The sequence below is a fragment of the Pleurodeles waltl genome, chromosome 4_1, assembly GCF_031143425.1.
Source record: "Pleurodeles waltl isolate 20211129_DDA chromosome 4_1, aPleWal1.hap1.20221129, whole genome shotgun sequence".
NCBI lineage: Eukaryota > Metazoa > Chordata > Amphibia > Caudata > Salamandridae > Pleurodeles > Pleurodeles waltl.
The window spans coordinates 778,809,315-778,881,403 of NC_090442.1; positions in this window are offsets into that span (position 1 = coordinate 778,809,315).

The window sequence follows — 72,089 nt, forward strand, 5'->3', positions numbered from 1 at the left end:
TCTTTGTGACACAAGTGGAGTTCAGAGCTCAGCTGCTAATTGACTTTTGCAAATATGTTCTGCATTTCAAAAGGGTCAAGAAGAAAAGTTCCCTTTCCGAATTACACTCACTTAACCTGCAATTAGCAGCTTTTGTACATTAAAAACTTCATTAAAAGGGAAAAGGGTAGTATGTGGGATTCTGTCTTCTGCTTTACCTACCCAGTCCCCATAGTTCAAGTGCTGGGCTAGATCCAAACATTTGGATCAAGGCAGACTCATGCCTTGCTTGGCTCGTCCACCTATATTCATTTCAAACCAATAAAATTGGGCAGCCTGTGGTTTCCCTATTTAGTGAAGATGACCAATCACTGTAATTTGGACAGGTTATGCTGAAGCTGAATTTTGAAACCTGGGTAGTAGATGATAGAATGCTACTTTATCAGCGTCTTTTTTAGGGATGAGCGGGCTTAACTACTGGCTACAAACGTGACTGAAAGAGCACAGCAAACTATTCTGACTTCCTCCAGGTGAGTTTTAGATGCCCTCTTTCTAAGATATATTTTTCTATACAATGGGGCCATTTTCACAAAAAAATGTTTTATCTGGAAATAGAATCTTTTTAGTTTTCAGTAAATATGTTTGGGTTGGAATATTAATTTGTCATTTTCATCACAGAATCTGTTATATTATTGTAATATTCATATAGTCATTCACAAAATGATCCCATTTGCACTGTGTTCCTTGGTACCCTTTCAGCACTCCCCCTCACTGTGCATGTATGTTTGGCCGGCTATCTTGGGCCAGCCAAACAGACATGCACACTAGGCTCTCTCCAACCCGGCACTGTGTTGCTGGGTTGGAGACAGCAGGCAGAGACTCTCACTCTGTCTCAGAGCGCCCTGGCTTGGTGCTCCATCCAGTCCTAATGCTGCTTTTAGGCTGCCAGAACATGAATGCAACATTAGGATTGGACGCAGTGGAGGCTGTGAGCCAATGTTTGCAGTGCAGGACTGAGGAGCGGATTGGAGCGGAGCAGCACAGCGAGAACATTTAAAAAACAGTTATTATATATATATATTTTTTTGTCATCCCTCCCCACCATCACACACCATGCCCCCTCTTCCCTTTCCCCTCCCCGTGCTGCCACTGGTTTAGAGTGGTTTCATTTGCTAGACATACGTATAAGGTGCTGCAGAGCACGTGAGAAATAGTCACACACACTACTGCTAAATATGCTAAGCATGGATAGAGCCTTCCTTACAAACACAAGTTGGGTTCCTTTAGAAAATGCATATTCTGAATACAGAGAGTTTGTAGGAGGTATTAGACTGAACTGAAGACCAACATGGAAACAAAGAGTAGCTGTGCAAATAAAAAAAACAATATCAGGCACGTCCATTTCTACCATTCCTGGTGTCACCTGAAAACCAATGCACTTTCTGATGGTGTGTCTCAAAGGATGAACCTGTGAAGTATTAACTCTTTCCATGTACATAGCAAATTAGCAATTATATGATCTGTCCCTTGAGCAAAAAGCCGCATCAAGTCAGAAGGGCGAATGCAATTCCATTTAGAAAAAAAGTGGAGCGAGCAATAAAACGTATGCTTGCACCTTTTACTTTGTTTTGTTTTTAACTGCTCATTTTTAACCATTGCCAACTAATAGTTCACTCATTGTTTTCTGCCCTATTAACAGAGTTGGCTCTAGCAAACATGTATGCTGTAGCGAAATGGCTTCTCTTGTTGTTAAGCCAGCCAAACCCTGCATTCACAGTGGTCTTTCCATGGACGTCAATTCACCAAAATACCAGGGGTAGTGGAAGCGACATTATGCACCCTTTAATCGTCATGCGATCACAAAAAGTGACATCATATGACTTATGATCTTGAATCCTTCAGGAATTGATGTCACATTACCTTAACCTTGAGGGCATCATAATAATTGTTATTGTAATAACTAAATGATTAAAATAACAGCACAACACAGACAAATGTCTTTTGTAGATACCACCTTTATAAGAGCTCTGACATGATCTTTAAAAGTGGTGGAGTGTAAACTATCACCAATATTCGATCACACTTTAAAAAAAAAAAATGCTTTATGTATGTCACAAAATGTCCCCACTGTTCTTGGGTCAGCATTTTGGAATGTGTGGCCTTTACACTATAAACTACATTCAATGTGCTTTGCCAGAATTTTCTGTTAAAACCATGCATATACCATGACTGATCCTTATAACAAACATTACCTTTAGTATGTCAGGGCCACCACTTTGTCATGGTTGCCCTTTTCCTTATGGCAACATTTACCTCAAATATACTACCAACATTGTGCTATGAGTGCTCCATGCCAAGAATTTCCTCAAGTATGGCAGCAACAGTATTTTATCCGTAGCATGCGAGTACCAGTATTTCACCCAGTGTCCATTATCCTAAAAACTACTTCCTGTATACAAGTGCCAATATTTTGTCACAGATGCCTGGCATGCAAAGAATCACCTCTAGTTTAGCAATGGCAGTATTTTGTCATGGAAGCCTCTGTAAGCAGAAAATACCTCAAATATACCAGGGCCAATGGCAGACTCCCAAGCACATCACCACATTGTGATCACTCTCCATTACATTCACTCACCCATACTCACTGGTGCTTATTCATTCTCACTCAAGCACTCACACACTATAACACACTCATACTTGCTCACTCACACTTAGTCTCACTCATTCTTGCTCTGACTCACTCATACTTACTCACTCACAGTCATTTGCACTCACTTTTACTCTTCCACAATCTCACTAAAGCTTACTTACTCTCAATCCTGCATTCACAGTAACTCATCTCACTTGCGTTCACTGACATTCACTATTAGACTCACTCACTCCTACCTTTTTACTCACTCCTACTTGTACTGCCTCTTACTCTAGCTTATTTTAACTTATTCTCACTCACCATGAGTCACTCATTCTTGCTTATAGTTACAGTCAATTGTCACTCACTCATTGTCACTCACACTTATTCTCACTCACACACTCTAATATTCTCTTATGTTCATTCTTGTTCATTCTCAAACACTATCACTGATTTACAGGTACTCTGGCTCATTCATTTTCACTCACATACTTACTTACTGACATCCAATCTTACTTATTCTCACCCACTGCCTCTCATTGATTCTCATTCTCTTTCAATCCCACATGTTCACACAGATACACACATTCACACAAATGCACACTGTCACTCTCAAACAAACACTTGACTTACGAGCACGCATACAACATACATTCAAATCGTTATTTATTTGCTTACCTCAGCTGCCAGCATAGTTCTTGTTTCGGATCCTTGTGTGCCTTCTTTTTTACATCGATGGTGAATAATAGACTATTATTTGCCATTGATATAATAAAAATGGGCACAAAAGCAGCTTGCTTCTATCTCCTTGGCAATTATTTTTTCTCCTCTGAATCTGAAGCTAGGGGTGTAAAAGCCAATGCCAGTCGCCATAAAGGGAAGACTGAGGTTGCATCTGTGACCCATGGCAACCCCTAAATGATGTCCATATTTGGTCACCGTGTGTTTCAATGCTGTTACACACCATGAGAAAGCACTGTTCTTACCTGCTTCCTGGATGTTCCTGGAACATGTACCGGCTTTCCACCACTTTGCTTTGAGAAAGGGAAATCTAAATATTTGTGCCAATCTCAGGTTAAAAATTCATCAACTAATTGAGTGTGAATTATGAGTCCTGCCATTAACTTTGAGTTGAAGGTCACCTGCTCTTGCATTTAGCATCATGGCCACATGCTGGTAGAAGAAAACCAATATGACAGCATGCAGAAGTTTCGGTTTTAAAACAACGATTGATAAAGCAATTGGCACCTGACTAACACATAACAATGTCTACTCAACATTTTCGTCTTGTATCTAATTCATCTTTGAGATGAAGAAATTGATGTGCGATGATTTAGTGTTCTTTATATACAGGTATATACAAAAAATAGTTCCTTACACATTGCAATGCAAGCACTACATAGGCCGCAGAAGGATGCTCCACTCACTCCTCTGGGTGCAGCTAAAGCCAACAAAATGTACAATTTAAAGCAGTGGTAACAATGTCTTGCAGATAGCTGTGCTGGCGTGCCAGACATGAAAATTGTACAGGCATAAAATGAAGGCCCCAGTCGAAGACTTTTTTTTTACCAAGTCAAAGAAGCACGAATTGTTTGAGCTCTGTTTCAAATGTCACTTGGTCACTGCTCGGCTATGAACAGGCTTGTAGTATGGGGGGAACTACAAGCTCCAAGTAGCTGTCACTAGTCGTTAACAATATAAACATCATTGTTTTAGGCTGAAATTAGATAACCAAGTGATGCATAATCTATTGTCTACTGCTGCACGTCTTCATTAGAAAATGGGCATCCGCAGAAATTTTTTCAGGGGAGGAGGGGGAATAATTTTAATGTCAACCATTCTGAGGCAGCATAACACTACGACTGCTGTTGTGTTATGCTGCACTAGGTAACCAGGCTGTACCTAAATCCGGGGCAATCACCCCCCTTTACCCCCTGCGGACGCCAGTGGGAGTGAGACAAACCACGTTTTTTTCAGTGGGAATGCTACTAAGGAGTGAGCCATCGCTAACGGCGATATATGATAGGGCCAGATGTAGCAAAGTTTTGCGAGTCGCAAATGGCCCGAATCGCTATTTCCGACTCGCAAAAAGCGATGTGAGCCGTTACCGACTCGCAAAAATTGCAACCCCATTTTGCGACCCGCAAATAGGAAGTCGCAATTTGCGAGTCGCAAACCATATGCAATTGCAACTCGCAAATTGCGACTATTCGCAAAAAGCCCAGTTTGCATGTCCCATTTATCACTAACTCAGAGCAGGTGGTAATCATTACCAAAGTATAAAAGGAGACCCAGAAGGCATCTGGGTTATTCAAGATGGCGGAGATATACCTGATATCAGTGAGGAGGAGAGACCACGCAGCCCAGCAGAGGAGGAGGAGGAGCCACAGACAGGAGAAGATCTATAGAACAAGGCAGACTCTTTTTCAGCACACAGGAAGAGATATATGACAAATACTGCCTTAGCAGCGCAGCCATACTAGAATTAATTGAATTACTAAAACCACAGCTAGAACGCCAGACTCTGCGCGGCTGCGCCATCCCTACGCATGTGTAAGTGCTATGCTCACTGTGCCTCTTGGCCTCAGGGAGCTATCAGGGGGTCATTGCTGTGGCAGGTGGGGTATCTCAAAGTGCACTGTCAAGGTTCCTCAGGGCCTTCCTAGATGCCATACTCACACACATGTCTCACTTCATATACCTACCCAGGAATGAGGCAGAAATCAACAGCACCAAGCTGGACTTTTACCGGATTGCAAACTTTCCCCATGTCATAGGATGTGTAGATGGGACACATATTCAAATATGCCCCCCTGCAAACCTGGAACATCTGTTCCCGCAACAGAAAGTGTACCCACTCACTCAATATTCAGGTTGTTTGTGACGCCCATTATGTCATCACCGACATTGTTGCAAAATTTCCAGGCAGTACCCATGACTCCTACATTTTTAGGCACAGTGGGATACACCAACGCCTGGAACGTGGGGAGTTTGGAGATGGATACCTCCTAGGTAGAGCTGCATACACCACTGTGCACACCAACCAGGACTTTCTAACAGTGTAATGTTTGTGCCCAACAGGTGACAGTGCATATGCTCTACGGCCATGGATAATCACTCCGTTCTTAACACCCAGCAATGATTCAGAAAGGCGATACAACAGTGCACATAAGAGGACCAGGAACATCATCGAACGCACCTTCGGATTACTGAAAGCAAGGTTCAGATGCCTCCACCGCAGTGGAGGTGCCCTCCAGTATACCCCCATTACAGCATTCAAAATTGTTGTCGCATGCGCCATCCTGCACAATATTGCCACCCGACGTGGGCTACCTCTCACCCCTGCAGACCCAGATTCTGAGGATGAAGAGCAAGAGCAACCACATCGCCATCATGGGGATCGGAGTATAGCAAATCAAGGCAGACTGAGACGGGAACACATCACAACCCAATACTTTGGAAGGTACGTGTCAACTTCAACCATACTCACCTATTGACCAAATAGTCCATTTGTTAAGTGGAACAAATAAACTATTTAATATGTGCAGAAATACAACTATTTACAATTACTAACTGTTCATGTTCATCAAAATGCAAACCATGCATGGGGCACATTGCTGTCATGTGCCCCAACATCAGGGACAGAGTTCAGTCTATGTCCTATGGTGGCCTCTGCCAGCCTGGCTGGTCCCTGGTGGTTCTGCAGTGCTCTGCCTGGTACTCCCACTCCGGAACACCCTAGTGTCACTGGCAGAGACACTGCTCACTGAAGAGCCCTCTTCGCTGTCCTGGGGTGTGTCCCCTGTGCCCCTGGACAGATGCCGTGCCTCCATTAAATCAATCACACGTGTGATCCGGCCCAGGCCTCTAGCCACATCCCCTGCAAAATGGCCCATTTCTACTTGGAGGCCAACTGTACTTCTCGACAGGCCAGTGGTGTTAACTGCCAGTCTGCCTATTTATGTGGCCATCCTGTCAAGCCTCTGTAGCAGCTGACGGTCCCTGCGCCGCCCACCCTCGCCCTGTGCCAGTAGTCCTGCCACCAGATCCCTCATGGACAGGGCCAGGTCCCCAGTGTTTGTGCCAATCACGTCCAATTTGGAATGGAGCTGCTGCATGCTGGCCTCATTGCTTCTCACAAAGTGGTGCAGCACCCCACTAATACGCCCTAATATATTGTTCTGCAGGCGCTGACCACGGAGCAGCTGTGCCTCGCTGTTGGTGGTAGATGGACGGCCGGACGCAGCCTGCAGCCCTGCTCTCCTGAACCTGCATCGCCTGCGCAGCGGTGGATGCCCTGTGTGCTCTACTGTGGCACTCCTGCCTGTTGCTGGCGCAGCCTCCTGAAACACAGTTGCAGCAGGTGTGGGCATCACAGGGATGGTGTTGGTTGTGCAGGTGGGAGTGGTGGCAGCTCCTGTGCTGTCCTCATGGGGCTGGCTGCTGTGGCTTGTGGTGGTGTCTTGTGGGAGACTTGTGGGACATGGGGAACAGACTGTCAGTGTCTACTATCTGTTGCACACTTCCTAATAAACATTTGCCTATGAACTGCCTATTTGACTACATTTCCCATAATGCACCATTCTGGTGTTTGTTACCCTGAAATGGAGCTATCTTGGTTGTGCATGCCCCTGTGTACATGGTGGGTGGGGGTATGGCATTGATGGGGGTACAGGCATATCACATGGTACTCACCGGTTGATGTAGTGGGCTCAGAGGTGTCCAGATCTCCTATTCCTGTCACTGCCTCCTGCTCCAGGGTCTCCTCCACCCTTTCTTCCAGGGGTGTGGGTGGGTGGTGGTACGGATGATGGTCCCCCTCCTGTGCCTCTCATCTCCCGGAGCCTTTCTGCCACCCTCTCCTTGGTCCGGGAGCGGAGGTCATACCATCGTTTTTTTATTTCATCCACACTCCTGTGGCTCACCCCCAGGGAGTTCACTTTTTCTTGGATCTCCAGCCAGAGTTGTTTTTTGGTTGCTTCTGGCACATTGAGGGCTGCCTTTCCGAAGAGTTCATCATAGTGCTGACAGCATTCTTCTCAGAGAATTTGAGTTTTCGTTTTCTAGGTGTTTCAGCCATTGTTGCTGCTGTTCCTCCTGTTTGCAGTTCAGCAGTTAAAAATGGGTGTGGTCCTCCCTCCTCCCAGGTGTATTAGTAAACTTCCTGGCTGTGATGTCATCATCATGTGCCAGGAAGTGTTTCCAGAGTGTTCTGGAGTGGTTTCTGGAGTGTTCTGCAGCACCTGCAATCAATTTACATGCAACTCGCAATTTGCGACACCCACTCGCAAATTGCGAGTATGTTTTTTGCGCGCCCGCAAACAGCGACCTCGCAGAAAGCGGACTCGCTATCTGCGTTGCGACTCCGGGTGCGAGTCGCAAATTGTACGCGGACATTGTACCTGAATTCCTATTAGCGACACACAATTTGCGAGTCGCAAAATTTTTTGTGCCTACATCTGGCCCCTAGAGTGTTTGACACTGTTAGCGATTCGCAGTGGGTCACAAATAGATCTGCCTCATCAATATTCATGAAGCATGTCGCAATTTGTGACCCATTATGAATGGCTACAGGGATGGTGGCCTGATTAGGTCGGCAGACCACCATGTCTGTGATTGCTTTTAAATAAAGCAATATTGTTTTTTGTAAAGCAGCCCATTTCCTTAAAGGAAAACGGGATGCATTACAAAAAAAACATAAAAGTTTTCTTTTAATTTTTTAAGAGTAGGCAGTAGTCCTTGCGACCACTGCCTGCTCTTAAAATATGTTTGTACCCCCATTCGCAAACGGAAAAGGGGCCCCTTAGGGACCACTTCCCATTTGCGAATGGCTTACCACCAACTTGAAGTTGGTGGTAACTATGAATGCTTTGCAACTTCATTCCTGGTTGCAAAACATTCTTACATCCCCCTGCGACTCGCTATTAGGAAGGGAAGCCCTTGGCATGCCCCTCCCTAATGGCGAGTCGCAGACCCTATTTTGCGAGTCGGTAATAGGTTACCAACTCACAAAATAGTGATAGTACATGGCATGAAGCCTTTACTGGTCACAAATGGCCAATGGGCTGTTTGCGACCAGTAAAAGAGCTTCATACATTTGGACCTCTGCCATTCTGGCATTTTCCCTGTCCGTGGACAATTTTGGCTTCACCACCTCCTTGGAATGGAGGCCAATGGAATCTGGAGAATCAAAAAATTGACTCAGCCCAAGATCACAAAAGCTTCTCCTAATAAGTCGTAGGGTTGTGAGCACTCAGACAACATCTCGGAGGCAGCCTCTTGGATCACCCACCAACATGAATGCTTTAACAACTATGAGATATCTGTGCCCACCCCCATTCTGCCTCTCAGATTCTGTAAACAAACCATTTCATGTTGTGTTCTTTTGCATTGTAGGATGCCGGTTTTGTACTGCAGATTACATGCCATCATTTTTGGGTTTCCCATGTTAAGTTACTTGAAAGGACCCAGTTTGAGTACGATCTCCCAGCACAATGTTTACGGTGTTCTTGCATCCAATATGTCAGAGCACAGTGCTCTCATGAGCACACTCCTCCGTTCTCTTCTTCAACATAGATGGGAGATCTTTCAGCACTCTCCTGCTAAACCATTTAGGCTGCTCACTACTGACAAACCTAGGGCACTTACCACTCTTTTGGGGCACTAATAAAACAGCAGCAAGTGTATTCTTGCACAACCCACAGACAAATAAACTCATGCTATAGCTCCAGTGGCGTAATGCGAAATGATGCCACCCCTACTCCCCATCCACAGAACGTCATGATAGTACAAATAGTCATAGCATTTCGGTTGAATGGGGGACCCTGGTGGGTTAGTGGCCCCCTGAAAGGTTTGCCCCTGTCCCCACGCGCAGGGACCTGTGTACCACCCCTGGGCTGCATTACTGTGCCCATGCATCTTGTTTTTTAACATTCCACGCTGTGCTTATGCAGTAGTTTATCTGAACTCAGGAAGGAGCAGTGCTAAGTAATTTAGATTTGATAAAGCTTCACAGAATTACATTTGAACATAGATTAGCACAATCTTTGCCCTAATCAAATTCATAAAATCAATTTTTAAGACCTTTTCTGCAAAGGGAAATACACAAATCAATACAAATTTGTAGTTTGCTACAACTACAGCTGAGCTTGCTTCATCACCTAGTGATCCAAAAAGAGTGCCATGTGAGTTCACAGTCCCGCACATGCTTACAATATTATAATGCAAACAGGAAAATGAGTGCAAGTAGACACTCCTGCACTTCGAGGAAGGCAAGTCACACAGGGTGTTGAAGAGAAGCTGCTGGTCCACACTGCCCACAGTAACCAGCTACGTAGAGAGGGACTTTTTGAGCTCACAGATGAACATGAAATAGCAGGACATCAGTTTCAGCTCCAGAGTTGACTCTAACCTTTGATGAGGTGCAATGCAGCACGAAAACGTACTGCACTGCACCAAATGGAGAGGGCAGGTGTGTGCCATATCTATCACTTGCACTCAGTGAAGACCAGTGCCAGTGCAGGCCCCCTTGCTTCATGGTGCAAGGGTGACTGCGTTGCAGGCAGAGTTGCTTTTGTGCAGGAGGGACATCTTCCCACACAAAAACAAACCTTAGAGGCCTTTTCCTCTGAGTGCGCTGTAGAAAGCAGCATACTTATGAAGAGGAAAACAAAAGGAAAAATAAAGATATTTGTCCTTGTTGCCCCTCTAATGGGATGGCATAGTATTTTGATGCATTCCTACATATACCAGTGTTATTTTCCTTATGTTGAGTGTTGCTATGTTACCACGTAGCAACAGAATGTTATCCACAAAGTGTTCTACATTTGCCCTGGTAGGAATGTTCTGGTTGTGGCAGCTGTGCCTTGATGGAGAGAACCTCCTCCAGAGGGATCATGTGCTGTTGAATATTAAACATGTTTTCAATCTTAATCCAGGCTTCGGCTTGTGTTAACGCTATAACAATCTGGGAATGCACACAAATCTGTGGGTGGATGCATGGGAACACTCACGCTTCACCCATGTAATCCCTTCCCAGGCATAGTAACTTGCACTGCTTTGCGTTTCTCCAGTTTCACAAAGCAACACAGGGGCATGTAAAATGGTCTTGTGTTGCTCGGTAGATCTGACTTTAGGAATGTGTTGCCCTTGCAACACAATGCCTGATGCAAGGGCATGCAATCCAGTGATAAATCCGGCCTTAAGTATCAAGGATTCCTCACAACATCATGACCAGAATATTGTGCACCAAAATATTGATACGTACGTTTGTATTGTTTTATATTCCTAGCTCCACCTCTACATACTATATTTAATCCATACCTCCCACTGCTCACTTACCTCCTCGATATTTTGGTTTTCATTATTTGATTACACTATTGTGACCACTCAATATTCTGTGCCACAATCTGCAGCTCCTACCCTTCTCAGCTTATAGTGCAAGTACTAAAGTCATAGAAACTGATCTGCACTTCCTTTACATATAATAAAATAACATAATACTTACAGGTACAGATAGAGAGAATGCTGTTCCAACTCTGCAAAACATCCAGTGACAGGTGCAAATATAGCAACAACTCCCACAATCAAGCTGAGTGAGGTGTCGATCTCCAGAGACTTCAGAAGTGGTGTAGCACTAAGAAGGGGCCCCCTGAATAACGTACAGTATTTATTTATATATTTAATGATTTTTTTTTTATATATCACTTCAAGCAGTGTCTTAGCACTAGAAGTCGACTTTCTATGTTTAGAACTGCTCCACATCATTTATGCATTGTAGGCTGGGACCAGTGAAGCGACATGGGCTGTCTAACTGGCAGCAGAATGCTTGGATCCTGATATGGCTGTAGTTGTGTGTTTCTTTGGTATGACAATATTTATTATATTGATTATTGGTCAATTAAAATCTAGTTGTTATTCTTCTGATATTCTTATGATTGTTACACACTTTAAATAAAACACTGCTTGGGTTTGTGAACTGTTCCTAAAGTGGGATGTTAAGTCATCAGTTCATGTCGGGATCTACTTTAAGTTTTTGTCTTTCGGTATTGCAGTAGGTCAAGAACCAGTCTTGTGGTGGTGTTTTGGATGGTTTGGATCTTGTGTGTGAGGTGGGCAGATATTCTGTGGTAGAGGGTGTTGCCGTAGACCAACCTGCTTGTGATCAAATCCAGGGTAATTGTCTTCCTGGTCCCCATGGGAGTCATTTGAAGATTTTTCTGAACATGTGGAGGATGTTGAAGCAGGCAGATGTAACAGTGTTGATTTGGGGTCTTATGGAGAGTTTGTATCCAAGATGATGCCAAGGTTTCGAACCGGGTCGGTAGGTGTCGGGGATGGTACCAGTTCTGTGTGCCACCAGGTGATTTCCCAGAGGGACTTCTGTTTTCTCTGCATTGAGTAGGTAGTTGGTATGCATCCTTGCGGTGACTTCTGTCATGCAGCATTTTAAGTTGTTTTTGGCATTGATGGGGTCTTCTGAGAGGGACAGGATGAGTTACTTGTCGTATACATACAAGATGATGCAAGTCCATGGAAGCAGGTGATGTTCAGAAGGGGTGCCATGTAATTGTTAAAAGGGTGGGGCTGAGGGTTGACCCCTGTGGGAGTCCTCAGATTACTTCTTTAGGTTTGGAGGTGATAGGCCGCAGCCTGACCCGTTGCATTCTTCCAGTCAGGATGGAGCGTATCCAGTGGAAGGTTGGTCCTTGAATTCCTGCGTCATTGAGTCTGGTGATGAGTGTGTAGTGAGCGACCATGGTGAATGCGATGGAGGGGTCAAGTAAAATGAGGGCTGCAGAGTGTCCTCGGTCTATGTCGTCCATTACTGTAATGAGGGTTGACACGTGCTGTGGTCGCTGCAAAATCTAGATTGTGAGCCGTCAAAGAGTTCATGTTGTTCGATGTAGAAGGAACCCTGGCTGTTGATTGCTTTTTCCATGATTCTTCCGGTGACTGGAAGCAGAGAGATGGGTCAATAATTGCTTAGGACATCTGGGTTGTGAATGGCTTCTTATGGAGAGGGGTGACACCTGTTTCCAGGTAACTGGGAATGTGGCAGTGATGATAGATGTGTTGGCGATGGACAGTGTTACTAAGCTTATTATTGTGCTGTTAGGTTGAATAAGCGGCGGGGGCAGGGACCTGTTGGGGCCCCTGAGTGGGTGGATGCCATGATCACTGTGGTTTCTTTGGTCGTTAATGGGGTCCAGTTAGCGATATTTGGGGCTTCTGCAGTTAGGCAGGTGAATGAGGAAGGGTCATGGAAGGAGGTGAAGGATCGAAATTATTGTATATGTTGGAGATTTTGTTGTGGAAGAAGTCTGAGAGTTGACTGAAGAGGTTCTTCAAAGGGGTGATGGAATTAGATGTGGCTGTGGGGTGGGTGGATTCTTTGATGGTCATGAAGAGTTATTTTTATTTTTGGTGCTGGCTTTGATTTTTTTGGGACAGGGCCCTCTTATTGACCTCTATCAGTTTGTGGTGGTAGGATCTGTAAGAGTTCTTGTAGGGGGTCGTGCTTCCTTTCCAGCAGTATGCAGTGTCTCTTGGCCTTCCTTAGGTTGTCTGTGTACCACCTTGCATGTTTTCAGGTTCTCCTGGGTTAGTTGGCCTTTAGGGGATTGAGGTTGTTGACACAGGTTGTGAGACATTTGTTGAGACACTGGGTGTTTCTGACGGCGTTGTTGGACAGATTGGGACGGTGTAGGATGGAGGTGTTGATCCATGCTTGCTGGGTGATGTTTTTTCAGTTGCAGCTCTGATTGGGAGGTGTTACTGTCAGCAAGTGTGGAGGGTTAAAATGTTGAAATGAATGATCAATTGGTCCATCCAGGTGGGCGAGAGGGCATGACTGACCTTGGCGGTGTTGCTGGTGAAGAATATAGACTGATGTATGCATGGGGCCAGTCAAGAGGTGCATGATGCTGTAATTGAGGAGGCTGTCTAGAAGGTTGGTGGTGTTTGGTGCAGAGTGGAAGCAGTGGCCTTTTCTGCATCTGGGGTTCAGGCAATGGACTTATACAAAGGAGCAGCAGTGGGGGTGGGTGGAACAGGGTTTCTGGTGTTGGGAGAGGTTAAGGTTCAGACAGAGACAAACAGGTTTGCCTTTGGCACACCTTTGATGCCACAGTGGCACACCCACTGCCTGTGTCCATTGCGGCCATCATTAGGTAGGCTTTGGAGCCATGGTGGCGTGTGAGCAACGCCCAACCAAAGCAGGAAGGCAAAGCAAAATTCAAGTGAAAATCAAAATCAAAATTAAATTAGAATACATTAAATGTAGGGGGCACTAGGAGGCAGATAGAAGAGTTGACATCAAGTGTGTGGGGCACCAGGCATTTAGTAGGGATTTTTCAGATTTTTGTCCCTTTCTAACATTGCACCCACTTGACAAATGTGTGTGTAACTTTGCAGACCTGATGCCTCCTTTTAATTTTGGGAGGACTGAAAGATTTGTGGCATTAGGTTAAAGTGGTGCAAAGAAAAACAGAGGGTCCCAAAACAAGCTTCAAATATAAAATACATTTTCCATAGACATTTGTATTTCTCAAAGGCCAAGAAAATCAACTGTATTTTTATGAAATTATGCAATATTACATATTAGGGATGTGGAGATAATTCTCTGCGATACTGCAGGTAAGCAGAGTAAGTGAATGTTAAATTATAAGATTTTTCAATTTAGTGCTATCATGTAGAACACTAGGACTAAAAGTAGTAAGGAAGCCCAAAAAGTAAAACAGGATGTATATTTAGGCCCATATTTATACTTTTTGACGCTAAACTGCGCTAACGCAGTTTAGCGTCAAAAAGTTTTGCGCCGTCTAACGCCATTCTGAAGCGCCATGCGGGCGCCGTATTTATGGAATGGCGTTAGACGGCGCAATCAGACCGGCGCTGCCTGGTTTGCGTGGGAAAAAACCACGTAGACCAGACAGCGCCGGCGTAGGGGGAAAATGGCGCATGGGCGTCTTAAAATGGGGCAAGTCAGGTTACGTCGAAAAAATCGTCTTAACCCGACTTGCGCCATTTTTTTACGACGCCCATCCCCCATCAACATGACTCCTATCATTGTAAAGATAGGAGTCATGCCCCCTTGCCCAATGGCCATGCCCAGGGGACTTCTGTCCCCTGGGCATGGTCATTGGGCATAGTGGCATGTAGGGGGGCACAAATAAGGCCCCCCTATGCCACCAAAAAAAAATATAAAAAATAAAAAATTATACTTACCTGAACTTACCTGAATGTCCCTGGGGTGGGTCCCTCCATCCTTGGGGGTCCTCCTGGGGTGGGCAAGGGTGGCAGGGGGGGTCCCTGGGGGCATGGGAGGGCACCTGTGGGCTCATTTTGAGCCCACAGGCCCCTTAACGCCTGCCCTGAGCAGGCGTTAAAAAGTGGCGCAAATGCGCCGTTTTTTGCCACGCCAACTCCCGGGCGTCTCTTTTGCCCGGGAGTATAAATACCACGTAAAGGCCTGGGAGTCATTTTTTAGACGGGAACGCCTCCCTTGCATATCATTAACGCAAGGAGGGGGTTCACGCTAAAAAATGACGCACATTCCGGGAACTTTGGCGCTATTCGCCTCTAACGCCATAGTATAAATATGGCGTTAGTTGGCGTTAGTTTTGCGTCGAAATTGCGTCAAAAAAAACGACGCAATTTCGGCGCAAACGGAGTATAAATATGGCCCTTAATGTTTCAGATTTACGACACTAACAACTGAAAGACCCATTTATGGTCACATGCTAATAGAAACCTATAAAGTAATATGGAACAAATACAATCAATCTTAATCTACATATGCTTTCTCTTCATGCTCTATGGCTCATAAAATAAAACTGGCCCAACAAGCAAAACAAAAACCATCTTTCTTATGCACCCCATCCAACACAATGAAAAAGTGACCTAGCAGTGAGCCACATAAACTACTATTTGGAGGGCCTGGTAATTGACCACTTGGAAAACAATAATAATCTCCTTTTTAAAACAATAACAATGATTGCCTTTCATCCTCTTTGGACTTCATGTGTAGCACAACCCTACTAAAGTAGCAAGGAAGACAAAAAAATAAACTAGACTGCATATGTAAAGTTTCACATTTACTACATAAACAATTGAAAGACCCATTTTTGGTCACATGCAAATGAAATCCTATAAAAAAATACATAACAAATAGAATACAGCTTAATATTTTCCTGGATATCTGGGTCACAAACTAAAACTGTGCCCAACAAGCCAAACTAAAAATATATTCCTTATGTACACCTGTGCAACAGAATGGAAAAGTGACCTAGCAGTGAGCTACACAAACTGTTATATGGAGGACATGATATTTTGCCATTAGGAAAACAAAACAAATCTTAGGCCCGTTTTTCTACTTTTTTTGTGCCCCATTTGCTTCATTCTTTTACGTAAAAGCGGCAGAAACTTACAAAAAATAATTGTATTTTGTAAGATTGCGCCGCTTTTGCGTCATAAAATGATGAAAATGCGGCACAAGAAAAGTATAAATAAGGGCCTTAATTTTTATAACAATGACTCGCTTTCAATCACTCTGGGCTTCAAATGCACCACAATTCTTTCTACTAAAAGTAGCTAGGAAGCCCAAAAAATAAACTAGACTCATATGTAAAGTTTCAGACTTACTACATGAACAACTATTAGACAGATTTATGGTCACATGATTATTTTAACTAATAAACAAATACATAACAAATACAATAGATACAAAGAAATCACATTACATCTGATTGCCACTCTGTAGTTATAGATAGTATTCCCAAAGATAGCAATTCCTTGAATATTACCTCCATAATCACTTTCAAATTGTTTGACGAATTACCACAAAACTTTCCCAACCTTTAGCATTTTCTACATTTTGAGAGGATGTACATTTTTGTGGTGAATGATTAAGAGGTTGCAAAGATAAAAGTGGTTCCCAAAATGTATTTTTCCACCAATGTTTTTCCTTAGACTATTGCATTTGATTTAGCATGAACACGGCTAAATAGATTTCCATGAAATTTGGCAGGATTACATATGCAGAGATGATGCTTTTTGGATGCTGCAGTTAAGTAGGGTAAGAATGTTTAAGTTATAAGGCATTTAAACTTAGTGACATCTGCCCCGTACAACTTTTTTGGAATTTCACTACATTTGTGAAACTACCACAGCACATGGCAGTAAACTTATTAAAAAACATATAAAATGCTGTAACACTGAACAAAGCCAAAGTGTAGTAGAAACAATACAGCTGCCCTTTCATTTTCAAAAGACAGCCATTACCCAATTATATACTGGCTTGTCATCACCAATTACCAGGTATACTGCAAAGATATCATTGTACTATGTGGCTCAAAATATAACTAAGGTGTTATTGGTACCCTTGCATTACTTATGGTGTCACATGGGAAATGCAACACTGAAGTCAAATTTACAAAGGAAGGTAAGGCCACCATGTGTGCCTTGCATTGATTGGTAAATATGGAGAAACATAAGCAGCACAATTTGCTGTTTTGCGTTGATCTGCACACCATAATCTAAATTGCTGCTAAATTTCACATAGATCGATATGCCACATCACTGTAGCCATCTCCACTATACGCTATTTCACTCTACACCACTCAACTCTATGCCTCTCCACTGTACGAGACTCCACTCTATGCCACACCACTCTACACTATTACACTGTAATCAACACCATTGTACACCACTTCAGACTATGCCAGTAATGTCACTCTAATTTGCGCCACTCCACTGGACTCTTCTCCACTATATGCTATTCCACTGAATGCCATTCTACTGTACACCACTCCACTCTAATGTATTCCACTCCAGTGTATGGCACTTTGCTCTACGCCACTTCATTCAACGCTATTCGAGTGGACCCCACTCCAATGTATGCCATTCCACTGCATGCTGTTACACTCTACCTCATACCTCTGTGCATCTCTCTAGTCTATCCACTCTACTATAAGCCAGTCCAGTGTACGCTACTACACTATACACTATTACACTCTACGCCACAACACTGTACAACATTCTGCTCTTTGCCACTCCACACTACATTAATACACTGTATATAACTCCACTCCATGCTATTCCACTCTACATTATTCCACTGTATGCACCTGCACTCTATGCCTCTCCAGTGTACGCCACTTCACTGTATAACACTATGCTATACGAAACTTCAGTATATGCTATTCCACTACATGCCGCTCCACTCTATGCCATTCCAATGTATGGCACTCCACTGCATGTTATTCCACTCTACACCACTCCACTGCATGCCACTCTACCCTCCCCATCCATTCTATGCTATTCTATTGGACACCAGTCCACTGTACACCACTCCACTGTATGTTGTTATACTCTACCCCATTCTATGCCACTCCATTCTACACCACTTCACTGTACGCCACTGCACTGCATGCTACTTCACTAAATCCTGTTCCAGTCTATGTGACTGTACTGTACAACACTCCACTGTATGTTGTTCTACTGTATGCCACTCCATTAAACACTAGTCCATTGGATGCCACCTCCACTACATGCTATTTCAATCTATCCCAACACACTGTACACTACTCCAGGCCATACCACTCCACTGTATGCCATTCCACTCTGTTCTATTGTACTCTACCCTACTCCACTGTACACTCTTCTACTCTAGCTACTCCACTGTACTCCACTCTACTCTATTCTACCATACAGCACTCCATTCTAGACTATTACAGTTTAGGCAGCTTCAATCTTTGCCCTTGTACTGTATGGTATTCCAGTCTATCCCACTCCATTTTTTGCCCCTCCACGGTGTGCTATTACACTCTATCCCACCCCATAATACACCACTACAGTCTAAACCAGTGGTTCCCAACCTGTGGTGCAGGGACCTCTGGGGGTCCGTGAAGCTTCCTTAGGGGGTTCGCGACTGCTTAGAAAATTAAATAATATTAACAGATTGGGTCCCCAGCTTTCAGTAATGACTCAGTGGGGGGGTTCCTGGATTCCAATAATGATTTAGTGGGGGTCCCCAGGTTCCACTAATGATAAAGTGGGGGTCCACAGAAGTCAAAAGGTTTGGAACCACTAGTCTAAACCACTTCACTGTGTGCCACTCTGCTGTACGCTACTACACTATACACTATTACACTTTACACCACCCTAGTCTACTCTACTCCACTGTCTGCTATTCCACTTTATGCCACTCCACTGTACACTACTCCACTCTATGCACCTCCAATGTACTCTAAGCTGTCCTATATAACGCCTGCATTCTGCTGGGCAAGCGGACGGAAGCAATGTTTCCGCCTGCCAGCCCAGCAGAATGTTCATTATGCGGCCGGCGGGGTCTCAAGGGGGCTGGCGGTCTATGGAAAGACCGCCAACATGAACACGGCGGTGTTTACCCCCATGTTCATAATGACCCCCTGTATGACACAGCACTCCACTCTACTGTATGAGACAGCACTCCAGCTTATAACAGTTTCCTCGACTTTACACTATGCCACTTCAACACATGCCACCCCACTCTACGCTAATTCACTGTACCCAGCCCACTGTATGCCACTCACCTTATACTACTCCACTCTACACTATTCCACTCTATGCCGTTTCACTCTTCTAGACTCTACTGTACAGTATTCCACTGTATGCTATTCTACTGTATGGTACTCCACTTTATGGTAATTTACTCTGCGCTACTCTACTCTCTGCCTCTCCATCGTATGACACTCTCTTCCACTGTATATAATTCCACTTTATTAAAGTCTACCCCATTTCATGGCAGTCTATAACATTCTACTCCATTCTATCCACATACACTCCACTGTCCAATTCTATACTCCACTCTGTATCCGTATATTCCAGGGTAGAACTATACAACACTTTTCTATATGACACAGCACTTCAATCCCCTGTACAAGACCCCACTCCAATTTATAACAGTTTACTACCTACACTACACCAGTACACTCCACTCCATGCCACTCTACTCTACAACACACTAAATCACTCTATGGTACTTTACTCCACACTAAGATATATCACTCCACTTCACTCAACCCTACTCCACTGTAGGAGACTTTATCTCACTTTATGCTACTATACAGCAATGCACTCTTCGAAGCTCCACTGTTTCGCACACTACCGTACTCTATGCAACTCCACTCTACAACACTCTACTACACTGTACATCACTCTCTGACACTTTACTACTGTCTACACCCCTTCACTCAACTGTACAACACTGTTTTATTCTGTATGACACTGTACTATACTCTATTCTACTCTAGAATAATATACGGCAATACACTGTATATAGAAAAAATAAAATGGGGGGAGATAGAAGCATAGAAAAAGTTCTCTCAGCTTCCATAAATGTAACGTAGCTAATCAGAAAGAGAGTAAACTGCACTGGTATGCAAAGCTGGGATTCCTTATATATGTGGCCAACATGTTTTGCCTGTGTTGCTCTAACAGGTCCCAGGCCTTCATCAGGACCCTTGTAGTAGTTGTCAGATCCCTTCTGTGACCATCCAGTTGTGTGTGGTAAGTCCAATTTATTTATGCATTATTGTTGTATAACAAAATGTTTACCAGGCCTCTGTCAGGTGGTTTTATTCCTACCCCCAATTTGGACAAATTTCGATTACACAGTGAGGTGCCTGAACTCTGTCACAAGATAAAACTGAAAGCCTTCTTCAAAGCTAGAACCATTTCCGACAATGAAGGCAATACCAATCTAGTAAAAAAAATAGTACATTCGCCCAATGTTTGGCAGGACTATATGTAAGCAATTTTGAAAGAATAGATGTACTCAATGACATTAATCCCTATAAACAAGAGATATACTTCTGGAGACAGTATACCAATGATATACTCATATATAATTTGGCAAGGAAATGAAACTCGGTCCAAGGATTCCTGGATTGGCTTAACTCCAGTGATAATTTCCTCAAGTTCACCTGTTCTTCACATCGGACTGAACTACCTTTCCTGGATGTTACCATCTTTTCAGAAGGCACAGGACTCAGGACCGGAACCTATTATAAACAAACTGATAAGAGCAGCCTGCTATCTTTCGAAAATGTTCATCTATGCCCATTAAGAGAGTCTTCCATACAGCAAATTCTCATAAATCTTCAGGACTACAAACTACAGGCACCTGACCTGCCAGAGAAACTGAGAGACAGGAAATATCCGAGACAGAACACATAAAAGTGTAGGAAACATTCAAGGAACCAAAACAGGGAAAACCTTTGGAACAAACACATAAAATCCCTGAAACAGATACTTTGATCTGTGTCACCACTTACTGCACAGCATCCAATCATGTGAAGAAGGCCATTAATAAACACTGGAATATAATAACATCAGGCACTCTGGAGTTGCCAAAACCAAGGTTTGCCCACAATCGTGGGAAGAACATACAAGACTACCTGGTCAATAACAGATCAACAAAATGGCCACAGACCAGAAGCATAGTTTCCTCAGCCTGGGACCTACAACCCATCGTGGGACATTACTCTTGCAGTACATGTTTAGTATACCACCTGAGTAAGGTAACCAAAACCATCGACCTAGACATCCATCTATAGTGGACCATGAGATTTATATGATCACCTGTCCGTGCCATCTTAGACACATAGGCATGATCTGTAGGAAGACCAAGATTTGAATAGGGGAACATTGCAGCAAATGCAATTTTTGGGATAAAAGGGGGAACATTGAGGCCTTTTTCACAGGAAATCCACACCAGTCAAAAATGCCTCAGCACGCATTGCCAACTAATTAACAAATTCTTTTAGCAGATTACCAGTTGCCTTCAAAAACATTGTCACCAGATTTCTTTAGCTTTTACAAACATGGCCTTAACACTTTGGCCCTGATTATGACATTGGTGGTAAATGCAGCTTACCACCACGCTGACAGCCACCAACATACCGCCGCAGTGGCGGATATCCGTTCACCATATTATGACACACATACCAATCCGAAAGAATACAGTCACATACACAAATCCGCCAGACCAAAGGTCAGTGATAAAGTGGTGGTCCCAAAACCCATAGTGCTACGCCAACAAATCTATGCCCATCACATTATGACCCATCACGGTGGACATTCAACGGCAGTAAACCATTGGTGGTACATACCGCCGCACACAGAATGGACACCAACACACAAAACAACACAACATTGGCCAATACCAAATATACACACCTGACACCCATAAACACACCACACCCACACACCCACACCACTATAAAACACACACCCTCATTACCCACAACCCCTTACGAACAACAATTGCCACCAGGAGACTGATAAGAAGAGCACAGTGACAACTAGACACACACACCACTTACACCCATAAGCTCCTCACACACTCCACATCACACACCCCACCACATTACCCAACACACTGTCACCAACACACATCACATAACACTCATGGCACCACAAAGGCACCCCCGTTTCACTGAGGAGGCGTTAAGGGTCATGGTGGAGGAAATTGTCAGGGTAGAGTCACAGCTCTTTGGAGCACAGGTACAGCAGATATCCATTGCAAGGAAGATGGAGCTATGGCAGAGAATCGTGGACAGGGTCAACGCTGTGGGACAGCACCCAAGAACAAGGGATGACATCAGGAAGAGGTGGAACGACCTACGGGGGAAGGTAGGTTCTATAGCAGCAAGACACCAGCTCGCCCTACAGAGGACTGGCGGTGGACTCCCGCCTCCTCCCCCACAGCTCACAGCATGGGAGGAGCAGGTACTGGCAATACTGCATCCTGAGGGACTCGCTGGAGTAGCCGAGGAGTGGACACTGTTAAGTCAATATATACTGCCTATCACCCCCCAATATCTGCATGCCATCTCACACCCACGCCCTCACTCCCATCACTCCACCCCACACACTGCACCTAAACATTTCACTAACCCTAATGCCAAGCCCTGCATGCCAAACCACTTCATGGACACCCCTCCCAGCCCTGTATGGACACCGATCACTATAGCATACACAGCATAGGGAAACTAACAATCCCACAATACATCACCATAGACAAGCAAAAGCTGGCAGGGCAACACCAACGATAGAGGGGAAGACAGGGAAGTACAAATGTCATACACTTGAAGCATAGCACATCACTTACATCCCCACAGGTACCCCAGCCAATGTCAGTGGAGAGGAGGTGAAACCGCTATCCAGTCCCCCAACAGAAGAGGCCCCCAGTGATGACAGTAGCTCTGGAGTCCTGGATCTGGAGGACCAAGCTGGCCCATCAGAGACCACTGGACAGCCGGTCACCCAAGCCCACTCACAGACCACCACAGAGCCTCCACCATTAGGATCCAACACCACAGCACCCACCCAGCGTACCCAAACCTCTGTCCCCAGGACACGTCAATCAGCAGTATGCCCACCTGTACAGGGACCCCAGGCCACACCTCACACCCAAGACAATCAGGGACCTGGGGTCAGTGGCATTGGGCACATCATTCAGGGGACAGGTCACAGGCCAACAGGGAAACTGGGAGGACTGCTGTGCGCCAGGGGAAGGACAGGACCAGGGAACCGACTTTCCAGGAGGCACTCTCCGAGATCCTGGGAGCCTACCACCATTCCCAGGACACGATGGGCCAGATCCTAGATAAACGTGCAGGAGAACAGGCGGCTGCAGGAGGGACAGTATCAGGGGATCAGGGAAGACTTGTAGGCCATTAACAACATTCTGATCCCAATAGCAGGGGTGCTGGCAGACATGGCCAACATCATGAGGGAGGCAACAGCACACCAGCGGGCCCCTACCACTAGCCAGTCCATCGCCCAGCCCTCCAGTTCCACTGTCGCTACTGGGCAGGAGGCCTCGTCACAGGACCCACAGGCCACCAGCATCCCTCCCCCTGCAGAAGGTGAACCACCTCTCAAACATTCACCATGCCCCAGACAGAAGCCAGAGACACTTGCCAAGATCACTGGCAGGAAGTGAGACTCTTCTGATTGTCCCCCTTGTGTCCCACTCAGTCACCTTGTCCACCTTGAACTGCCATTGCTCCCCTTCCTATGTCCACTTGGACACTCCACCTGAGCTACAAACAGACTGGAACAATACCCTGTACTTTCCTCCATCATCACCCCCATTCTATTGCACTTTCCCCTCTAGCACTACAATAAACACTCTTGGAAAAAACTCGACTACTAGTATTTCATGTATTGAAAATTTGTATTGATGGTAACAGTTACATCCATTGCAAATGAACTGTACATAGAGAACATAGAAAGAATGACCTGTAGCTGGCTGTAGTGATCACATCATGACATTTTTGTCATATCACCAACATCTGTAAAATGATAATCCATAGGCGACAGTAAGTAGAGGTAACAAATGGGTAATGCCAGCATGCCACTGCCACATGGAATACACCAATAGCCATAGAATTGTGAAGTTGCACTGTCTCACCTATGTGTCATTGGAAGTACTGATGGATAACTGATGTTCTGTTGTCCACATCCTCATCCTCAGCCTCCTCATCCTCACTGTCCTTAGGGTACACTGCTGCCACAGGGGCATCTCCAGTCACCTCCTCCTGCAGAAAAGGTACATGGCACATTAGGGCCAGGTTGTGCAACATGCAGCATGCCACTACTGTCTGACAGACCTTCTCCGGTGAGTAGCACAGAGATCAACCTGTCAGATGGAGGCATCTGAACCTTCAGGAGGCCGAAGGTCCTCTCATTGATCCTTCTGGTTCACCCATGTGTGTCACTATAACGTTCTTCAGCTCTTGTCCTGGCATTCCTCACATGGGTCAGCAGCCACAATAGGTTTGGGTAGCCAGAGTCACCTGCAAGCATTGAGGGACAACATTTAGCCACCCACTATCCTATTAGGTTAACATCAGAGGCATACAATAACAGACACTGGGTTGGGACCAAGGCTCACCTATAAGCCACACCCTGTGCCTCTGTAGTTGGGCCATCACATTTGAGGTGCTGCTATTCCTCAGGACAAAGGCATCATGCACCGACCCAGGATATTTAGCATTGACGTGGGAGATGTACTGGCCACCAGGCACACCATTTGTACATTCATGGAGTGTAAACTTTTACGATTCCTTTACACCTGTTCATTCTGGCGGGGGGGACAAACGCAATATGTGTCCCATCAATCGCACAAATAATATTGGGGATATGTCCCATTGCATAGAATCCGGACGGCACTGTGGCCAAATCTTCCACCTGGGGGAAAGAAAAGGAACTGCACATGTGTTTTACCAGGGCAGACAAGACTCTTGCCAGCACGATTGAGAACATTGGCTGTGACATTCCTGCTGCCAAGCCCACTGTCACTTAAAAAGAACCAGTTGCAGGAAACGGAGCACTGATAGAACTTGCACAAGAGGGGGAATCCCAGTGGGATGATGGATAGCCGATATCAGGTCAGGCTCCAACTGGGCACACAGCTCTGTGATTGTAGCCCTGTCCAGTCTATAGGTGAGTATAATGTGCCTATCCTCCAGTGTGGCTAAGTCTACCAGGGGTCTGTACACAGGGGTATATCTCCATCTCCTATTCATCCGCAGTGGTAGGTATCTAAGGGACACAAACGTGTGTGGGCTATCACAATTTGAACAACTAAACAACAACAGCAGTCCACATTGCACAATTACGTACTGGGACAGTGTACATTTCAAAGTATGTGCCTATTTATCCTGTGACGCAGCAATTATCGATAGGCCTGTTCACCCCCCCCCTGAAATGCCGACCGCCAGTCCTGTGTGGAGAGACAAGTGGAAGTGAGGTAATTCCGCCAACGTTGGGCATCGTGGCGGTAGGCGGTCATGAACCGCTGTGCAATTCCTCATTGGATAATATTGGGTCCTATGGAGTACAGTGGCCAATGGGGATGTACGCCTGTACGCCTGTACGCCGGCGGTGATGATGTACAGTGCCGCAGACGTGACCACCATTTTCTAAATCATTCCTCACTTGTTTCCTGACCTTCAACAGGAGATGACCTACACTGCATGTGCTGCTGTGACCTGTGTCTGGAACCTACCATGGCCCATGTGACCAGGGAAAGGGCCCCAGCATTCACTGCAAAGGGGTTGGAGCGACTGGTGGATGGGGACCTACCCCAGTACGGACTGCTGTATGGGCCTCCAGACTAACAGGTGAGTACACTGTGGGCAGGATGCATGTGGCATGGATGCATGGAGATGTGTGTGAAGGCATTGTGAAAGGGGGGATTATCTGTTGGTGGTGTCCATGTCATGCTCTGTGCAATGTGTGTGCCAATGGTGATGGAAACGGGTATGGTGGGCCATGTGTGTGACAGCCTGGACTGTTAGTTTAATGGTGTTCTCCTGTCTGTATTGCCGCTTCAGGTCAACACCCATCAAAAGAAGGGAATATGGCGTGCCATTGCCAAGGAGGTGCAGACCCTGGGGGGCAATGACAGGCGGAGCACCCACTGTCGCAAATGGTGGGAGGACCTGAGATGCTGGGCAAGGAAGACTGTGGACGGCCAGCTGGGGATGGCTTCCCAACGAGGAAGGGGTGCCCGTTGGACGCTGACCCCCTGATGGCCCGCAGACGGGCGGTGGCATACCCTGAGCAGGTTGAGCACTTGAGAGAATCACAGCAGCCACAAGGGGGTGAGTACAGTGGGTATCATAAAAAATGTTGGCTGGTGGGGTGGTATCCGGGTGGTGGTTGGGTGTTAGTGGGTGCCCCTAAGGACAGGCCAGACATTGCAGTGTAGGTCCTCTGAAGGGTAATGGTTGCATGGCAAATACAGGTAACCTAGCTTGTTAGTAGTCACTTCCAGGCAGGGCATCGTGGGTCCCAGGTGTGCTGCAGTTGGTGGTGTGTTCTCCTCATCATGCCGTGGTGACTAGCCATGTCACTGGTAGTGCAATGCATATTGCGTTGGCCTGTTCCCTGTGTGTGAGGGTGCTGTGTACACCAATGGTGGTGTTGGTGCAGTCATTGACCGAGTGCATCCTTTGTCTCTCTCCCCCCTTTCTTGTTTTGTCATCCTGTCCTTGTGTGCATTAGCATCATCTGACGGAGGAGCAGAGGCACCGGCGACAGAGGGAGCTGCATCCCACATGACCCTGGAGGCAGAGTCCACCGACGCCAAGGGAACCAGTGGGACGGAGGGCGAGGGGAGCACCATGGCGGAGCCTGGAGGGGACAACACAGACTTGGATACCTCCTTCAATGGGAGCTCCCTGGTGGTGGTGGCCGACACCTCTGTGACCACCACAGCTGCAGGTACAGCCACCACCCCCATACCAGCACTGCCCTCCCACTAGCCCCTCAGCGATTTGCCCATGCCCGCTCACCCAGGAGGGTGGGCATCTCCTTTGCCCCAGGCACTTAAGGCCCTGCTCCAGTAAGCCCTGCTGCCCTGAGTGAGGAGGCTATTGACCTCCTGGGATCCATCTCTGTAGGGCAGTCAACCATTGTGAATTTGTGGATTGGCGGCCTAACAGAGATCGATCAAGGCTCTGGCCTCCTCTCCGATGGCAGCCATTGTCCCTGTTTCTAACGTCCCCCCTCCAACTACCACTTCCCAGTCCCACTCTCTTCAACCTCAGCCCATCCCAGGCACGCATACAGACAAGCATGCACACAAGGCAACACACAAGAGTGGCACAGGCAAACACAAGCACCACACTTCATCCCACAGGCATTCACACAAACACCATACAGTTGCAGACATGACAACATCCACTGCCTCCACTCTCTCCCCCTCCCACCCAGTCACGTCCACACTCACACCTGCATGCACTACATCTACATCCACTATTGGCATCACCACACCAAGCAGAACACACACCTCACTGGCAGACACCTCCACAACAGCCATGCACATGTCCCCTGTGTCCTCTCCCACCGTGTCTGTCCCCCCTCCTAAGGGACACAAACGTAAGCACTCACACACCCAACAGCTATCCACATCATATCAGCATACAGCCGATGCACCTGCACCCACATCCAGCAGACATACACCTCCAACAACCACTCCCTCATCCACCATTCCCATTACTCCTCCCTCCCCAACGTCCCTAAAAAGCTTTTTCTTTTCCAAATTGACCTCTTCCCTACCCCTCCCCCGTCATACACGTATGGGCAGGATATCAGGGACACAGCCCAGCACCCCAGCCAAACAGTCCACGGGGACAGTGGTAGCACCAACTACTCGTGGTGGTAAGGATACCAGACCTACAGCACAGAAGGAGAAGGAGCCAGCGCCACCAGGGAAGAAGGGTAAGGGGCCTGTACCACCAGGGAAGAGTGTGAAGAGTCCTGCACCATCAGTGAAGAGTATGAAGAGTCCTGTACCACCAGGGAAGAGTGTGAAGGGGCCTGCACCAACTGTGAAGAAGGAGAAGGGTCCTGCACCAGCTGTGAAGAAGGGTAAGGAGCCTGCACCCCCAGGCAGAGAGGGGACGAGCTCATCCGCCCCTGCCAGGAAGGGTAAAGGATCCATGACCCATGTACAGGAGGAGACGAGACACTCTACACCTGTGGAAGCTGTCAGGCTAACACCGCCACCACCACCAGCTGTCACGAGCTCCCACCGCCAGCTGTGGAAGTGCAATCATTAGGAAGTGCGCATGGTCTGCCCAGGAGGCTCCTCCAACCACCACCACAATGCAGCCATCAGGGAGTGCAGGGTCTGCCCAGGAGGCTCCTCTAACCACCACCACAATGCAGCCATCAGGGAGTGCAGGGTCTGCCCTGAGAGGCTCCTCCAACCACGACCACAATGCAGCTATCGGACAGTGGAGGGGCTGCCCAGGAGGCTCTTCCAACCATCACCACAGTGCAGCCGTCACCGCCAGTGGATGCCATGTAGGCCACCCTCCAGTGGCTCCTGTGCGGGCTGCCCCTCCAGAACCAGTGGGCAAGTCACCCATTTGAGAGACTGTGGCCTTGCACTCCCCAGGACAAAGCAATGGGCATGTTGCCCCCTCCAGACCTGGTGGGCAAGTAACCCACTCCACAGACTGTGGCCTTTCACTCCCCAGGGCAAAGCAATGGGCATGTTGCACCTTCCAGAACCAGTGGGGACATTCCTGTATTCGGCTGAGGTGCCCCTACCGTCCCCCTGAGGTGCCTTTCCACTTGCAGATGATTCCCCTGCAGTGCTCTCTCCGGCAGTGTCAGAAAACAGGTTGGGCTTTGGACTGTGCCCTGTGGCCTTGTGTGCCCTCATGACTTTGGACTGAGCATTGGCCCTTCATGAATATTTGTATATATTTTGTTCATATGGTGGATTTAGCAATGCTAATACATTGTCGTTAGTCCAGCATTATGGTCCATATTTTATTATGCCCTGTGTCGTGTGCCATTGGTTTACATGTGCAGCTGGTTGTGTGTATGGTGTGTGTGTGTGTCAGGTGTGTGTTGTGTGTGTGTGTTTCACTCTCATTTTCCTCCCTCCCTCCCTTGTGTGCTCCAATCCAAAACAATCTGCTCCACTCCAATACAAAACAATCTGGCCCACTCCAGTCCACCTCACTCCAGTCTGCCCCACTTTAATAAAAAACAACCTGCCCCTCTCCAATCTGCCCACTCTCATCTGACCCACTTCAATCCAAACCAGTCTGTACCACTCAAATCCACCCCACTCTAATCTGCCTCACTCAAATCCAAAACAGTCTGCATCACTTCAATTTGCCCCACTCCAGGTTGCCCCATTCCAAGCCCAAGAAATCTGCCCCACTCCAATCCGCTCCACTCCAGTCTGCCCCATTCCAATGCAGAATAATATGTTCCACTTGTAGGATAGTCCCTTTTTCTGGCATGGACACCCCCACTTTTTGCCTGTTGTCCATGTGCTTGGACTGTTTTCACTGGGCTCCTGCTAACCAGGACCCCAGTGATTTTGCTCTCTCCTCCAAAATTGGTTGTCTTGGTACTGTTTACACCCCACAATTGGCATACTGGTGTACCACTATAAGTCCCTAGTATACGGTTTGTAGGTACCCAAGGCATTGGTACACCATGGGTCCCCCTTGGGCTGCAGCATGTATTATGCCACCCATTGGAGCCCATGCAAACTGTTTCTGCGGGCTTGCCATTTGCAGCCTGCGTGAAAAGGTGCATGCACCCTTTCACTGTTGGTCACTACACCAGGCCAAAGGGCAGGGTGCAGGTCCCTATGTGTGTGGGTACGCCTGCACGAGCAGAGGTGCCCCTATGAATTCCATTCCCAATTCCCTGCACTTCGTAAGTGCGGGGAAGCCATTTTATCTACGTACTGGCCACAGGTCACCTGTAGTTCATCTACATAATGGTAACTCCGAAGTATTGCCAGTATTGGGGGTATGATCCCATGGACTCTGGGGGCTTTTTAGGGGACCCCCCCCAGTATTACTCCTATCAGTCTTTCAGGGTCTGCGAGCAGCCCATGCTGCTGCAGCCCCTCAGACAGGATTCTTCCCTCCTGCTGCTTGACCAACTGAAGCAGGGGAAGGCAGAACAAAGGATTTCCTGTGGGAGAGGGGATGCAACCTACTGGGCTGGGGAGGGGTAGCCTCCCTACACCACCAGACTGCTTTGAAGGGCACATTTGGTTTGCACCAGTTCAGGACCCCCGGTCCCTGCTCTGGTGCGAAACTGGACAAAGGAAAGGTGAGTGACCACTCCCCTGTCCATCACCACCCCAGGCGTGGTGTCCAGAGCTCCTCCAGGTGGCCACTTGGTTCTGACATTGTGAAAACAAGATGGGCAGAGGCTCCTGGGAGCATCTGACTGTTCAGGTTAGACAGATGACGTCAGTGACCCCCTCTGATAGGTGGTCACCTTGCAAAGTGACCAAGCCCCTTTTTGGCTATTTAGGGACTCCCTTGCGGGTGGGTCCACCAATTCGACATGCAAGATTCTACCAGGATTCCTCTGCAATTACCTCTTCTGCTCCTGGCCACTGGAACCGCTGCTGAACTTCACAGGAACCGAACACGATTGCAACACTGAGACAACCTCTCCTTGCAAAATTGTTTCCATGGCTCCTGTCAACAACTTGCAACATTTCCATGACTGTGCATCGTCTGGGGTCAGCAAGACAGAAGCAAGAAGAAGTCTCCCTTGGAGTGAAAGAGTCACTCCCCTGCATCTGCAGTCACCAAAGGCAACAACATCTGGCTGCTGGAACCTGCTGTCCTCTGGACCCGCAAAGATTTCACAACAAAGGTGGTGGTTCTGAGGAGTCCTCTGAGTCCTCTCTGCCTTCTGTCCTACTTGGGAGATGGTGAGCCCTTGCCTTTTCCTCCAGGACAGAATCCCTGTGCACCTTGACTGTTGCAGCAACCAAGGCTTGTTGACTTCTGCTCCGAGGGAACTTCAGTCTCTAAGTAAACCCAGCCCCCAGCACTCCACCTCTGCAAGGAAAGTCTCCCCTCTTCTGCTCCAGCGATGTGGGACTCCTCTCCAGGTGTGCCCACTAGGCCTCACTAAGACTTATTGTGCCTGCTGACAGTGGATTGCTTGTGGGGGCTCCTACTGCTCCTGCTGGCTCTCCTGTCTTCTCAGGGTCAGCCCAGACTCACCTCCGAGGGCATGGGCAGGGAAACATGCTCCCACTTGGCTAGAGTATTGTTAAACCTCCCTCTGGGTAGGAGCAGACGGGCCTTCCCTGTCCGTGCTTATGCAGCTTGGGCTCCCTGGGATGCAGTAATTAAACCAGCACCAGTGTGGGGTCCCCAGGCCGTGGGGTCCCCAGGCCCTATACAGGCTCATGAGGGGGGAAAAGCACCCTCTCCCCTTCTGTTTACAAATCGGCCCCTAGGAGATGGGATCCCCGGGGTCTGTTAGAGGCTCTGAGAGGGGACCCACATGCCCCTTTCCCTTAATTTATCATTCCGCCTTCAGGGATGGAGTCCCCTGGCCCAACAGTGGTGCAAGGAGGTGGGCCCAAATACTTAATAGTGATGACCCCCAGGCCATGGACCTCCCTATGGATCAAGTTCATAAAATAGATTATGCTGGAGACCTGCAAGTTTGCAGCACTAATTTTTTGTTTTATTTTGGCCCCAGGTGGGTCCGTCTGGGACCCACCCACAAGGGGGTGGGGGGCTAAAGTATATCTGCACTGCCCACTTTAATCTTTTTGCTTAAACAAACTCAGGACAGAGGACTAATGGCCTGATTTAGATGTTGGCAATAACGGTCCTGCAGTTGGTTTTCCAACTGAAAACCTGTCTGCTTCCATGACAGTCCACCTGCCCGATTTAGATGTTGGCAGTTCCATAGAGTTTAATCTGTTCGAGTCCCACCGACTCTGCCGAAAATTCCCATCTGCTGCGACGTTGCCATAGGAAATAGTGGCTGACAGCGGCACTCCAGCTACACTTCCCACCGAACAGATTTGGATGTGTCTTACTGCCAAGCAAAAAGTGGTGATCCGACCTCCACTTTTGACTTAGTAGATCATGGGGGAAGAAGGGGTAAAAATTCCCCTTTTCTTCCAATCTAACTTCCATTTCTGGATAGACACGACTGGACAGAACCCTCTGTTGCTGCTGCCATGGGCATGGGGTCCCTGGGGCCAAAAGTCACCCGGGGAGGACAGCCACATGTCCCCCTCCCCCCAAGAAATGGCCTGGGGATGGGGTCCCTAGGGAAAAAAGTGACTTGGTAGGGTTACGAGCCTCCCTTCTCAAAAAAATGTTGGGGTTTCCAGGGTTGAAATCACCCCATGGAGGGAGTCATATTTCCCCCTCACTTTTAATTAGTAGCCTTGGGGGATGGAATCCCATGGGCCTTACAAGGCTCAAGGAGGGGTGTCAATTTGCCTCCCGCCCCTTTAATTTTAATAATGGTCCAATGGGTAATAGGTCCCAAGGGCCATAATAGGTTTGGGGAGGGATGCCACATGGTCCTCTCCTCTTTAAAAAAAATAAAAAGGCTCTTGGTTTTCCAGGGTCGGGCTTTGTGGCCAACTTCCCAACGGCACACAGCCAAAGCCCTTTTGTGGTTGGCTACCTTTAAGGGGGTGGACAAGCTCCAGAGGGTGTTCAGTCATGCATGGCTTGCATTGGCCACAGGGCCTGGACAATGTCCTGACCCTGTGGGCAACCCCCCCCCCCCACTGCGCACGGCGAAAGGCTGTGCACAGCATGGGTTTGATGCATGTGGTAGATTGGCTGCAGGGCCTGGTCGCAGGCAAGCCCTGTGGCCACCTTCCGCCGTACACGACTGAATGTCCTGTGGAGCGCGGGGTTGGCCGCAGGGCCTGGCTGTAAGAAAAGTTGGATTAAAATATGGTAATTAAATATTACTTCATGTTAAAAGATAAATAGCAATTCACTGACAAAAACAGAGGTTACATAAATGTTATAATTAGATAACATTCTCAGCTTTAAACTCTGTAAGCCACTGAAATTAACCAGTTATAGTTAGAGTTATCTCATGTAACTATAACTTTTGCCCTAGCGGTAACTATAACTCATGCCCTTGCCATGCACTGCTAATTACCCTACATATTACAACACTCATGATATCTTCTTTGCCATCATTGATAATATCACTGTGCATGGCGGGGGCACAAGTTATAGTTATCCGAGGGCACTAGTTGTATTTACTTGAGATAACTCTGACTACAACTGGTGAATTTCAGAAGTTGTTATACTTTAAAACTGATAATTTCTCCTAACTATAAAGTTACTTTAACCTTTGATTTTTTCAGTGAATATATATATCCCGGATTTCTGTACTGGGGGTGAATGTTTGACATTGTTCAGTATTCTGTCTATCACTTGTTCTTTTTGCATTTGTCGTACTAAGTGGTACGGGTATGCCCAGATGTGGGTCCCTTGCTCCCCATGCCAGTGGAGTCAAGCTAGCCTGGCTGATGAGGGGTGGTACCCCAAAACCAGTCCCAGGATGCTTGTTTCCGTTTTAGTAATGGCCTGGCCGGTAGTTCGGGCTAGACTGTTCCCACAGGGAGCAGGGTCAAGACTGACTTGCATATGGCTGGGTCCAAAATGAAATGGCACGGGTAGCAAAACAACAATGGATTTAGGCCCAGATCTTTGTACTGGGGTGAATGTCTGACATTGTTCCTTCCATCACTTTCCTATATATATATATATATATATATATATATATATATATATATATATATATATATATATATATATATATACTTATATATATATATATATATATATATATATATATATATATATTTATTTATATATATTACCTACTGGCGGTCGCCAGCAGTTAGTTATAGTTAGAACCTAGTTTCTAGAGAAAAAACTGTTTTCTGCTTGCCTATATCTTTGGCGCCGCTTGACGAATCTTCACGAAAAAAAAATCGACAGTCTCCTGAGTTGCTGTCTAGAAAATGTCGGGGGTGATCTGTCAAGGGGGGTCCAAGATAAAGGGGGGAGGAATTTTAGAGCGTTTCCAATGTTAATTCCCAGTGGAAAAATTGAACAGCGATAGCACAAAAACCACTGGATGGAATTACACAACATTTGCCAGAAAGGTAGCTCTTGGTCCAGGATCTGTAGTTTTTTAGAAATTTAAGAAAATCCAAATTTGTATGTAAAGGGACGCAAAGGATTCACAATTCCCCCCCAACTCATGCTGAGATCTGATTGGCTGATAACACTCCAACAACAGAAGTGTTGTAAGCCATCTTGGGTGAAGCCAAGTTCCAGAAAAAAAAATACAAAAGGGTCTAGGGTACGAACACCCTGACCCCTTAGCTCTGGTGGTGGAGTCCAAAAAGCATTTCTTTTAATTTTACGGCCGAATCCGTGGATCTGACGTAAAATTTTAAAAAATGAAGCGTGGTCTCCCGTGTTTCATTATCATAAAGTCCCCTGCCCCTGCCCCGGGAATTGCCACCTCCCCAGGACTTATAATGTATATGCGGAGGTGGCCCGCATGCCCCCCGCTGCTTTGGAGACTGCCTCCACCCAAGGGCTGTGTTATGATACGCAGGGTGGGGTACCCTGCCCCCTCCAGCTGCCCCGGGGACCACCATCTCCCCGGGACATTAAAGAAATATAATTCGGTGGGCCTGTGACCCCCGCATCCCAGGGACCACCACTCCCGGAGCGAATTGTAATTCATTTGTGGGGGGCACATGGTCCCCCTCTGCCCCAGGGACCACCACCCCCCTGTGCACATATTTAAAAAAATACCCCCCTCAGGGCACATACTTAATAATGTAAAGGGGGTCAATTTCAGACCCCCATTAGCCCTCCAGAGACCACCACTTCCCCGGGTCCATGTCCTCATTGGAGGGGGACCCCCCTCTTGGAGTCACTGATAGCCCTGGGGACTGCCATCCCCAGGGCCGGCTCCTGCTATGTTCTGGGGTGCCCACCCCAGGGACATATCTGTTTGCTGTGACTTGGCTGCAGCCAAGCCACTGCAAACACTTCTGGTTTTGACAGCGGGACCTGTAAAGCAGGTCCTGCTGTCAAAATCTAAAGTTTTTTATCTCTGTCCACTGCATGAATGCAGTGGACAGAGATGAAATGCTTGAGCATTAACCACTAAAGGTGTGGGATAGTTGAGGTTGAGGGTGGAATTGGACCAGTGTTCCCTCAGTTGCCAGTACCGGTTGGGTCAGGGGTTCGTGATGGAAAGAGAGCATGTGTGGATAGAGTTTCTCTAGAATGGATGGCTGCGTTGGATAAGGGGGGGAGTTCCTACATGCCGGTGCCCGACCGCTCTGAGCTCTGAGCGGTCGGGCACCGGCATGTAGGTACTCTCCCCGGGTATTCCCTTTGGAGTGAGTGTGACTACAAGGGAAAACCCCACCCCCGGCGTTACCCAGACCAGAGGCCATTCGCCCCTATTTCCGGGACCTACCTTATAATGAACCACCTGTTCAGGTAGGCTTTTAGACTTCACTTAACGAGTACACCCCTTAGTAGTAGTGCTCGGGGATCCTAGACACTGAAGAATGCCCCTGACCTTCCAGCACATCGAGAGGGCAGAAACATGTTGGTCATACATATATACATTTGTTTTAGACTCTAAGAGACATTAATCTCTAGTGAGCCTTTTTCTCCCCCTTTTTTAACCTTACCAACATGCACCTCCATTAAAGTTTAATTAATTGATATAGGTGACATGTATGGTAATTTTATTCTCACCCTATTTGGATCCCTGTTATTTATCCAGTAAGTTTAATTTCAGCACTCCCTCTTGTTCTTTTAACAAAGAGGTTGAGTCCGCCCAAGTAGTATCATCTTACTTGGGTGGGGGTAGGTGGTCAAATGATGAAGCAAGACACTATTATGTGTGTGAGACCACCTAGTCCGTAAAGGAACTTCCCCCCTTATCCAACGCAGCCATCCATCCTAGAGACACTCTATCCACACACGCTCTCTTTCCATCACGAACCCCTGACCCAACTGGTACTGGCAACTGAGGGAACACTGGTCCAATTCCACCCTCAACCTCAACTATCCCACACCTTTAGTGGTTAATGAATATATAGACTTCTCTTGGTAGCTTGTGTGGGATAGCATCACTCCCATTACTCTCTCTTTGTGTTTTATGAAATGCTTGAGCAACCATGGAGTTGCTGCTTAAAGCAGCTCCTTGGTTGCTGAAGCAGTGGGAATGCGGGGGAGGCCTTAAGGCTTCCCGTGGACCTAGTTAGCCCATAAAGGGCTTGTTTCAATATTTTTTAATTTTTTTTAAGCCAAAATATATGTAGGGACCCAGCAGCCCATAAAAGGGCGAAAAAAAGAAAATAAAAAAAAAGACAATAGCTCAGCATGAAGGTTTTTTAACTACAAATGTTTAAATAATAACTAAAAGGTGATTTTATTATTATGAGTCAGACACTCACAGACCCACTCAGATTCTCACGCACCCACTCACAGACCTAATGACAGCCTCATGCACCCACTCACAAGCCCGCAAACACACTGACGCAGCAACTAAACCATTGATGTACACACTCTCACACCCAGACAGACACTCACACAGCCACTCTCACCCCCAGATACACCCTCTCGCACCTAATCTCACACCCAGAGAGGCTGCGGGGCAGATCTTGCGGGCACCCTCTGCTGTGCACAGGTGAACGCCGTACACAGTGCAAGATTGGGTGCTTATAGAAGGTGGTCCTGTGGCCAACTGCCGGCCGTGCGCAGTGGTGGTTGGATTAGCCTATAGTAATGAAAATTACTATACGTTAAACAAAAACATAGAAATTCACTGAAAAAAACAATGGTTACAGGTACGTTATAGTTAGGAAATAAAAATGTTTAAAAAATTGCTACCTCTAGAGAGCACTGGCTTCTTAGACACTGCCTACACCTCACTAATAGGGGATACCGGGACCTGGTATACTGGTATAAGATAAGAACACATAGGTGCTAACCACACACCAGGCCAGCTTTCTACAATAGTTACTTTATGGTACAAATTATATTTACTTGAGGTAACTCTAACTGGTGAATTTCTATGGTTTGCCTAAAATGTGAGCCTAACTATAACCTCCCTGTAACCTTTGTTTTTTAAGTGAAAAAATAATATATAAAACAAAGGTTACACAAATGCTATAGTTAGGTGACATTTTAGACATATAAAACCAGTGAAATTCTGCAGTTATAGTTACCTGAGCTAACTATAACTTACACCCAGCAATCCACTGCTTATGACCTCCATATTACATCACTTGTGACCTCATCAGTGACATCATCAGTGACATCACTGATGACATCTCAAATGACATCACTGATGGCATCATCCCATGAGTGTAAGTAATTCTATGGATGTGTGACTGGGTGTCTGAGCAAGTCTAGGGTTCAGTATGTGATGGAGTCAGTTATTGTATGGGAGATTTAGTAGATGTGTAATTATCTGTATGGGTGAACGAGTGAGTTTGTGAGTGGCTGCATTGATTGAGTTACTGGTGCTATGAGTGCCTGTATAATTGAATAAGTGTCTGAGTACTTGTATGGATGATGACAGAGTGTGCTTCTGACTGTATTAGTGATTGGGTGGGTGAGTCAGGGAATGTATGTGTGAGTGAGTAGGTGGACCAGGGTCTTGATGCAGGTGTCAAATGATGGCTGATTGACTTCGTGACAGAGCGAGCAGCTCTGTGAGTAGCTGTACCAGTGATTGAGTGGGTGTGTGAGTGAGTGCACGAGTGAGTGAGTGGGTGTATGAGTGCCTGCATGGGTGAGTGACTGGCTGTGTGAGTGGTTCTATGGATGTGTGAGTGGTTGAGTCAGTGACTGTGTGGGTAAGTGAGTGGGTGTTCGAGAATGTATGCACAAGTGGGAGACTGTGTCAGTCAGGAGAGTAAGTGGATGTGTGAGTAAGTGAATGAGAAAGTGACTTGGAGTGTTAGTACCTGTATGGGAAAGTGAGTGGGTGTGTAAGTGGAACTACAAGTAAGCAACTCAGTGTTTTAGTTATTCTATGGCGGAGTGACTTTGAGTGTAAATGTCTGTTTCAGTGGTTAAGTAGCGGTGTATGTGACTACATAGCTTAGTGTGTGGGTGTGTGATTGCCTGTATGGGTGAGTGAGTGGGTATGTTAGTGGTTGTATAGGATTGGTATAGTTTTATTTGACTGTCAAATTTATGATTTGGTGTGCAAGTGGCTTTATGGGTGAGTGAGTGGGTGTGTGAGTTGATGTGTAAGTGTGTTAATAGATAAGTCAGTGATGCATTGGTGAGTGGGTTGTTGTATTAGTGGCTATGTGAGTGAGAGAGTAGTATTGTCTCACTAGTGTTGTGGCTGTATGAATGAGAATGTTAGTACTTCTGTGTGTGTGTGTATGTGTATATCAGATTGTATGGGGGTATCAGTGAGTGCATTAGCATTTTTTGTGGATGATGCCATCAGTGATGTAATCAATTATGTAATTTATGATGTCATCAGTGATGTCACTGACAATGTCATAAGTTATATAATATGTGAGGTCATAAGCAATGCATTGCGGGGGCATAAGATATACTTAGCTCAGGTAACTATAACTGCTGAATTTCACAGTTTTTTTGTGTCTGAAATGTGACCTAACTATGAAGTTGTTGTAACCTTTGTTTTTTTTCAGTGAATTTCTAAATGTTTTTTAATTCTATTTCCTAACTATAACGTCCCTGTAACCTTTAGCTTTTTCAGTGAATTTCTATGTTTTAAAAAAAATCTATTTCCTAACTATAACTTCCCTGTAACCTTTTTTTTCAGTGAATTTCCACGTTTTTTTAATTTTATTTCTAAACTACAAAGATCCTGTATTACATTTTTTTAAGTGAATTTATTAGTATTTTCTATAGTGAAGTTTTTATGTTAGTATGTTTTAATGTAAAAATGGCTGAGAGAATGGCGTTAGGATGTCTGGAGAACTGAATGTCACAATAGCATGTTCTTTGACTAAAACATGTTGGCAGACACTGGTACCATGCGGTCCTGTATTGCCATACAGACCTGTTTTCAATGAAACATAGATTGCAGGTCTCTAACTGTGAAATAAACTAAACTAGGTGTGTTGAGGCTTCTCAATTCATTGAGCACAATGTGTGCTAACAATCACTGCTTCCAGTTATAGTATCTGTTGAACTCCGACTCACACCACATAAACTTAACTGGCACACTATATATAGGAGGGGAGATTAGGTGAATGTATGATACCTTGCTGTCAGTTTGCCATGCATGGTATGTAAAGTAATAACATCCTTATGTTACTGCCATTGGTCTTCATGGTGAATTAACAGTTTTCTGACTACTAGTAACACTAATATTTAAATATTTTTTTACAAGAAAATGTAGGAGTTGCATATCCAACATGAACCTTTGTGCACAGTACGCGACTTCAGTGAAAATTACAAGTTTGTAGAATACACATATATACAAGTTATTAACATTTAGTTTTATATACTAGCTTTACTAATGTTGTTAAATACCTACCATAACAACACTTGAAAAAGATTTTAAATGTGTTTGTAGTACTTGTTTGAGAGTTTCTATGTGGTCACACACCTCTCCTGCACGTATTTTCAGATTTGCACAGTGTAAGTGACTGGTGTTTTTAAAAAATACAGAATTAAAATATATACGTTTTCTTAATGTTTACATTACCTAAAGAGGTTTATTAACATGTTAAAACAAATAATGTTTGCAAACAATACATTTTTACCCAACATTTAAACAGTTTTGAAGGAGTTGCATTCACATTGCAGTGCATACGCGGCGGTGTTGCCCATCCCATGTGATCTAGAAAAAGCAATTTTATTGGATAAGGTCCTTTCCATCTTCTATAGTGAGAGGTTCTAACCATCACAATTTACTTTGGGAGTGACTGTGTGTTTTTGCACATCTCTGCAAAACCCAATAATTTGTTCTTGTGGTTTGGTGTTTTTGTCCTTCTTCCTCTTTTTGGATATGGCAGCTTCAGGACAGCAGCAGGAGGTGAAGGATGTCAGCATCTTGGAGGAAGAAGAGGAACTGTTGAAGAAGAAAAAGGAGAGTATTGTGTGGGATTTTTTCCCCATTCCAGAAGGGGAAAAAAGTAATTGTCCAAAAGGTGACATGCACTCTTTGTAAGAAGGTGTTATTCAGAGGGAGTGAGAGGAAATACTCTTGTGGGACATCGAGCAGGTTCAAACATCTTAGCATGGGTGTGTGAGTGCTTCTGTAGATGAGTTAATGCGTATTGGAGTCACTGTATGGGGGAGTGACTTGGTACGTCAGTGTCTGTTTTATTAAGTGCATGTGAGCACGACTGGCTGTATGGCAGAGTGAATGGGTGCGCGAGGGCATGTAGGCATGACTGATAAGTTGCATGAGTGGCTGTCTTGGCGAGTGAGTGGGTGCACACGTAGATGTATGGAAGAGTGATAGGGTGCATAAGTGGTGTATGTGTTACTGACTGGGTGTATGGGTGGCTGAATATGTGTATGACTGGGTACATAAGCGGGATCATGGGTGAGAGAGATGCATGAGTTAATGTATGTGTGCGTGATTAGGTACATAAGTGGCTACATAGGTGTGTCAGTGGGTGTATTACTGGGTGTTTGAATGACTCAGTGGGTGGATGAGTGAGGCATTGAATGAGGTAATGGGCGCATGAGGGATTGTATAGTTCAGTTACTAAGTGTATGAGTGTGTATATCTGTGAGTGACTGGGTGCATGACTGACTGTGTGTGTGAGTGATAGCATGCATCAGTGTTTATATCCATAAATGACTGGGTACGTAAGTGGTTGTTTAGATGAGTGAGTTGGTGTAAGAGTAATATGAGTGAGTGAGAGTGTGTAGTTGGTACTGTATGGTTAAGTGACTGGGTGCATGAGTGCATTTATGTCTGAGTAAGCAAATACATTTCTGGAATATGGCTAAATGGGTATAGAAGAGATATGTGGATGACCTAATGACTGTATGGCTGGTGTATGTGTGACTGAGTGGTAGTATATCTGTGTGAATAAGTGAATACATGAGTGAGTGAATATAAAAGTGATGTATGTACAGTTACATGAGTACTTACTTGACACACAGAGTAAGTGTGTGTCACAAACTATATAGGGCAGAAACCCTGAAAACACACTTTTTTACAGTAAAGAATACTGACTAAGAATAAGAAATTGCTAATACATGCCAGAAACAAATACTTTTCTGCCAGTCTACTATAGTCAAAATTTTGATGACCTACCCCTCCAAATACTTTTGAACAAGCAGCAGAACATAAATATGTGGCGTCGCGGGCCAGCTACGGTGTCCGGAAGACCCACAAACAGTACCTTTGGAATTGCAGGACGTTGCAGTGTCGGCTCTCAAGTTGGTGGGGGGGGTTCGTCAGGCCCTTGAAATCACACGCTTTGCTGATCGAACTCCAGGCTGATGAAGTCAGGAGTGCTGGTGTGGATGGCGTCAGGGCTGCGGTGAGAAGCGGGACGTTGCGATGTGCAGTGCCCACAGGTCATGGTGCTGGCAGCGGCTCGGTGACGGCGTCCAGTGGTGCAGGTGAGACCAGGGCTGCGGTGTGAAGTGGGACTGTGTGACGTGCAGTGTCACCAGGTCACGGTGCAGGCAGCAGTGTTGTTGCTGAAGTGTTGCCATCGGTAGGCCCAAGGCGGTGCAGGATGGGATGGTGCTTTGTGAACCTCACGAGCGGTGTCCACAGGCCAAGGTGCAGGCAGGGATCCCTGGGATGACACTGGAGTCGATGGTGCTGGCATTGGTGGACCGGGGCTGCGGTGTGGGATGAGACGGTGCTTCGTGTACCTCACGAGCGGTGTCCACAGGTCACAGTGCAGGCAGCGGCGCTGGTGTCAGCAGGAGCAGCAGTGTCGGGGATGCCCAGGCTCCGGTGTGAGCAAGGCAATGCTGGAGTGTGGGGCCCACAGGTCATTGTGGAAGCAGTGGCTCGGTAATTTCGTCTGATGACGACGTCAGTGAGACCAGGGTCATGGTGAGAAGCGGGTAAGTACGGCTCCATGCGGCATCGGCAGGTCACAGTGCAGGCCAGCACGTCATCGGCAGCTTCACAGTAGTTTTTCCTCCTGAACAGCACAAAACATGCAGTTCCCAGTGCTGGAGGTCAAGGAAACCGAAGACTTTGGTGTCCATGAAACTTCCAACAGGAGGCAAGCTCTACTCCAAGCCCTTGGAGAACTTTCTCAAGCAGGATACACAGCAAAGTTCACTCTTTGCTCTCTTTTAAGGCAGAAACAGCAACTACAGGCCAACCCAGCAAAGCAACACAGCAAAGGGGTAGTACTCCTCCTCCAGCTTTTCAGCTCTTCTCCTTGGCAGAGGTTCCTCTTGATTCCAGAAAGATTCTAAAAGTCTGGGAATTTGGGTCCAATTCTGCCTTTGAAGTTGGTAAGCAAAGTCTCAAGTGTTTGTAAGATCTTTCCTTGTCCAGGCCAGGCCACAGACACACACAAGGGAGTTGGAAACTGCATTCTGTGAGGGCAGGCACAGTCCTTTCAGGTGTGAGTGACCACTCCTCCCTCCATTCTAGCTCAGATGGCTCATCAGGATATGCAGACTACACCCCAGCTCCCTTAGTGTCACTGTCTAAAGGTGTAAACAGCCCAACTGTCAAACTGACCCAGACAGGGAATCCACAAACAGGCAGAGTCACTGAATGGTTTAAGCAAGAAAATGCATACTTTCTAAAAGTGGCATTTTCAAACTAACAATGTAAAATCCAACTTCACTAAAAGATGTATTTTTAAATTGTGAGTTCAGAGACCCCAAACCTCATATTTCTATCTGCCCTCAAAGGGAATCTGCGCTTTAAAATTACTTATAGCCAGCCCCCACGTTAACCTATTTGAGAGATAGGCCATGCAACAGTGAATCCCGAATTTGGTAGTATTTCACTGTTAGGACATGTAAAACAAACAGGTACATGCTCTACCTTTTAAATACACTGCTCCCTGCCGATGGGGCTACCTAGGGACTACCTTAGAGGTGCCTTATTGGTATAAAAAGGGAAGGTTTGGGCCTGGCAAGTGAATACAATTGCCAGGTCGAATTGTCAGTTAAAAAAAGCACACACACAGCCATTGAAGGGGCAGGTCTGAGCCATGTTTACTGGGCTACTAATGTGGGTGGAACAACCAGTGCTGCAGGCCCACAAGTGGCATTTGATTTACGGGCCCTGGGCACCTCCAGTGCACTGTACTAGGGACTTACCAGTAAATCAAATATGCCACTCATGGATAAACCAATCACCAATACAATTTATATAGGGAGCACTTGCACTTTAGCACTGATCAGCAGTGGTAAAGTGTGCAGAGACAATAAACTAGCAAAAACCGGTTCCAGTGTACCATAAAAACAGAAGGTCAGAAGGCAAAAAGACAGGGGAGACATGCCAAAAAGCCACCAGGTCTAACAATCACAAAAAATCTTGTTCCATGAAAGTAAACTCATCTTCCTTCACATACGATACAGCATGTTGCTTTTCAATCACATGCCTATCTGTTCACTCTGTACACAACTTACACAAAGCCAACAACCTAGATGAATACACTACATAGCATGTCATTGAAACATCAATCTAAATAGTAGGAAAGGATTCAGGAGGACTTTCTGCAGCCACTAATCTGATACATTGTCACATAGACAACAGTCTGATGTACTGCAATATGGGCCTACCTAGCACACATAATACATCCACAGATAACCACAGGGAGCAAAGTTACACCAACAAAACAATGGACACCAAGCAATGTCCATGAAGGGCTCATACCATTCCAAGATACATGCTGAATAGAAACCTCTACATGACAACATATGAACACCTACATCATTAACAAATGTCCAGACATGTGATTCACACTACCTAATTCAAGAACAAACACTTACACAACTGATTGTTAATGTACCCATTAATGACATATACACCTAGAGTCAACCTAATTGAATGACAACATATCCACAACACCAACAGATGTATGTGAAATAGAACACCTGCTACACCATTACGTCAGGCAGAAATGAGCAGAGTCATAACCAAAACTGTCCAAACAGGCTCAGATGTTCAAAGGCACATCTGGAAAAAAAAGGCTACAACATCAAATCAGGCACAAAGTAGACATGATGTAGTCAGCAAATACCATATGTTACACTCATATAGGTATGGGATTGGTCTATGTAGCATGGACAATACACATGAGTTAAGCGTTCAGCAGCCTAGTCACTTACCTTCTCTACACCAAATAAATTAGGATAAAAGGTATCTGTACACATGTCAATGTAATACCATGAAATGTCAATGTCATATTGTTACCATAAGATCCCAATTATAGCATGTCCAACCTTATCAAACTTCATATTTCCCAATGTATGAATCTGTCATGACAATAGGGACACCTCCTCAGACCTCATAGGGAGTATTGTAAATTGGCCATACCAAAAGCCTGATTTGGATGGCAGCCTCACATGAAGTGTCCAGCTAATTAAGGACACTGGATTATTTGGCTCTGATACTCATCTGTCAGACCTAATGTTGCACACTGAACAGATCCAGTGGATTAAGAGTGGTCAGAGACCAAAGAGCTGTACAACTTACTATTTGAGTAAATAGACCTGGGAACACTAGGTGGGAAGGATGATGTGAGCATGTTACACATATGTTTTGCTGAGTAGAGTCACCAATATGACTCAATCACATGTGCATCTCCACATGCAGTCATACTATTTGGTAGACAAAGCTGCTAAACATGTTCCCTTGTGCACAATACAATGGCCACATCTGTGTTTGTGTGTTGGCAACTGTAGTACTATATCTTCCTAGTAGTCACCATACCTGTAGCACATACCACATCATCACAGCTGCAAAACTCAGACATCATTCACTAAACTATCACAGGCAAGTACATGGGTTCTGGCAGTACTTACTCCCTTGTGGCTGCTGTGCTGCACCCAAACGCCCGTCCACCTCAGGGTAGGCCACCGCCCAAATGCGGGCCATTATGGGAGTCAAGGTCCAACATGTACCCCTCCCTCGTTGGGAGGACATCCCCAGCTGAGACTTTGCAGTCTTCTTGGAACCAACATCTCAGGTCATTGCACCGCTTCCTACAGTGGGTACTCTGCTGGCTGTGCACCCCGAGGGTCCACAGTTGCTTGCCAATGGCACCCCAAATTCCTTTCTTCTGATGGGCTTTGACCTGCATGGATGACACAAACATAAGGAAAAAGTCATGCCCACATGCACCATACCAATTGTAATGGACAGTACACTTCAGTAACAATAAGTAGGCAAACATTCCCATCCTCCCAACTCACACTCATTTACAGATTATCATCTGCATGCATCAACACCTTCACATCGTAAAAATTCAGTTACACCATCATTCACCACACCTATCACACATAAGTATTGCATTGGACTCGCCTGCCCTTCTGGTGCACCATATAGCTGTTCATAAAGGGGTAGGACTCCCTCCACAAGCTTATCCAGCTCCTCAGAGGTGAAGGCTGGCGCCCTATCACCTGCAGGATGTAGCATGGTAGCTCACAGAGGCAGTACACAGCAGCTCAGGTAGAGGAGGACTTGCTGGCAGCAGTGTCAGGAGTCAAGTGAGCAATACTGCAGAAGATGGAGGTCATGTCTGCCACGTACAGGACCATCACCATTGTCCAAAGGCAGCAATGTCTTCCATTGGCAAGTTCCACCGCTGTTTTGACCGCTTACTGCCATGATGACTTCCGCCACGCTTAGGTCACTTCCATGTGTCTAGTACAGTAGGTCAGGCGGCTGCCATTTTAAATACATTACATCTATGGGACAGTTTTATCATCTGCATCATTCACTATACCCCATATCGTGCAGTACAACTGTAAGTACTGCCTTTATGTTTAGTTGTCAATATGTGAATCTGTGAAGTAATTACTGTGTTACAGGAGGACATGTGGTGTTAGTAATGTACACATACTTGGATGTTCACATGGTTTCTAGAAACGTAGATGATGTTCAACAATCAGTGTAAAACATGTCATATCAGTTGGAGTGACAACAATGTACAGTAACTGATTGATCGGTATATGTAGTTCAATAGTTAAGTGGGGGAATGTGCCCAAATGAGGGTGTCATCGGGTGAATACCTATGGCTGTAATGTAGATATAACAGTTTGCAACTGACCTCAACAGCACATATGTGTTTGTTGTGTTACTGACTTTACAAGATGCTGCATGCTGCATGTAACATACTATATTTCAATTTCTTCACATAGTTTTCCTGCAATGAGGAGAGGACAACAACCACCAGTGTACCGTCTACTAGTAGACCTGCACACCATGGAGGAGAGACATGGTATCCAGAACTATCGACTGAATCATCATACTATCATGGCTCTTTGTGATCAATTGGAGTCCGTTCTGATGCCTGCCATTCACAATCCATATAGCATACCTCCTATCATTCAAGTCTTGTCAGTGCTACACTTCCTGGCCACTGGTCCTTTCAGAATACAGTGGCCCTAACTGCAGGAATGTCTCAACACATGTTCAGTCTGGTTTTGAGGGATGTACTGTGAGCATTGTTGAAACACCTGGACAGCTACATCAGCTTTCCCCAACGTGAAGATTTTGCCTAAATGAAGGCAGAGTTTTATGCTATGGGACACATTCCACATGTGGTTGGAGCCATAGATGGCACCCATGTAGCCTTGGTTCCCCCGAGTGCCAATAAACAGGTGTACAGGAACAGGAAAATCTACCACTCAATCAACGTTCAGGTGGTGTGTCTAGCAGACCAGTACATTTCACAAGTCAGTACCATGTATCCTGGATCAGTCCATGATTCCTTCAGCATGCGGAACAGCAATGTCCCACTACTGATAACACAACTCCACACAGAGAGGGCCTGGCTGGTTGGTAAGTTACAACTAAAATGTGTGTTTGCAATGTATGTCTCCAGCTATCACAATGTAGCATGTCCCACATGTATGTGTGTGTTGCTCTACCAATTTGTTCACAGGTGACTCTGGCTATCCAAACTGTCCTTGGTTGTTGACACCAGTGAGGTACCCAACCACGCCAGGGGGCGTGCGATACAATGAGGCCCATAGGATGACAAGGTATGTCATTGGGCGTACTTCTAGGCTCCTAAAGACAAGATTTAGGTGCTTGGACAGATCAGGAGGAGCCCTCCTCTACTCACCAAACAAGGTATGTCAAATAATAGTTGCCTGCTGCATGCTCACCAATCTTAACCTGGGACGAGGGATACCATTTATACCAGATGAGGGGGAGCCAGCATTACCTGTGGGTGTCAGTGCAGAATTGCCAAGAAATGAAGCGCCAGAGGAAGATGAAGCAGGAAACTTTAGGGAAGATCTCATCAATCAGTACTTCAACTGACTAAAAGGAATGGGAAGTAGACGTAAAGTGTATGGGTCAAATTTGCAACCAGAAGTAGATGGGTAGCATGTCTCCTCCTTCATTGCATCATAGCTCCAATGCCTATGGGATACTTGTGCTTGTAAATGTGAAATTGTATTGTGTACAGAACAGAGTGGTCTTCATTATCATGTATTGTTATAGCAGATGCAAAGTTACACTTCTGGACATGACTTCCCTGAACTGAGGAGTGGATACTGCTATGTCCCTTCCCTCGTCTCTTACAAACACAGATTTCCCTAGATCCTGTTTGGCTGATCAACCTTGGCAAATGACAGACAGTGTCAGAAGCAGATGGGATTTGCAGACAGACATGAGAAGTGGACAAGGTTGATACCAGGTACTATGAGTATTGGTTATGTGGAGTGTGGCTGACATTGTTAGACTGTCAGGACACTGGGGTGGTAAAGAGTTTTCTCATCAAGGTCACCTGTAGGGTTCTTGAGGTTGTCTAATGCTGTCATTTGTGTCTGAATATGTGTCTGGCTCATGTGTAAATGTGGGACCATAGCCTCTCCCTGCACAATGGTAACAGTTTTATGTATTCTATCTTGAAACTAGCTGTCAGTGTGTTCCTACTATGCTGACCAATGTGCATATCACTGTGGACTGACATAGGTGAGTGACAAGCCTACAGGTATGGCCAATGTATATAAAAGTTTCCAGGTATGGGTAGATCAGTACTGATCTCTGTCTGTACCAATGGATATCTATTTTGGAAGCTATGGTATGGGTATGTGATAAGGCTTTGTCAGGTGGTACAAAGTACCAATCTGTGTGCCTCCTGCCTTGTTGATGGAGTGACATGTCCCTATCTTCTGTTTTGTGTAGTTTAGCATTGTATTATACCTTAGCAGACATCCTGATGCTACTCTCAGTCATGCTATTAGTGCTGTTAGCATATCTTTCACTGATTGCGTGTAGTTGTAGTTTACAAACTATTGGGTATCTGTCCAGTTACAGTCCTATTGTAATGAGCCTCCTGCTGATGAAGTCCATGTATGGGTTCCATAACAATGGGTGTACAATACAGAGGGACATGATCAGACTAGAGTTGGCATGCATAACTATTGGCCATGGTTGATAAATAAGACATACACAGGACCTGTGTTTAAGTGTGATTTATTGAGGAGAAACAAAACACATATGTGACTATGAACGTTGAACTGACACAAAAAAGTGATAAGTTTAGTCATGGTGGATGACATCATCAGGGTAGCTGCTGCACGATTTGGGAACACAGGTCTAGTGTCCTTGCACCATAGGAAAATGGAGATTGATTATAGAACAGTCAACAGGGTGTGTCTGTGGCACACAAGGGGAACAGTTTAGGAGAGGTTTAATTCCTGGCAGCGGGTTTGGTCTTGGGATCAGTTCCTGCAGGATATCTGGGTGGATGTCCACATTTGCGAGGATGTTCCTCTGCTACAGAGGGTGGGGTAATTCAGGCACGTCCTTCCACTAGCAGCCACAGATGTAGAAGGGCCTGAGGAATCATTGCTAGTGGAAAGGACCAAATGTTGGGTAAAAGACCTACTCAGTTTGTTTTTCAAGTCTCTCAGCACCCCTGCAATGGAAGCCAAGTGGACATTTTGTGCCTGCCACTGCTGCATGACTTCCTGGTGGTTGTCCTTCTGCAGCTTTTGGATTTCCCACAACATGGTGATATCTTGGCCGACCATGCCTTGGAGACTTTGGTAGGCTCCAAAGACTTGGGATATGGTATCCTGGATAGCAGTGTCCTTTTGAGACTCCATCCTCTGGCCCACATCATCCTTCCCAAACACCCTGCCCCCACGTGCCTGTGCCCCTGGCACAGTGTGCCCACTCTCAGTGGTGGCAGGTCCATCATTGTCAGGGGTGGCAAGGTCAGACTCAGGTACCTGTACTGTGGGACACACAATGGATGACACAGTCCATGGGACACAGGTTAGAGGGCAAATGGTTGCCTGTGCTGTACATGCAACAGAACTGGGTTGAGTTGCTGTGGGCAGGGTGAGGCTGACAGTTGTTGATTGACCAGGTGTCCCAGATGGGCATGTTCTTCATCAGTGTCCAGACATCCAGGAGTGTTGTCCTCACTGGGGCCTTCATCAAGAAGGGTTGTGGCAGTCTTTGGTATCTTCTCCATGGTGACAATGCAAGGTTACATGTAAAGGGAGTGGAGCACAGGGTTCAGGTTACAATGGTGGTATTGAAGCAGTTGTGTGAGTTGCAGACAGTGATGCCCTATGTAACCTGGATACAACATGAAACTCTGTAACTTCAATTCTATATACCATGTTTTATGCTGGTAAACCATGTTGGCAGTGATGGTACAGCTGATGATCATACCACTTCTAGTGTGTTGATATATTAATGAATACAATACATGTTTGTACTGATCTTATTAACAATATATACAAATATTCAACTTTTATATTTTTTTGTGATGGAGTTTATTTTACATGTAATGTATGATTGACATTTTGGACTTCACTTCCCATGACTTCGTATGTAACATATATATATATATATATATATATATATATATATACTGCAAGTAGGTAGCTATGTAGTCATAGTTAGGACCAGCTATTCCCATAGACAAAGTGTGTTTTGTTTTGCTAATAACTTTAGCGCTGTTCAACAAAACATCACGAAATTTTCAAAACTAGCTTGCCACTCAATTTAAGTGATGTGTTAAGTTCCAAGATGATTCATCAAGCGGGGGCTGAGAAAAAGGGTGGGTCCCAAAACAATTTTTCTGTAGCCAGTGTCTATGGGAATATTGCAAAATTTAAACAGAGCTGCAGCCTAAACTGCTGAACGGAATTAAACCGAATTTAACAGACCCCTAGATTATGGTCAGAAAGAGCACTCTTTGTAATGTGGTGTAAATTTGTTCAGTAGTTTCGGATTTATTAAAGTAAAAAAAGGTAGATATCTAGGGACATGGATCCTTCACGGAGCTGAAGCAAGGCCTTGATTGGCTATCTGCAACCTTAAAGGAAAGTTGCTGCTGCTATTTTGTTTCTTGGCTGGGCCCCGGGGAGAAATTATAAATAAAAAAATCACATATTGGGCCCAGAAATTAGTTCTCCTGACCCCATAAGAAACATGGAGGGGTCTCTGAGGAACCTCTTATGGGCAGAAAAGTGCCCAATCAATGTTTTGGCCAATCCATGGATCTGCGTATTAACCGTGGTGCTCAGCCTGACCCGAAGTGTAAAATCATGAAGGATCCGTGGATCTGTACGCCAATGAAACAATGCACCCACTTATGGAGCAAACCCTAGCTGCACACTTCCAAATGCCTTGCTCTGCGGTGGTTGTATTAACGTATAGTAATTATATATTACTTTATGTTGAAAAAAACAAAGAAATTCACTGAAAATCAAAGGTTACAGGGATGTTTGAGTTAGGAACACATTTTACAGTCACAAAACCATGGAACTTATAATTATATTTATCTGAAGAAACAATTACTCATGCCGTTAACTAACTTTAAGCCATGAGTTACAGTTCCTTAAGTGGGAGGTGGGCCGCAATGTTGGTAAATTCCAAGTGGTAGAGTAAGGAGAAAAATTCTTTGAACTGCCTCACTATATACAGGGGGTGAGTCAGGAGGGATCCAGATGCGGCTCTAAGGGTAGGCACTGCTACCTGTGAGTCATGCTGAAACAGTTGGGTAGCAAGCAGACATCCATCCTTTCCACCATAGTTGTACTTAGGCCACTGACTTTTCACTAGCGCTTTTTCGGCAGCCACAGTATAAAGACTATTCGGCCGAGGCTCTGCGGGCGGGCGCTATTGGGGATTCCGTGGAAGGGCAATGGATTTTGCAATAGGGCTTCCTGCAGCATGACTCCTTGGAGAGTGGCTTTCCCTGGGGCCTAAAGGGTCCTGGGTGAGGTCACAGAACCTGCATTATCTTGTAATTAGGAAGCAATGTGCTCATGAAAGGCCTCTTTGCATTCCGATGGGACATAGGTGAAGGCCCACAGCTGCTAGGTGCGGGCAACAGTACAGTTGTGCCAAGGTCTAGGTCCAGCCAGACCACACCATGGTCACTCACGACCACCCCTAAAATTGTGCAATCCTTGACAAAGGATAAGAGCAGATGTTGAAGCATGAAATAATCAATGCAGGATTGTGTGCCATGTGAACAGGAAAAGAAAGTAATTTGCATGTCCATGGATTGTAAAAGACGTTGTATGTTCACAAAGGTGTGGTCAGAAAAAAATCACAGAGAACTGCTCTATCCATGCATTTTCAGGAATCAGGTCGACCAGTCCTATCCAGGATGAGGGGGATATGGCCAAAGGTCAAGTGTATTCAGGAGAGGCCCAAAAAAAGCTGGTCTTCTCAGTGTTGTGAGTACAGATAGAGCCAAATACTAGCGTCTTACCGGGAAAGTGGAATTTTGGCAAAGGCCTAGGGGCCTTCCTTATTCATCCATGTCTTAAGGGCTTTGCAGGAAAGTTTCTAACAGAGCAGAATGACCACCCAAACTTTATTTGCGCAGCTGTGAGTGGGTGAGAGTGAGCTCGTTGGACCCTAGTTGATGGCTGCTGCTAATCATTGTGCCCATCCAATCCTGTTTAAGTTTCAAGGATTCTTCTGGTAACCGGTGTGTTTCCTGGACAAGAGCAACATCAATCCACTGTGCATGGAGATAATGCAGAACTATTTTGCATTTTATATAGTATGTCATGCCATTGACATTCAGTGTGGACATCAAGAGTGGCAGGTGCACCTTCTGACAATCACCACAGGAGAGCAAGGGCGTCAGAGAAGGAAGAAAATCCTGGGCAATCCCCCTCAGTAGTGTCTGACCTGTGGTCAAGGTCTTCTGGCAGGCACTGGGGGAGGTGTCAGCAAAGGGTGGGAGTTAGGGAGGACGAGGAGGGGGAATGATGGAAGGGTGCAAGGAAAGATACTCTGTGGTGTCATGAGCTAGGACCCACACCCCATTATGTCAAAATCTCCTAGGTCCTGAGAAGGTGTCATCAGATGTATCATGGGAAAGGGGAGGTCCTCACTAGGTCACTGGTCTCTATGTGGGAGCAGTATATCAGGGCATAGAGATACTAGAAAGGATCTTGCAGCTAAAAGTGACAGAAAGAGTGCCCGGGTAGGTAGGGGACTGGAGGGGGTCTCATTTGCCATTGGGGTTCTTCCGTAACTTTCCCCCACCTCGTAATCATTCTCTGGTGGCCAAACGGTCATGGGCACTTGTGGGTGGCTGGGGGATTGACTGGAAAGATATCAGGGAAAAGGGAGACTCTAGGGCCCACATAACACCAGCAAGGAACAGGCAGATAGGATCAAGTAAGCATTCAAACCAACATTGTCACAAAGAGAAAGAGGTCACTCTGTCCATTCGGGCAGAGGGTTTCAGGGCATTCCCAGCTGGCGGGACTTATCAGAGCCAGTTTCACAGCTGCACTCCAGAAGGGAAGGCAGCTTAGTCCGTTATGGAGGAGATCCTCTTGCAGGCTTTGGAATAAGGGCTTGCTTGAGCAGGATCTGAAGCTGTGTCTATCCCTTTCTTTATGTAGGGCCTCCACTATCTAATTAAGGCCTACACAATCTGTTTCCCAGTGCTGCCTTGTGCCGCCCTGCCGACCAGTGTCTTGTTTTTAATGAGTTTGGTGGTGAGCCCTAGTAGACTGGGTGGCACAGCAAGGGGTGAGGGTACTCAGTGGGGGGCACTTGTGTCCATCGAGGAGTCTTCAAATGTGTTTAGGAAGGTTTCTAGGTCACTTGGGTAGTGAACTCCCTAGATGTTCCATCAATCCTTATTGGCATATGGGCCAGGTACAATAACTCATATTTATTGTCCCAGAGAGAGGGCTGTAGAGTGAGAAACTGGTTTCAACTGGTGTTACTGGCTTAAGAGTAATTAACTGAGATGGAAATATGGTGGCTGTCGAGGATAAGTGAGGTCAAGGCATGTTTTGCAGCTTATACAATGATTCTAGCTTGTTGATGCGGAGAAGACAGGCAATAACTAGACAGGGTAGATGATCCTGCACCGACGAGCAAGAGCTGACAATGTGTGCTCTATGGAATTCCAGGGGTTCTGAAACATGGAACTCCATAGCTTGGGAAGGAGAGTCCAGAGGAAGGCCATCATGTCTTCCACCTCCGTTCCCTAAGGTACACCAAAAACTCAAATATTGTGCCACTTATACCTGTCTTCTAAGTCTGTGACCTTGTGCATGAGAAAAGCAATGTCTTTGCCCCAGTCCCGCAAGGAAGGATATTAGTATTCCACTGTTCCACACGGTGTTACAATGAATGCAGGTGGGAGTGGACAGTGGTGACCTCCATTCATAGGGATTTTACCTCTGAGGTGACATCTGCCATTTTATCATCCATAGTTGTCAGACTGGCCCCGATGGCTGAAATTTCCTTCAGTATGACTTCCATGCCTGTCGCAGTGTACTTGAGTCAATTCTGGTGGAGGTGCAGGTGTGGTCGGAGGCCTGGAACGTGCAACCGTCTCTGAGAAGAGCAGTCAGAATGCTTCTGGCTTGAGTTACTGCATGTGAGGAGACAAGAGAAAAGACAAGCGGACAGGCTGTCAAGAAATGTAATTCAATAGCGAGCCTGCTAGGGACTATCCAGGGGCTAGCCATTAGCCCATCAACAGTTCCTGGGACTACCGAAAGGCCCACCTGGGAGTCTCAGGTGCAGAGGCCCCAAAAAATTAGTCATATGTAGGAGGTCATAGGCTTGGGGGGGATAACCAGTCTCTTGTCCCCGCACAGTGCACTGCGGTGTCTCCAGGCTCCATGGAATGGTGGCTCAGGTTCCACCTGGAGCAGATAGAGTAGCTCACATGGTTAGCCAGCATCTCATTAGGCAGTAGACGGTGCCCCAATGGTCCTTATGGAGCACTCTTTACCTTGGGCGAAGTGGTTGTAGCTCCCATGGCTGGAAACATAGCTACACCAGTTTAGGATGGGGAGAAGCAAAGCACATGACCAAGGTTGAGCACGGCACTCTCCGTGCCCCCCATGAAAGGAACAGATTAAAGGACACTATCTTCTAGCTCCTCACTGTTCTGGTGGAAGATTAGGGGCAGGGAATGCTCAGAAGGGGCTCAGCACACCTTTTCTACCTGTTGGGTGGGCAGCCTGATCCCGGGACTCACAAATGGGGCCCTGGAGCACAGCGACTTTATTTAAGGGGTTCAACAAACTGTGCCCAGACCAATGTGGAAACAACAAGCCACCTCTCCACAATTCTAAAAAGAGTAAGGCATATTCAAAATAATAATAAGGAACAAAAAGAAACACAAAAAATAGGCCGACATTTAAATCCCAGGCGAATATTGTGATATGCCAAAATCTCACTGAAAAAACAGCAATAGCAGTGAATAAAATCATCTACTGATAGTTAATTGCCTTATGCTGCTAGCTTTTTAAGCTTCTCCATATGCCCAGAAGATGCCATTACAGGAGAATAGGCAAAGCACTATTTGAAAAAGCAGTGAGTCATATGATTATGCAACCTACAAGGAGAAGGCCAGCATAAAGTAAGGCAAATAGGAGAAATCGCCAATATTTGTTCAAATAATCAAATGAAGAAAGAATTGAGGGAGATTCAATGCAAAATTCTCACTTATTTGAACTCTTGGAAGTATATTTACAAGGGGCATTCCATGGGTGGTGCATGGGCATTACTATGATTTCCATGGTTTTTGATGCACAAACCTTTCACCTACAAAAAAGTAGAAACGTTTTTAGTTCTCCTTTCTTTTAAACTAGGATATGGTTTAAAGTTAGTCTAGACATAGTATTCTGTACTGGAAGGGTAGCCTTCAAGTTCAAAATGTATGCTAAACTATGGTGCAAAGGTGTGTACGTGATACTTGACAGCGCTGGCACTAGGGAGAGAGGAGGAGATTTAAGAACTACTTTGATTGAACTTAGGAACTCATTGCAGAAAATAACTAACCTACCACTGCAAGATGTAGCCTACACTCATGGGGCCTGATGTATGACCCACAGTATTTGTGACTCGCAATTTGCATTTTTTGTGACTTGCAAATTACGAATTGCAAACACTGATGTACAGCAGTGTCTGAGGCACTGTTTTCAATTACCAAATGGGTTTCAAGGGACCTGCCTCATCAATATTCATGAGGCAGGTCGCAATTTGCGACCCATTGGGAATTGCTGGCACTCACAGGGATGGTGGCCTTCCGGGGTCAGCAGACCACCATGTCTGTGATTGCTTTTTAAATAAAGCATTTTTTTTAAATGCAGACCGTTTTCCTTAAAGGAACACGGGATGGATTTCAAAAATGAAAATGAAAAGTTTTCTTTTCATTTTTTTAGAGTGGGCAGTGGTCTGTAGGACAAATGCCTGCTTTGAAAAAAACATTTTCACCCACATTCACAAAGGGAAAGGGTCCTTTGGGGACCGCTATTCATTTGCGAATGGGCTACTGCTTCCTTCAAGGAGTCAGTAAAGTATGAATGTTTTGCAACTGCATTCCTGGTCGCAAAACATTCACACATACAGTGCAACTCGCTATTAGGAAGGAGCACCCTTACCAAGCTCCTTCCTAATAGCGACTCGCAAACCTTAATTTGGGAGTCGATAATACGTACCGACTTGCAAAATAGGGTTGGTACATAGGGGAATGCATTTTACCTATCACAAAGGGGTCGATGGCCATTTGAGACTGGAAAAATGTGTCGTACATCTGGCCCAAAGTCCACAACCAGCCCAAGCAGCATCACTGAATCAACAACACTGTGTAGACTTGATGTTGAAATGAAGGTTCAAACCCAGAGGCATTCAAGGAATATCTATGAGGGCCTTGAAACAGCTAGTATGGGCGACCATTTGGATCAGTGAAGGTATGCCATGAAAATGACTTTGTGAATGTTTTCATTCTATCAACCCCTTAAAACCAGGAAAACACTGGAATTGAACAATCTGAAAATTATATACCTTGCATCCACCCAAATGTCTTTACTAATTTAAATATATTCAGGGCCAAAGTGAACATAGATAGAACTCCATGTTTGCAGACTGTAAAGAACTTGGCCATATCAGTAGAACTAAGGTTGGCTTACAGCACCTTTTAGATGTCACCTCAGCCTACTCAGCCAGGAACAGGCTAATAATCAGCAAGAAGAAGACCAGGATTCTTGTAATTCATCGCTCTAAACTACATATACCTACTGGTTTTTAGCTCAAGAAAAGATACGGGCAAACAAAAGCTTCAAGTACCTTGGTGTCCTCTTCAGTGAGAACGGGAGATTCAGGGACCAAATAGAAGAAATCAGGAAAATCAGGAAAAAGGCTCTCACCTTGGGATATGGGCTGCAGTCCCTCCACACAAAACTGAAAGGCCCTCGCTCACGCCAACTCTGCAAGCAAACCAAGCAAAGGTCCTTCCCACCCTACCCTATTGAATTGAGACCTTAAGGGTCTGAGACAGTAATATCCTAGACAAAATGTTACTTAAAATCTACAGACACATCTTCCAGTCACCTTCTTACTCATCCCTCACCTAAATCAGGCTGGAGTTCGGAATTGTTAAGCAGTCAATTGCCTGAAACGTGGCCTCTGCGATATGCTGAGATAGATTAAAACTGGGAAAAGTAGGCTCACTTGTTTACCTTCTTTGGTCTGAAATGGAAACAAACATTCGTTCCTGGGCCTAACAAATGCCTGGGATCCACCTATAAGCCATCAGCAATTCAAAAATGTGAGAAAATCAAGCTCACATCTGTTCTTGCTGCTAGCTGACAGGGGCTCCTTATCTTGACGATGGCATGGCTGGATGATGCTCCAAAATTACACATGACTGAAACCATAGAATATCCTAAGTAAAACCTTCAACAACTGGACCAAGGCCCAGTTTATGAAATACAGGTTGGGGCTACTGCCAATCTTAAACCACAAAAGACAGGGGTTGCACAAGCCTTGTCGGTTATGCACCTAGAACCAAGAAGACATTGTTCATGTACTCTCTCTGTGTTCCACCTTCATGGAGGACTGGTGTGAGCTTCTCCGGTGACCATAGTGCACGTGGCATCAGGTCTTGCAGGGAGGCAGTGATGGCCTATTTTGAGCCATCTGACACCAGTATGATTGTCAGACAACAAAGTGAACTCTTTGTTCATTTATTGGCTTCTCTGTATGTAAAAGGCCACCATTACCGGAAAAAGCTCCAACAGCGTGATATTCTTATTGATGCCTCAGTTTCATCAGTGCTGAGGCCACTTCACTGAGGACCATGCATTGCCCACTATTGCTCCAAAGACTTTGCTGCACTCTGTGTCAGTAAATAGCTCCTGCGTCTGAGATGTCACCCAGAGCTCCCCCAGATCAGTGGCAATGCCCCGTCAAAGTCTATCAAGAATGTGGGCTACATTTGCAGCTCTTGTCAGACCCTTGCTGTGAGCCTCACATGGAGGCATTTCTTTAGTAATCCCACAGTGAGTTTATCTAGCCTCTTTGTAAATTCCCCACTTGGTGAGAGAACACTTCCAGCAAAGTTAAGCTTGTCTAGCATCTCCTGAAGTTCACCCAGTACAGCCTTCACCCTTCCCACCCTACTCTCCACCACCCCCTTCAGCTCATTCAGCTTGTCTTGAAGCAACCTGCACATGCCTTGCACTCAGTCCCAATCAATACTTAAATTGTCAGGGTTTTCATTTGCCCTGCCATCTTGCCTATCACTAGTGGCACCATTTGTAGATAAGGTTGACACTTAACCAGGCCTTCAAGTGGGTTAAAGTTGAACTCCTTCAGAAGACAGCAATGAGAACTTGGTCAACCCATTAACGGGGTATTTTACAACAGACAACACAACATAATTAAAGGTGGGAGGAGCCTGGAGTCAGATGGAGGTTCTGCAGTAGGTGATTAGGTGTTGTCTTCCTGTCTCCACCTCAGAAGTGTCTATTCTATCTCAGTATTTAGACACCACTAGGGTGACTGTTGGACCTGGCCCTTGTGGCAGGTTCATCCCCTGGCTTTTTGCCTAATTCCTCCTATTTTTTCTGACCTCTCGCTGTTGGCTCTAAGGCTCTGAGCACTTTATCACTGCTGATCAGTGCTTAAGTGCAGGTGCTCTCCTATCTAAAGTTGGTATGATTGGCTTATACCTAATTGGCATATTTAATTTACCTATAAGTCCCTTGTACAGTGGTATCTCTATACCCAGGGCCTGTAAATTAAATGCTACTAGTGGGCCTGCAGCACTGCTTGTGCCACCCACCGAAGTAGCCTTTCAAACCTGTCTCAGGCCTGCTAGCGTAGGGCCTGTGTGTGCAGTTTTCTGCCACAGAGACTTGGCATCTAAATTTACTTGCCAGGCCCAGTACTCCCCTTTTACTACATGTAAGTCACCCCTCAGGTAGTCCCTAGCTAGCTCTATGGGCAGGGTGTCATGTATATAGAAGGCAGGACATGTTCCGGATTGCGTGGCCTATCCTGGTGGTGACAAACAGCCTAACTTGGTGTCTCACTGCTGTGAGTGCTGCCTTCTCATAGGATTGCATTAGAAATACCCTGCTGTATATGTAGGGGGTATTATCTGACTTATGAGGGGTAGCGCACGCATGTTTGGTATGGTTGTAATGGTGATAAGAAATGCTGCTTACTGGTGTAGGTGTATTTGTTATTACTATTACAGAAATGCCACTTCTAGAAAGTGAGCATTTCTCTGTGGTTCTGACTCTGGTATTTTGCAGCTTGACTCCAATCCACGTCTGGACAGAGTGACAGTTGGGCTTTGTGCATACTTTTCAGACAACCGGTACACAGGGAGAGTGAAGGTGTCACAGAGGTGCATCTGCATACTGAATAGTCTTCCTGGGCTGGGAGAAGGGAGAGGCGGGGCACACCTACATTTGTAAAGGCTGTGCCATGGCCTCACACAATAGGCTCATTTATCCCCAACGGATGTTTGGAACCTGTGCTGGAGGAGAGAGGGGGCATTCCCAGAACAAGTTGTAACTGGTTGGAACCTCCTCTCCCCTTCCTTTGTAACACACTGTAAAAACTGAGTATAAGTACAGGGGAGGTTTCCCCACAATTTGGAGACATTTTGGAACTGGACACAGAAGGCTGAAAGGACTCACCAGGAACTGCCATGGACTGCTGCTGCTGTGCTGACCTGTGACATCCTTGGTCACTGTAAAGAACTGCCTGCATCCTCCTTGCGCTGGCCTGTTGCTGGGCACTGTCCCCTGTGCTCCTTTCTCCTGAACTCTGCTCCCCATGGGCAGGGTGCTGTGGCCCCTGACCCCTGCAACCATGTGAAGCATAATGAGTGGTTCAGGACTTGACCAAACTAGTGCTTTGGAAAGCGCTTCACCTTTTATTCTTTAAGCGCTTTGAGAGCGCTTCTTACGGCCCAGAAGCACCACAGCGACCCAGGCTCACCAAAAGTGTAAAGCACTCGTAAGCACAAAATCGTGGAAAAATCACCGCCGCAGCCCGGGCTGGCTGTTTATCTTGAGCGCGAGGACGCACTATTGCACCGTGCCCCAGGGGCACCATCAGAAGGAGAAAAGGAGCGAGCTCGCTCCTATCTTGCCCCCGGGGTGAAGCGCACTCTGAGGAGCACCCCCGGGGCACCAGCAGGCACCTACTCTGGTGCCTGCCCTCTCTGACGGCCGGGCGGACCGCCACGTGCACTAGAAGCTGGGCGGGGGAAAGGAAGCCTTATTGGAGGCTCCCACGCCCCACCGGGCCCCTTTCTCCATCTTTGGACAGGCAGGGGGGAAGGAAGCCTTGCCAGAGACTCCCCCTGCCCCAACAAAACCCTCAGCCTGTTGCTAGAGACCGCGGGCGGGGTGGAGGCCTCGCTGGAAGTCCCCCGCACCGCCGGTCTCTTTTTGAGGCCCCTTGTGGGCTTGTGTCATTGTGTTGTGCCCCCCTCCCCTGAGTGGATGGGCCAGTTGGGACCCGGGGGGCCCTAGCGATCGGGGGCCCCAGGAAGGGCCCGTTACAAATCAGAGAGGGTGCATGGCACCCCCCCTCCTAGCCTAATTGCTTTTCTCGACTTTGGCCCCCCCTCGTGAGGGTCGGTGGAGGCCTAGGGGGCCCCCAGAGATTGTGGGCCCCAGGAGGGGCCCGTTATTACAGCAGAAGGGGGTGCGTGGCATTCCCCTCCTTCCTGAATTGTTGGCTGACTTTGCCCCCCCCCCCTCGTGAGGGCTGGTTGAGGCCTGGGGGGGTCCCCAGCGTTCGTGGGCCCAAGGAGGGGCCGGTCATTATTACAGAGGGGGTGCGTGCCACCCCCCCAGCTCAGAACTCTTGGGAGGCAGAGGAGTGCCAGGGGCCCCCTTTTTCCTTCTCCTGGAATTAGAGGTGCCTCACCATGGAAAACAGGTACTATTAAGAGACAATATATATAACCTAAGTTCTTTTTAGAGACTTTATTGATTTATAATTTGCCTATATGTCTAATGATGTTTCATATGTTTATGCAAATGTTCCTTTTATGGGCATGAGATGCTAATATGTTTTTCTGACTTACCTTACGTTGTATAATGTTCCTAATATGGGCGTTTATGATATTCTTATGACAAGTGCTTTGGTGTAATAGCGTGTTTCCTGACTACTGTTTATGTTGCAGAATACTGAGTAACCTGTGAGTTATATGTGACTATTGCTAGTTTTGCAGAGTAACTAATGTGTAACATTCTGACAACTGCTAAGGTAGCAGGATATTACTGATGTGTGATGTTTGGTCTAATAATTGCGTTGTGTACAATACAGTATATTTTCATATAACTTGGTATTGTGTTTCCTTTGTGGTGGGGATAGTGCGTCACATGTGTTGTGTGTGTTGTGCAAACGCTTCACACATTGCCTCTGGGATAGGCCTGACTGCTTGTGTCAGGCTACCAAGTGGGTGAGCAGGGGTTATCTTGGATGTGTTACTCCCTTGCCCTGACTAGAGTGGGTGAGTTCTGCCTGGCTTAGGTGCATACCCTAGCCAACCAGAAACCCCATTTCTAACAGTGACCATGACCAACAGTTAGGAAACAGTATTTTTGCAGGTCCCCTCCCACTTTTTGCCTCCATTTGGACTGCTTGCTGTTGGTATTTTAATCTGAGAGTTCTAACCAGACCTTAGTGTTCTAACCCCTTACAAAGTGTAAGTCAAATCAGCTATCCCCAAAAAGTACTGACTTATTTATAATCCCCATTATATGTATACATGGTACCAAGGGCATGTAAGGCAGAGTATTCACTCAGAGATGCAGCACTAATTGTCCCATCCTGTATGTGACAAGGTACAAAATGGCTCCCAGCCAGCCACTGCAGATTGGACGGACAACTGCCTCACTACCAGTCCGACTTTGCTGTTACAACTAATGGCAAAGTGACCACTTCCTTTAACAATATATGTAAGTCTCCCCAACAGAAGGTCTAAAGAGCTCTAAGACAGGGATCTGTATATTATTAAGTAGGACATGAATGTTTCTATGTGTCTGCATCAAACCCCTGAAGTTGTTTTTTTGCTATGGAAAAGTTAGAAGCCCCATTGGCTAGTAAAGGGTTACAGACTAACACCTCAGCCTGACTAACTTCTGAATGGGATTACTTAACTGAGTGCTGTAAGGTATCAAATTAATTTTGACATTAACCCCGACCTGATCCCCAGGTCTAACTTAATGTCACCATTAAAGTTATGCAACTTATAGAAATTTGCCACTCCGTGACCCAGCTGGGTATGGACAACAGACAGCTTTCCTCACACCTGGGGAGTCGTGAGAGCGACTCCCAGGTTTAGAAACAAAAGCAGCTCACTGCAGGGAGAGGTGTCTTCTCCCTCCTTGAAGAAAGCCACTCAGGGTGTTAGCCCAAAATGCAAGCTTCAAAGGCAAAGCCACCTGTGATTGGAAAATGGCGATAACACTCCAGAGAGACTGCCCTTTTTTCAGGTAGATAAGCTGGAGACAAGGACTGAATTAGAATGCCAGTGCCCAAAGTGAGTTTGCCATGGGCTTGTAGCCCTCAGGTAGCCACACCTTTAGGGTGAGCTACCAAGCACCTCAAAGTTGGTTCAGACATCTTGAAAGTAGCCAGAATAGTGCAATCTGGAATTGCCAGGTGCCACACATTGCCAGAATGCTGTCACCTAGGGGGATTGGACCTGGTAGCCCATTGGCTAGTGACTGTGTTGTTCCCTCAGGGCACTTTCTAAGGATAAATATGGTACCCCTGGCATCCTGTATCTCAAATCACATCGGAACTAGAACAAAGACAAAAGAAGGACTGCCTGCTGACCCCACAACTGCACAAAGAAAAGCTGCATCATTTACTGGACTGCACCTGCTGCCCCTAGCGAAGTTGGGACTGTGCCTGTGGCTCCTGGCTCATGGAAAATTCATCCTCTAGGCCCAGACCAAAGCAGTGACTCCAATGATCAGTTGGCTGATCACCTGGAACCAGCTCCAGGGACTAAAGAGCTGAAGAAACCCAAATGGGCAAGTTGGTAGCCACTTACAACAACTCACCACTGACTGCCACTGGGAACCCCAAGAGACTGATCCTCAACAGGCAAATATTGCACCCAAGTCAACCGGACCCAGGACTGTCATCAAGTCCAGATTGGTCACCCAAGAGGAACACTAGCCTTGACTAAACGATTTTATCTGACCGCCGCTGTGTCCGGAGACCAGTAACCCAACAGCAGCTGCCCTTGTATTGTATTGAAGTGAGTGAACATCAGGAGGTGTGGGGCAGCACTTCACCTGTTGACTGAGGAATCTTCACAAAAGCACTTCTGTCAACCACACAGCAACCAAAGCTTCTTTGAGCATCTTTTCACCCTGTTTCCCCAGCATCAAGATCACTTCATTATAGTCTATGATGGTCATGTTGTAAAGTCTGGAACCGGACTGGAATTTGCTCTGGTGACCAGGCAACTGTCCAAATCTACCCCATTGGCACTCCCCAGAACTGCATCCTGTCAGACTTGGTCACCGAAGCTGGACCAGAGAAGATACACTAACTTTTACAAACTTTTTGAATGTTTCCAAACTTGCTGTTGAATTAAAAAGTGATACATTCTTTAAAAATCATATCTCCAGAATCCACTTGTGAAGTTAGCTCATATTGGTGTCTAAAAATTCATAAAAATATGATCTATTTTTATAAATTTGTGTTGTGTTGCTTTCATTTTGATTGGCTTTTTTATTTCATTGTTTGATACTGTTAAATGCTTTACACTAAGTTCCTTTATGCAAGCCTTTTGCTTGAAAGCCATACCTACCCAGGGTTGAGCTTGATATTGCTGAAACAATCCTGACTGGTCCCAAGACAGTTTTTTATGTGTGTATTCCATGGTAAGGTCTGACAGCCATATGATATATTACACCCAAATCCTCATATTAATCATCCAGTTATTTGTGTGTTTTGTCCAGATGTCTGCAATGAGCTGGTGAAAGAAGCAAAATGTGCTACAAAAGCACATCAGGAGACTTTAAGCCACTTGGCAGGAGACCAGGAGCTGACTTGCATGTCATTGTTTCTCTTCTTCCACCCTTATATGAGCTGTTAAGAGGAGCCTGTCTGCAGCAAGTATTTGCTTACTGCTTACTGATAGGGTTAAGCTACAGCACAAAAGCACTCCACTAGAACCCAGCTTCAGGAACATATTTATGATGAGATATGCAAATAAAAAAGTGGGTGCCTAAAGCTAAACTGTATGAATGAGCGGTCCAAAACTATGCTGGGATTTTTTTCTTCCATTCGGCCCTATCTAAAAGCTTGCATGTTGTCAGATTTGAGTACAAAGTCACAGCTGTCAAAAATGGTTATTAAAAGGGTAGATACATGCATGAGTTAACTCAATGTTTGATAGGCACAATAGATTTGGCGAGCTCGTGTAAGGAAACCTTAGCGGCGGTGATGATTGATGCAGCCAAGGCATTCAATAGGGCTAATTGGTAATATCTGAGTACTCTCTGTGAGATTTTTAACCTGGGAAGGAGATTTATAAGGGTATTACGGACAATATACCAAAATTCGGATGCAAGAATTTTGGTTAACAGCTCCTTAACTCACCCTTTCAAAATTGAGAGGGGAACTAGACAGGGATGCCCACTATCCCCATTGTTATTTAATCTGTATGCAGAACCCCTGGCCTGTAAAATTAGAAGAGAGTCGAGGATAGCCCCATTTCATTGTGGAAACTGGTCCAGGTAAGTGGCCCTATAAGCAGATGATCTGATGGTCTATACAACAAATCTGAAACAAACCTTACCCGTCTTCGAAGATCTGAAGACAAAGGCGGTCATTATGAACACGACGATAAACTCCGCCGACCGCCGTGGCGGTGGTGAACAGAAGACCGCCGTAGGCGGGGAATAGAAACCCACCATATAATGAACCAAAATCCCAACCCCGCCAAATATCACCAGACCACCAGTCACCGCCATGACCTTGTCGGTGGAAAAGGTGGATCCCCCCACCCCGCCACCGCCGAGCACACCCACATCCCGCCCTCCAAATAATGATGCACAAATCACCTTGGAGGACAGAGGAGGCTGGACGACCATTGGAGGTGCCGATCGCCACAGGCGGCAAGTGGACTTAACAGCAAGAAGTACACACATTGGATAAGCTTGAAACCCACACACCTGACACACATCCATAACCCCATAAAACACTCATAGACACACCCTACAATCCTTTGCAATGAAACCAGGCCAAAGAAGATGGAGAGCACCAGACGCAGACACCGAATGCCACAATACACGAGATGCACACCGACCCACAGAAAAGCACCCTCACCGCGTTTCCAGCCCCGACACCATTCACCACACTTACCATGTCACCCCCCAAACATCCACGCTTCACAGAAAGGGAGCTAAGGACCATGGTGGACAAGATCCTGAAGGTAGAGCCACAAATATTCGGGGCTCAGGTGCAGCAAACACCCCTCTCAAGGAAGATGGAGCTATGGCAGACCATTGTCAAAGGGTCAATGCAGTGGGACACCATCCACGCACCAGGAACGACATCCGGAAGAGATGGAATGACCTGCATGGGAAGGTCAGGGGCATGGCATCAAGGGACCACATTGCAGTCCAGAAGACTGGGGGAGGACCGCCACCAACACCACCCGAATACAGCGACTGGGAGGAAAAGGTACTGGCCATCTTGCACCCTGAGGGACTCACTGGACGAATGGATTCGGGTAAGTCATCTACATTTACTCCATATACAACATACCTGTAATGCATGCACCACCCCACCCCACCCACACCCACCAGGACCAATACCCCACCCAGGAAAAAGCCACTGAATCCACCCCCCCTGCATGACCACAAACCCACTAACAGGCCCACATCCCTCCCCTGTGAACAGCCACCTACCCCTGCAAGGAATCACAATGGAACTACACCCCCGCAATGCAACCCCACACCCTAAGCAAAATGCAGTGAAAACCTCACAAAGGCACCCTGGATGGCCACTAAAAGTTACACCAGCACAAAATAGTCCAGTCCGGTGCACCCCAACCATTCATGCATTTGTAACAGACATGTCTATGTCCCCCAACAGGCACCACCACCCATGCCACCCTCACGGACGGGTTAAGGATTGCCTGTGCCCCCCATGGAGACAGAGGCACCTCACAGGACACTGGGGAAGGATCCCTGGACACTGATGAGCAGGCAGGCCCCTCACACAGTCCTGGACTGTCACCATGCAGCAGCCCCACCCAGGATACCACTAACACCCCTACCACCCAAGCAAGAACAGCAGCCCAGGGCAAGCGTCCCCACACCAGTGTATCCAGGCCACAGACTTGTGGAACACAGGTACAGAGGCCACAGTCTCCCCCTCCCAACATGCAAGAAGGCGAGGGCCCCAGTACAAGTGGTACTGCCAGATCTGTGCAGGGGACAGAGGCACAGGGGGCTAGGGCAAGTGCTAGGGCCTCAGTGGGCCAGGGGGAGGCCACAGGATGGATGCAGCAGCCCAGGACGTGATACCTGAGGTATTGGGGTCCTACCAGCATACCCATGACAGGTTGGCACAATAGTATCTACCCTGGAGCACAGTCAGAGGATGCAGCAGGAACACCACAACCAGGCCATGGAGCAGTGGAAACAGCACAACGCCACAATGGCCAGCATAGCAGGAGCACTGCTGCAGCTGGTACAAACCCAGTCTGAGACCCACACAGGACAGGAGGCCCCCACTACAGCACTAGACACAGACCAGACAATTACACCATCATCAGCAACATCCCAGGAACTAGCCTCAGAGGAAATACCAGGGCCAACCATGTCATTCCCTCAAGGTAAACAGCAGGCGCCCAAACGTACCCTCAGGCCAAGATATGGCACTGGAACCCCAGCAAAAAACAAGGCCCCCTTCAAGAAGTAACTCAGCAACAATCTGCACAGCAGCCATACACACTCAATCAACCACCACACAGTGCTAAGAAGCAATATGAACTAATGTAAGAATTGATGGACACATAAATACTACCAACAAGGCTGCCACCAAGTTGGCATTGAGGACAACCACCCATGACCACTTGCCATCACTGTAAATTGCACTATTCACTCCCTGCCACCAATAAAACACATATCACACCTGTAACACTGTCCTTGTCAGGTAGCTTATCAGGACATACAGCACCCTCCAACTCCAAGAGGGGGTATAGAATTCCTCACTGCCACGTTGTGCAGCATGCAGCAGGCCACTATTCTACACACCTTTTCAGGCCCATAGGCCAGGGAACCCCCAGAGATATGTAGACAACGAAATCTAGCCTTCAGGAGACCTATTGTTCGCTCTATCACCCTCCAAGTACGTCCATGGGCCTTATTGTAATTCCTCTCAGCATCCATCCCAGGATTCCTCACTGGTGTCAGAAGCCAACTCAAGTGTTGATAGCCAGAATCACCTAGAAAAATGTGCAATACAGAGTAGTCATTGTCAAGCCTCTTAGTCAGACAGCCTGGCTGTCTGCTAGGTGTCAGTTAGTGACAGAAACACCTATGATCCACCCTCTGTCCTCTTGGAGTTGTTCCATCTTCTGTGGCACACTACTGTTCCTCAGCACAAAGGACTCATGGACTGACCCTGGGAACAAGGCATTCACATGTGAGATGTACTGGTCTGCAGTACATACCAATTGGATGTTCATGGAATGAAAGTTCTTTCTGTTTCTGTACACCTGTTCACTGACTCTTGGGGGTATGATCGGTATGTGGGTACCATCGATGGCACCTATCACATGGGGTATGTTGGCAAAGGCATAGAACTCCGACTTGATGACAGGGAGGTCAGTACTTTGGGAAAACCTCACATAGGACTGCAGGTGTTGTACAAATGTATTTAGAAATCTTGGCAGTACCATGCTGAACATTGGCTGTGAGATTCCAGCACCCATGCCCACTGTCACATGAAATGAGCCCATGGCCAGGAAATGGAGTGCGGAGAGCACCTGCACTTCTGTAGGAATGGCATGCTGATTACGATTTCCTGGAGTTAGTGCAGGATCCAGTAATGCACAAAGTTCAAGAATTGTTGCACGGGTGAGTCTGCAATTGATTATGATCTGACGCTCCACCATGGTCTGCATATCCACAAGTGGTCTGTGCACCGATGGTGCCCTTCCTCGCCACAAGGGTCGGTACCTATGAGGGATATCAAATATGTGTGAGGAACACACATACATAGGCACACATTGTCATTTATTGTGCACTGCATACTTGATTGTAGGGACTCAACAGAAACATGTTCCTGACAGATCTTCATCTACACCTTAATGAGGGAACAGTATTTTTCATGTGTGTTTTTAAAATGGTCACATGCATAGGTGCTTTATGTGCAAAATAGGGCCTGCATTGTGCACTATTTTTTTTAATAGATGCGTAGTTAATGCCAAAATGTCTGTCCCCTGTAATCCAGGCCTGTCGTTGTGGAAGTGACCTCATACCACTAGCGGTTGACGTAACAGTGTAAGGCGGTGTTTACCGCTGTTCACACCGCCATTGGTTAACATGGATGCCAATGGGGAATCCTAGCGTATCATGATCGCCGCCGGTGGTGAGGGTGCACACCACCGCGGTACGTACGCAAATTCGTCATCTATACTTCACTTGACTCCCTGATCTTGTGCAAACAGGTACTCCACTGTGTATACTGCTGTGTCCTGCCTCTGGTCATGGAAGTGGCTCGTGTTGCAGGGGAAGGGCCCCGGCCTTCACCCAGTAGGAACTGGAGAGGCTTGTGGACGCGGTCCAGCACCTGTACTCCAAGCTCTACGGACAGCCAGAGGTACAGGTGAGTCGGGGTTTGGGGTGCACTGTTTGGCTGTAATGGATTGTGTTGTAAGGACATATGTGTGCACCTCTGAGCCTGCATGGGCCATGGTTCATGGCATGCTGCGTGCGCATGTCCTGTAAGTTTGACAGTACTGTCCATCCCATAGTGGACAAATAGCCTGCTGTACCTATTTTGCAAGTGCCTGACCTCTGTGTTCCATTTCTGTGTCACTCTTTTAGGTTAGCGCCCACCAGAAGAGAGCACTTTGGCATGCCATCGCCAAGGACGTGCGGACCTGGGGGTCTACAACCGGCGGAGCACCCACAGCAGGAACAGGTGGGAGGTTCTGCGGTGCTGGGCACGAAAAATCTGTGAGGCACAGCTGGGGAAGTCCTCCCAATGTTGAAGGGGTGCTGTTTGACTATTTTTGCCTATGCAGGGTCATCCTCAATCTTTTTGCCTCCTGCCTCCTATTTGTTCTGACCTGTTGCTGTTGGTTTTTGAACTCTGAGCACTTTACCACTGCTAACCAGTGCTAAAGTGCATATGCTCTCTGTGTAAATTGTATTGTTGATTGGTTTATCCATGATTGGCATATTTGATTTACTAGTAAGTCCCTAGTAAAGCGCACTAGAGGTGCCCAGGGCGTGTAAATCAAATGCTACTAGTGGGCCTGCAGCATTGGTTGTGCCACCCACATAAGTAGCTCTGTGTACCCACTTGCCAGGCCTAAACCTTCCATTTTCTTACATGTCAGACACCCCTAAGGTAGGCCTTAGGTAGCCCCAAGGGCAGGGTGCAGTGTATGGTTAAGGTAGGACATTTAGGACCAGATGTAGGTAGCTAAAAAATTGCGAGTCGGAAATTGCAAGTTGTTTTGACTCGCAATTTCCGACTCGCAATACTGTATCCAACAAGAAAAAGCGGCTCCATTTTGCGACTCGCAAATGAAGTCGCACCGCAGATTGCGAGTCCGCTGTTTGCGAGGTCGCTTTTTGCGACCTCGCTAAAAACGGACTCGCAAATTGCGAGTGGGTGTCGCAAATTGCGACTGTGCCGCAAATTGCATGCAGGTGCAGCATAACAGTTTGAAAAACACTTCCTGGCTCTTGCTGATGACATCACAGCCAGAAAGTTAACAAATACACCTGGGAGGAGGGAGGACCACACTCTTTTCTAACTGCTGAGCAACCACCTGGAGGAACAGCAGCAAGAATGGAAGACTCTGGCAGTGCAGGCAGGAAGAGAAAACTGAAGTTTTCAGAAAAGGAACTTGAGGTGCTGACAGAGCAATGCTGCCAGCACCATGACCAGCTTTTCGGAAGGGCTGTCCTGAGTTTTCACGACATTGAAAAAAGGAGGATCTGGAATGACATCCAGGAGAGCGTCAACGCCATAGGGGTGAGCCACAGGAGTATAGAGGAGATAAAAAAGAGATGGTATGACCTGCGCTCCAGGACCAAGGAGAGGGTGGCAGAGCGCCTCAGGGAGATGAGGAGCACAGGAGGAGGCCCATCCACCGTCTCACCACCCACACCTATGGAGGAACTGGTGGAACAGATCCTTGAGCCTGAGGCAGTGGCTGGAATGGGAGTGCTGGACACGTCAGCGCCAGGGACATCAACAAGTGAGTACCATGAAACATGCATGTACACCCATAACTGCCATACCCCCACCCACCCAGTACACAGCAGTATGCACAACCAAACTAGCTCCATTCCAGACTTGCAACCACCAGAATGGTGCATTATGGGCAATGTAGTTCAGTAGTCAGCTGATAGGCAACAGTTTATTAGGACAACAGATGTTAGATACTGACAGTGTGTTCCCTATGTCCCACAGGTCTATGTCCCACAGGTCTCCCACAAGACACCCCCACCAGCCAGTCCATCCAGGGTGCAGAGAGCAGCCAACAGGCAGCACAGGAGTCCGCAGTAGCCACTACAGGGCCCAGCACCACACCACCACAGTCCCCTCCAGCTGCACCAATGGACATTGTGGATATTGATACAGCACCTGGTCCCAGCCACAGTGTCATACAGCAGGACCCTGAAGCTCCACCGCGTCGCAGACGCAGACTCCATGTCCCAGTAGTGTCCCAGCAGGATGTAGGTGACTCATCTATGTCTGCAGCGGAGGCAGAACTCATATCTGGTCAGCGCCTGCAAACAAGGCAGATGAGAGTCATGTCTGGGGCAATGCGTCGTATGGAGCATAATTTCACCACTGGGCTGGCACAGGTGTACACACAGTTCACACGACTGAACGATAATGTTTGTGACCTTGCACTCTCCATACGTCAACTTGTTTGTTCCACTTCACAACTGGGCTCTTTGTGTGTGACATTAGTGTGTGTGGTGACAGTTAGCACGTACCTTCCAAAGTATTGGTTTGCAATGTGGTCCCGTCTCTGTCTGCCTTGATTTGCAATGCTCCTGTCCCCATGATGGCGATGTGGTAGCTCATGCTCGTCATCCTCCGAATCTGGGTCTTCCGGGGTGAGAGGTAGCCCACGTCTGGTGGCAATGTTGTGCAGTATACCGCATGCGCCAACTATCTTGAATGCTGTTATTGGGGCATACTGGAGCACACCTCCACTTCTGTGGAGGCATCGGAATCTTGCCTTTAACAGTCCAAAGGTCTTCTCTATGACATTTCTGGTCCTCCTGTGTGTATGGCTTCAGGGTGTATTCAGCAATACCTAATAGATATCCGTCTCCAAACTCCCCACGTTCTAGGCGTTGGTGTATCCCACTGTGCCTGAAAATGTAAGAGTCATGTGTACTCCCTGGAAATTTGGCTACCATGTCAGTGATAGCATAATGGGCGTCACATACCACCTGGATGTTTAGTGAGTGGGTACACTTCCGGTTGCGGAACAGATATTCCAGATTTGCAGGAGGGCATATTTGTATATGTGTCCCGTCTACACACCCTATCACATGAGGGAAGTTGGCAATTCTGTAGAATTCCAACTTGGTGCTGTTGATTTCTTCCTCATTCCTGGGTAGGTATATGCATCTGGACATGTGTGTGAGTATGGCATCTCAGAAACATCTGAAGAACCGTGAGAGTGCACTTTGGGATACCCCACCTGCCACAGCCATGACCACCTGATAGCTACCCGAGGCCAAGAGGTGCAGTGAGCTTAGCACTTGCACATGTGTGGGGATGGGGCAGCCGCGCACAGTCTGGCGTTGCAGCTGCGGATTGAGTAGGTCAATTAATTCTAATATTCTGCACTGCTGAGTCTGTATTTATCATATATCTCCTCCTCAGTTTGTTGAAAAAGTGTCTGCCTGGTTCTGCATATCCTCTCCTGTCTCTGGCTCCTCCTCCT